General features: G+C 31.6%; 6 protein-coding genes across 6 annotated transcripts; 4 read left to right on the forward strand and 2 right to left on the reverse strand.

Moving 5' to 3' along the window:
* Positions 1-2,185: 2,185 nt before the first annotated feature.
* LOC129899711 (inositol transporter 1) lies at positions 2,186-7,419 on the forward strand. Its single transcript, XM_055974741.1, has 6 exons — positions 2,186-2,540; positions 3,555-3,625; positions 4,288-4,623; positions 5,608-5,715; positions 5,786-5,971; positions 6,411-7,419. The coding sequence occupies exons 1-6, from the start codon at positions 2,399-2,401 to the stop codon at positions 7,056-7,058; spliced, it is 1,491 nt and encodes a 496-aa protein (XP_055830716.1). The 5' UTR covers positions 2,186-2,398; the 3' UTR covers positions 7,059-7,419.
* A 558-nt stretch (positions 7,420-7,977) lies between these two features.
* LOC129901460 (40S ribosomal protein S29) lies at positions 7,978-9,749 on the forward strand. The gene is made up of 3 exons (XM_055976645.1): positions 7,978-8,136; positions 9,210-9,309; positions 9,539-9,749. The coding sequence occupies exons 1-3, from the start codon at positions 8,075-8,077 to the stop codon at positions 9,545-9,547; spliced, it is 171 nt and encodes a 56-aa protein (XP_055832620.1). The 5' UTR covers positions 7,978-8,074; the 3' UTR covers positions 9,548-9,749.
* Positions 9,750-39,069: 29,320 nt separating this feature from the next.
* Positions 39,070-40,789, forward strand: LOC129900863 (uncharacterized). The gene is made up of 2 exons (XM_055975940.1): positions 39,070-39,616; positions 40,251-40,789. The coding sequence occupies exons 1-2, from the start codon at positions 39,121-39,123 to the stop codon at positions 40,328-40,330; spliced, it is 576 nt and encodes a 191-aa protein (XP_055831915.1). The 5' UTR covers positions 39,070-39,120; the 3' UTR covers positions 40,331-40,789.
* A 1,194-nt stretch (positions 40,790-41,983) lies between these two features.
* On the reverse strand, positions 41,984-46,398 carry LOC129900404 (probable glutathione peroxidase 2). Its single transcript, XM_055975364.1, has 6 exons — positions 46,239-46,398; positions 45,093-45,169; positions 43,764-43,825; positions 43,555-43,673; positions 42,649-42,816; positions 41,984-42,339 (listed from the first exon to the last, which is right to left on the reverse strand). Exons 1-6 carry the CDS (start codon positions 46,371-46,373, stop codon positions 42,307-42,309), a joined length of 594 nt encoding a protein of 197 aa, XP_055831339.1. The 5' UTR covers positions 46,374-46,398; the 3' UTR covers positions 41,984-42,306.
* A 2,251-nt stretch (positions 46,399-48,649) lies between these two features.
* LOC129900740 (biotin synthase, mitochondrial) lies at positions 48,650-53,896 on the reverse strand. Its single transcript, XM_055975762.1, has 6 exons — positions 53,475-53,896; positions 52,345-52,524; positions 51,850-51,956; positions 50,492-50,697; positions 49,734-49,873; positions 48,650-49,070 (listed from the first exon to the last, which is right to left on the reverse strand). The coding sequence occupies exons 1-6, from the start codon at positions 53,676-53,678 to the stop codon at positions 48,777-48,779; spliced, it is 1,131 nt and encodes a 376-aa protein (XP_055831737.1). The 5' UTR covers positions 53,679-53,896; the 3' UTR covers positions 48,650-48,776.
* A 2,014-nt stretch (positions 53,897-55,910) lies between these two features.
* LOC129900159 (BTB/POZ domain-containing protein At5g17580-like) lies at positions 55,911-59,341 on the forward strand. The gene is made up of 4 exons (XM_055975100.1): positions 55,911-55,973; positions 56,241-57,842; positions 57,949-58,009; positions 59,178-59,341. The coding sequence occupies exons 1-4, from the start codon at positions 55,911-55,913 to the stop codon at positions 59,339-59,341; spliced, it is 1,890 nt and encodes a 629-aa protein (XP_055831075.1).
* Positions 59,342-65,991: the final 6,650 nt, after the last annotated feature.

Below are 65,991 nucleotides of genomic sequence, written 5' to 3' on the forward strand. Positions count from 1 at the left end.
GTAAGTAGATTTTTTCAACCTAGTAAGAACTAAGCATTTTAGCCACATAAAAATAATCATCAGAAGACAGATGAACACTGGATTACTAGCTACGTGATACAACGCGCTATAAAGACATTGTCTGGACCAATAATACAGCGAGTACAGTTAATTGTCCTAACAGCAGCGAGTGAGGGAGCCGTACTAACTTGACATTAATGTGGAAGTGTTTGTCTTAAAGACACGTGGGAGATTGTTTTATAAAATTCACATCATATTATATTTTTGTTATTTTATTTTTTATACTAAAATTTAAACTCTTTCCATTATCTCGATTTCTCTTTAATAGTGGTACCATTTGATTAATTTTCAGTATATGAAAGTTAGAACACGCTATCATATATATATAGATAGATATAGATATGACTTTGACAAAAAACTTCTAGACATTTTTATTGTTTAAAAGATAATAACTTATAAGCTTGTTATCTAGATCATTAAAATATTTTGTAGTTTACTAGTTATTACTAGATAATTGAGATGTTGGAACTAATTTAGTTCAATCGAAGTAGTATGAGAAGTTTCAGTATTAGGACTTTGAGTGTTAATTATGCTGTCGCTTGTAGTCACTTTCATTATTTCGGGCCTAAATCAAAAAAATAATTTTTATTATTTTTAAATTTGATATTTAAATATATTTTGCACATATATTATTCGGTACGAAGTTTTTTGATTATTTTTTACAAAATAAAAAAACTATCAAATTATGTAGTATAGCTACAAATTTATATTAAAATCATCAATTTTACTAAAAGAAACCTAAAAATTAGTTTGATTCGATCGGTTAAGTTGGTTTTACGAAAATCATTGACACCCCTACATATGATTGCAATTTACAAATTGTACTACTCCCTTTGATTCACAAATTTGATCAGTTGAAATAGGTAATTTAAAGTAAATAATAATATTACATTATTCAGTATAATTTTAAATAAATTTATGAGAGAAAAATTATATATACATAAATTATATTTATTTTTTTCTTAAATTTCGTATCAAGTCAAAATAATATCATATCAATTAAAACAGTGGGGTAACACATATAATAATGGAAGATGTGTGGGGTACGTTTATAATTGGGAAACTTACATAAATATATTATATTAAGAAAATATTTACTATTTATAGAAATAATATTTTTATTTTCGCTAAACACTTATGATACAATTTTAATACATATTATAAAACACCTATAATACAAATTTTATTGATAGGTAATATATTTATCATACACTTTAATACAATTATAATATATTATTTCAATTTTTTACTAAGCAAGTATAATATATTTTTAAAACAATTATAATACATTTATATTACATGCATAATTTACTTTTAATACATAGTGCAAATTTATTATAGTATTGCTATAAATGATAATAAATAAAAACCATCACTAAAATTAGTAATTATTTATTAAAAAGTATATTGTTAAGTAATTTTTATTTTATAAATATGGGGGCCAAACAGTGGCGGACCCACATGGTGTCCAGGGGTTCATCCGAACCTCTTTCGGCGAAAAATTATACTATTTATACATGGTTAAAATATTTTTTTATGTATAAATAGTAAATGTCGAACCCCCTTCGGCTAGTTCATGTGTCTACTTTTTCAAATTTTAAACCCTTTTATTAAAAATCCTGATTCCGCTACTGGGCCCAAATGTCCAATCAGTTCATATACTATATATACACTTTTTGCAAGTAATTATGAAGCCTTATCCAAATTGATTAAACTTAATGCCTATTAAGTTTAGGTTCGCTACTTTTTAATTTGGCAAAAAGACAGAAAAGTCTGAGCAAACAAAATATATACGTAGTGTAGCAAAACACTGTTACGTATTGATGTTGGATTTTATTACTCTAAAATATAAATTTTGCGAAGTTGAGAACAAAGGTACTAAATTTTCTAAGCAATGTTTTTGAATTATATTAGTAATACTAATTATTACTTTATTCATCTCAAAATAAATATTTTTAGATAATATGAAAAATAATAAATTATAAATTTTTTCTTATATAAGTAAAATAAAAAATATATATTTTAAAATATTAATCTCTTTTGACAAGAGCAATGAGGTGACTGACAGCTTGGTAGCTTTATCTGGAGTCTTCTTACCTAAACTCTTTTTAAACCCATCCACAATTCTCCGTTCGTAGTGTATTACTTTCCCCTGAAAATGGGGGAATTTTTTTTTGGTATTATGTCATTTAATTAATCAAAGCTACTTTGGTTCAGCTGAGAATTTTCATCAACAATTGTTTCCTAAATCGAAGCTTCCCCAAATTTACATCTGTAGAGCAAAGAAGATCTTTTTGTTGATTGAAATAATTATTGGGAGGTGATTGGAGAAGAAGAGATGACGATCATTTCGTTACCAGGAAGTTCAGGGTACTTGGATGCTAGTAATAATAGAAAAATTTCTTACTTCAGCAATCCGTATGTATTGGGTTTAACCTTCGTTGCGGGTATCGGAGGTCTCCTTTTCGGATATGATACAGGTAAAAGAAGAAATACACAATAAACAACTCGATTATAAGTTAAAATAAGATTATTTTTTTTCCTCCGTTTTGATTGAGTATTTGTGATAATTTTGTGATTTTCTGGAGGATCATCTTTTTTAAGAGGGTATTTTTGACCTTTTTGAAAAATATAATTTGATTGATGAGTGTTTTTGCTTAATCTACTGATGGATTATGATAGATGTGGATTTGGTTTGTACATATAGATTTGCAATTTGTTGACTAAAAACTAGTCATTAGCTTAAAAACCTTTGGCTTTAATTTGGGACTCTGTTTTTTAATCAAAAATTTACCTAAATACCCATATTATTTTACTATAATCTCTTAGAAATCCATTCTCGGACATCACACAATACATCCAGGATACATCCTTTTCTCGAATAAATACCTCCCCCATGTATCAGGATATTTGATGATGTATGCGGAAGTCCAATTGATGATGTATTCGGAAGTCCAATAATGTATTCAAAATCCATAAATTTCAAGGGATTTTTGTAATTTGGAAAATAATAGGGAAATAATATAATTAACTTTAAACACTAAGATTTATGTAAATTATACCATTCTTATTCTAATCATTCAGATGTTTTTTTATTTAATAAACATGGAGTTGGTTACTGGACAACTATCAAGATATGTTTAGTTATCTGGAGCAATTTCTTGTCATATTCGAATATAAGAAATTACAATTAACAACTTGTAGATTCGATATTTTTTGGAACAACTCAAGAACTCAACCACCTATAGATTTAATGGATTACTAAATTACAGAAAAATATTATTGTAGTGTATGCTGATCAATTGACAATGATTCCTTACTTTTTCTGGGAGATAATGGAAGTGTGTTGTTATGTTATGACATGGGGATAAGACATTAGTGGCAAGAATCTTCATGAAACCAAATTAAATTATAGTATATTTTTTTTGTAATTGTTTTCTCATGGAAATATGTTCATGATTAAATTATCTCACAAATCTTCGACTTGGCTGTAGGAGTAATATCTGGTGCACTTCTGTACATTAAGGATGATTTTCCTGAAGTCAATCAAAGCAGTTTCCTACAGGTACATGAATAACCAATTTCATTCTGAGCTCTATTGTAGAATCCATGCCTAACCATTAAATGAGAAGTGATCGTAAAAAAAACAATTTGTGAGCACAAAAACTGGTCCAACATTATCATATGACTTGTTGGAATCATAAAAAATTAATGGATGGTATGGGGAATGGGTGAGGTTGGAGCTCAAGTATTACTCTACAGATAATATGATAGTAACATATTGTTATCTTAGTTTCCGAGAAAAGGATGTTGATTTGAGTCGTCTTGTCAGCTGCAGTGAAGGGATTGTTCCAACTTTATCCGAAGAATTTCTGATAATTAAATGGGTTAATCTAATATGGTTGAACAACTGTGAAACTTTTTTGTTTTAATGGTGATTTATTTTGAAGAGACTACTGTGATGCAAAATAACATGATGCTACTTGTATTTATTGTGATGATGCAAACATGGGGTGTGACTTATCAGCTATCAACTGTGCTTTACTTCGTTGTAGTAGTAAATTCTCCAAATTTATTACCAATGTTGTATTTGCTAATTATACAGTAAATAGGACTTCAATTGCCCACCTCCTCATTTCTGCAGCGAGCCAGTAACATTTAATAGGTGGTCGTATTTCTGGTCAATTTGTTTTTCCTCCTTAAAAGTTTTGTTTCATGATTTTGCAGGAAACTATTGTCAGTATGGCATTGGTTGGTGCGATGATTGGAGCTGCTGCTGGGGGCTGGATTAATGATTATTTTGGACGGAAGAGAGCTACTCTGTCTGCTGATGTTGTTTTCATACTGGGATCTGTGGTAATGGCTGCAGCTCCGGATCCATACATTCTTATACTTGGACGACTCTTTGTAGGTCTGGGAGTTGGTGTTGCTTCTGTCACTGCTCCTGTTTACATCGCTGAAGCATCACCATCAGAAATTCGTGGTGGCCTTGTGAGCACAAATGTACTAATGATTACAGGTGGACAGTTTCTTTCCTACCTTGTGAATCTTGTTTTCACAGAGGTTAGATTTCTTCTTATCTCCTGCATTTTCTAACTTTACATTACTTTGATAACTTAAAAGAGCAAAACCTTGTGTTGCATGCGGACAAGGGGGATAACATGAAAAAAAATCAAAAGCTTAAAATGTTCAAAGAATAAACTGAGCTTTGGAATTAGTCGAGCCTGAGGTCTAAATATTACTCCCTCCGTTTCATTTTATGTGCAATGGGAACATAGTTTAAGTATGGAATACTTTTGAATCTTGTGGTTTTAAACAATAGATGTTTATAAAGTACCACAATTCCCTTTTAATCTTGTGGCCTTGAACATGCCACTCGATGTTGGAGTTAAATAGCTATCAAATATAGAAGTATTCTTTCTAGACTAAAAAGGAAAGTAAGATACATAAGTTGAAACAGAGGAAGTGCTATTATTTAGTTTGCTTCTATCAATTTGGCACTCTCCGTCCTTGAAATTGATATAGTGACTATGAGGGTACATGACTTGTATTTGGTCTTTTGCGTACAATTCCATATGCATTATTACTGCATAAAAGCAGATAAGGTTAGGGAAAGAACTGCTTACGTTTTGAGATCTGCAGATTAAGTTCTAACTTGAAGAACACTACCGAGAAAAAACTTTTGCTTTTGTAACCTCGCTCACAGAAAATTATCTAGTGTGATCCCAATCTTTACTTGATTAAGGTTTCAAGCCTGGTTTGACCAGCTTATTGGTAGTCCCAATTTAAAAATTGTGTACTTTACACTATTCATATAATTGCTCTATACTGTTTTTTATTGTACATAGCCGTAAAGGGCTTGTTCTACTGTCTGCCGAATCACAAGTTTCTTTTACATTGATGCTGATTGCCTTTAATAATCACAATTTTGCGGGAGTACTGTATTAACATCTCCGACTGATAGTGCATGAATGCTGTTGTGTTTATCTTAAAGAAAATCTTTTAGAATTCATGTTGATTTCCTTTGCCCCTTGAATGCTTGAGCAGATACCGGGGACTTGGAGATGGATGCTTGGAGTGGCAGGAGTGCCTGCTGCTATTCAATTTGTCCTCATGCTATTTTTACCTGAGTCTCCACGATGGCTTTACATGAAGGTTCAAATTCTTAACTTTGTTGAAAATTACTGCTGATAAATAACACTTTTGACTTAGAAAACTATTGCAGAAGGATAAATCTGAAGCTGCCGCTGTTCTAGCTAAGATTTATGATCCTTATCGATTGGAGGAGGAGATTGATCAGCTTGCTACTGCATTAGAGGAAGAACGCTTGAGAAAGCAGGGTGTCAGTTACCTGGATGTTTTTAGGAAGAAAGAGATTAGGCTTGCTTTCTTTGCTGGGGCTGGACTACAGGTACTCTTTAGACTTCTGTGATGCTACAGTAATATGTACCTACCTTCTAGTTGAAGTTGCTTCCTCAGCACTATCATCTTATTTTTGGTAACGCTACATTCGGGGATATATTTAGTTTTCCCACTTGGGGATCTCCCTTGAGCTTTCGCTAGCTCAAGCGTACTGCACATAAAATATTATCTTTTCACTTGGATTCAGAAGGATATGGGAACATGATGATGACACTTATAGGAGCCTTTAGTGGCAGTAAATTGATTTTAAACTGGAGAACTTGATGCGATTTGTATACTATTTTCTTTATTCACTTAAAAGATAAAAGCGCTAACTGCAAACATTTTTTATTATTTCCCTATTCCACAGTTACATGGGAGGTCATTGTTGATCATCGGAAACGAGTGGTAATTGCTTGTTTATAATCATCACTTGTTTGAATATGCAGGCATTTCAGCAGTTCACAGGCATCAACACGGTTATGTATTACAGTCCAACAATTGTGCAAATGGCTGGGTTTAAATCAAATCAGCTAGCATTGCTTCTGTCTCTCATTGTCGCTTTAATGAATGCCATGGGTACTATAGTGGGAATTTACCTCATTGATCACTTTGGACGCAAAAAGTTGGCATTGACAAGCTTATCCGGTGTAATTGTGTCCTTGATTCTCCTCGCTGGAGCATTTATCTTAGAATCATCTACTTCAGGCAATGTCGGGGCCTATGGGTGGATTGCTGTAATAGGTTTGGCCCTCTATATTGCTTTCTTTGCACCTGGTATGGGTCCTGTGCCATGGACAGTGAACTCCGAAATATACCCAGAGTCCTACAGAGGAATGTGTGGTGGCATGTCTGCTACTGTCAACTGGATATCAAATCTTATAGTGGCCCAGAGTTTCCTATCCTTAGCTGAGGCTGTAGGCACGGGTGTTACTTTCTTGATACTAGCTGGTATAGCGGTGATGGCGTTTGTGTTTGTCGTCGTGTTCGTGCCAGAGACCAAGGGCCTATCATTTGAGGAAATGGAGAGGCTCTGGAAGGAGAAAGCTTGGGGTAATGAATCTGGCAGAGAAGCACTTCTTGAAGCAAGAAGCTAGTTAAAAAGAAGTCTTTTGGCATCTTCATAGTCGGTGCATAGTACAACAACAACAATACCTAGTGAAATCCTACAAGTAGGGTCTGGGGAGGGTGGCTTGTACGCAACCTTACCCCGACCTTGGTGCGTAGTACCAATTTGTATATTATATACATATGGTGAGATCAATGTAATGTGGATGAAGGTTGGTTTGCAACCGCGTTTATTAAAGCTTTGGTTGCAAGCTCCAATCCATATGATAGGGAGGAGAGTCCTCCAGTACTTTTCATCTTTTTGTTGTATCAAGGCAGATTAAGGACTAGCAAAACATTAAACAGCTCTAGACTTTTTGAGCTTAATTGAATTATTATCTTTTGTGAAAATTTGGTTGGTCGCAATTATACCCACGGTATTTTGATTTATCGAGATTTTTTTTTCTTTGATCAAATTCTGAATTGTCTTGATAATTTTATCTATTAATTATTAAATTAATCATATAAAATATGTCATTTAATTTAATCATGCTCATTAATCTGAAATAGAAAATGTATTGGGTTTTAGGACTTATTGAGCGAGTGTATATAATTTAAAATCACATATTTTGTGTAGTTAACTTAAATATCTAATAGACGAATAAAAATATGCCTAATTTTTTTCCTTCAAAATTTGAATAGAAAATGTCTAATTAAAATAAGAAAAACAATTTATTAGGAATTGAGGTGTCCTATTTACGTTTTAATTCGAGTGTTTAAATACCATGTCAAATTTTAAGGGTTAAACCAAAATTATAGTAGGTCAAACCGGGGTGAATGTGCAAAATTGTGTTTTTACGGGTTAAGTTGCAACATTTCATCATCTTATTGGGTGAAGATGTACAAAATGTTTACCAAAATCCTTGGTCAAATTAGGGTTTTGAGAATGGCTATATAAGGTCGCTTTCGTCCCAAAATTATCCCTCATTGTGAACGAAGTGAGTTCTGCAAAAGTAGGGTTTTCTTACAAGCACATCGCGCAGCCTCGCTTTTCTGGTTTGTGAAGATGGGTCACTCCAACATCTGGAACGCTCACCCAAAGAACTACGGCCCTGGCTCTCGCACCTGGTATCCTCCTTTTAGTCTTGTTTTTATTTTTATTTTGATGAATACATATTCGAGAACTAAATAATATGTTTGTTTACTGTTTTAATTCTGTCCCTTTTGGGTTTTTGATAGATTAGATCTGAAAAATTATGTTTTTTCGATGGTTTCAATACGAACTAGAATTAAGAGAAACCTAGCTGCGGCCACTCATAAAGTTTTAGCTAACTGTATTAGTTATTAATTGTTCGTAGAACAAAGTTAATAGATTCATGTTTATAGTTGTGATTCTATTTATGCTAATATGAATTGTTCGTAGAACAAAGTTATAGATTCATGTTTATAGTTGTGATTCTATTTATGCTAATATTAATTGTTCGTAGAACAAAGTTATAGATTCGTGTTTATAGTTGTGATTCTATTTATGTTAAGTATCGTTTCGAAAACCTAATTTTTCACTGTCTGATACGTTTCCATGGAGAATATCTTGTGGTCATGCGCTTTGGCTGCGACTAGGCTTTGTTAATGGAGAATTGTTGAATTTGAATCCTTTTCAGTGTCTATAAGAGCTTTCTATAGTGAATCTGATCATATTGGTGTTCCAAACTAGTCTAGGATTAGCTTTTAGTTGATTGACTTGTTGTTTTTGCCCGAGCTGGTGAATAAATTGGTGCAGGATTCTGATGTGTTCTGTTGTCAATCTTACAAGTTGTGCTTGTTCTAGATGAGTGGTGAGAATTTAGGATAACTGTTGTCTGCTGTTAAATTTCAAATTCATATCTATTCTTTGCTCTAACTTCATAATCTTATTGGCGAAGGATTAGATTTGGGCTTTTTTGCTAGTTGTGCACTCCTGCTATTCACGATTATTATTATTTTAGTCTTTTGTATTCTACAACCTTTTCTTTTCAACTAATGAGTTCTATTATTCTATGTGAAAGATGCACATTTGTCATTTTGTTTTATTCCTTTAATTGTCCCTGTCTTATTCTATTTTATTTTTTGTACATTGTGTTAACAAAAATGGTTGAAGTGAATAGCTTTACTTTCGTTTGCTATGCCTAGGTGTTGATCTCAAATTTGTTGTATGTTTGCAGCCGTGTCTGCGGTAATCCTCATGCAATTATTAGAAAGTATGGACTCATGTGCTGCAGACAGTGCTTCCGCAGCAATGCCAAGGAAATTGGCTTCATCAAGGTAAAAGCTCAATTCTCTATTGCAAAATCTGTCGGATTTGCTGTCATCTTCATGTAGCTATTTGATTAGGCAACCATAATTAAGCTGCCTCAGGTAGGCTATATTGATATTCTTTTAATTGTCAAAGACATGTTAGCTTTGATCTGGATTATCGCAAGTCTTAATACCGTGTCTGTTGATTTCTCTCTGTTTTCGAGGCTAATGAATTTTTTATTCAACTGTATTGCAGTACCGCTAAATCTTCAATATGCATTTCTACGAGGACCTCTCTTGCGTGTGGTGCTGGTAGATATCTGCAATTTGAGCATTTTTATTCTCATCTTCCTTCAAGTTAAATGATGTAATGGGATAATTTTGATTTTTGTTAGCTCTTGAAAGTGAACTATGTGGTCCTAAAGACTAGCTTTTTTATCTGAATATCTATTTCTATACTCTTCCAATTTTTACTATTTCAACTACTCTTTTCCTCTCTAGTTAGTTTCCTTGCGAGCTTTCAGTGGTATCTATGTGGTAGGAGTTGGATGTTAAACCTCATTTGGTTGCCAATTTATAGAATTGGATTTGGGGTTATGTATCAATTGCATATATGATATATCTGCATTTGGCGCCCAGCAAAAATTGTAAAACGTATTCTTATCATGAAAATGGTTAGCCATATGGTTGTCTGTAGGGCATAGAAGATGCAAGTAACTCAACAATATACTTGTAGTGGCAAAGAAGATGCAAGTAACTCAACAATACACTTGTAGTAGACTAGGTGCTTCTAGTATTTGCTGTTAGCAGTTTTGCAAGTGTTATTAAGTACTCTGGCGTAATCAATAGTGTATGGCATCTCGATTAAACAAATTAGGATCATGTTCTGATGATTTTAGCAGCAAGGCCTCTTATGTGCTTCTGTGAACTTGCACAGTGAAGTAAACATAAAGTGCACCAGGAAGCTGAAAGAGAAACCACATGTAGATTATATACAGGAAGGATGAAGTTAGGTATACTGGTATATTCACTAGCGTATGTGTTGATAAAAGTAACCATTATAGAAGATCGACCCAATTGGTTTGTGTTGATTGTTGAGAACACTCAATTGTTCTCCTTTGTCTTCAATTTTGAAATAATCGGAAAATGACAACATAGCATTAGCAAACGGCAAGAAGACCTGGTTATGGTCCCTGTAACATCATCTCCTTTTGCAATATACAGATAGTGTAGAAATAGCGTGGTGTACGAAAGAAACAAAATAAAATCCTAGAGAGAGCATTATACAAAAGTTCCAAAGAAAACCAACCATAACGCTATAAAAAAAATAATGAAATATTTATACTATCCAACAAAATAACTACAAAAATAAGCCCTCTTTCTCTGATTTACAAAATTTTGCCTCCCCAATCTCTCCCTTCCATTAGCCCTCATGGGATTGAGGTTTTTGCCGTCTTTCTTGGCTACAGGCTGTAAATTTTTCCAATCTGCCGTCCAAAAATGTATCACCTGCTGTGCAGACAGATGATGTTAATAAATTGTGTTGCGTGATTTCTTTGTGTTGTTAAACTTAAGGAATAATGACACAAGCCAGCTGAGCCAGCAATATGGATAATTAGAATTGAGAAATGCGGGGAGGTTCTAATAACTGGCCTACCCTAACCAGTTTATTCATCTGCGAGCTAAGTCCAGGAGTCGTCAAGCTCTCCTCTTTCAATTCAATCGCAACAACTAGTTTAAGTTCAATATCAGTCAAATTTTTTTAAGTACTAGTCTTTCCTTCTCACCTTCTAACTCGTGGAAAGAAGCTTTCATTCTACAAACAGTAACTTCCTGCAGTTCCTTTCCCTTTTCTAAAATATATTTTAATAACTTCCTGCAGTTCCTTTCCCTTTTCTAAAATATATTTTAATATTATGTTCTTTGACTTAACACAAATTAGTAGTATAGATTTGAGTTGGATATTTCTACAGTCTTGTATGATAGATGTTTTTTCAACTTTCTTGTCAATTGAAAAATCATCTTAGTTTTTCATCACACTTTAGAGTCAAAATATATTAATCAATTGGCAGACACGGAGTTTAGAGGATTCCAATTTCCTCTTTGTCAAATAATTAATCGAAGGTTCTCGAAAGTAGAATTATCAACCATACATTTTTCATTTTAATAAAACATGTCCCGTAGAATAGTTCAATTTTGCATGTTTTAATCATTTGGTACTAGATTAGGTGAGTGATCTTACAGCTGTCTTTAGAAAATATATACTAGTTTTGGAACAAAACAACATATCATAACAGGGGCATCCATGTCTATTAGCTTTGTTCAAATTTTGTATATCTAGTAAAACGAGATACAAGTAACAAATTTTTTTGAACTCAGTGAATTAAATAAATTAGTATAGCAAAATTTTTAATTCAAATCATAAATCCCCGTCAATTATTAAGAATATCGCAGAAATTAGGCCAAAGTCTCTTGCTAGAGATAGGTTGACATCACATAGTTGTATGAGATATTTTTGATGAAGCACCTTACCTATATCACCCACAAGTACAAAAAATAAAGAATTATTTTAGGAATATTCTCAATTCTAGAAAAAGAAAAGAAAAGTATACACATTGCAAAAGGGATGGTTTGGTTGACTATACTAGTTTAATTGATTTCATGAGTGAGTATAATATAATAGAAATATGAGGGCTAAACCATCTAAAGACAAACCAAAAAAAAGGAAGAAGCTCTTATAGTTAATAGTTCTTGCATGTCAATTTTTTAAATTATTAATCACATCATAATATATAGTTGCTTCATGATTAATCATTGCATAACATACAACAACATACTAATGAAATTTCACCGATAGAGTATGAAAATAGTAGATTGTAACCTCATTAATGTAAAGAGATTATTTCAAAAATCATTATTATTAATCATCACTCAAACAACTTCTAAACCATATGTAATAGTCCAATTCATGGAGTTTCATTGACTTCCTTGTGTGTCCATGTCTCCAATCTCATAAGCATTGTGTTCACCTCACTAAAATGTCTGTATTATATAGAATTAAGGATATGTTGACCTTGGATAGTCCGAACAACTGAGAGAGATATTTCCAGTTATATCATTTGAATGATACTGGAATATTTATATACGGAAAATATATATAAAAAAAAGACAGTCTGGTGCACTAAAGCTTTCGCTATGCGCAGGGTCCGGGGAAGGTATTACTTCTTCTACGGAAAGTATAACCAAGGATAAAATTACTTCTTTTATTTTTTTGCATAGGAAAAAGTAAATTTGGTTATTTTTGCAAGTAAATACAATTGATCTTACAGCAGTACTGTGTAGAAATATCCCAACCAAAGAAAAGATGTGGAATGAAAAAAGAATAGAGAGAGACTTAAGAATTGGTCCAAATTAGGCAAAGTCTCTCACTAGTGATAGGCTGCCACCAAACAAATTGTATGAGATATTGATCAACCACCTGACCTATCACCTACTACTACTAATACACGAAAAAAAGAATAATTCAATATATATATATATAAAAAAATATTCTAGTGTTAAATATAACACATTGATCTAGCCTCTTAAACTTGGGAGTAGACATTATATGACTTGTTTTAATTGAGCATCTAAAAATATTATAAAGTGTTTCTATTAAAAATTTTGTGTTCAAATTTTGGAAAAACCTTTGCGAGTGTTCTCAAGTGTTCATTATATAGATACGTTAACAAGTCACAATATGTCACCACCTTTAATTATACGTATTAGCCTCAATAAGTTGTAAAATCTCAAGGCATGTTCCAATTATGGTTGACGTGTATCACTAAAGTAGAAATTAATATGTGGTTAACTTTATTGCTTAATAGATGCTTATAAATACGCACAAAATTATTTTTTAAATTTATATTGAAAGTATGTAATAGAAACATTTCATCATTTCCTCAAATGCTTAGCTGGAGCAAATTATAGTTCAAATAGCTAGATAAAATTTACCGATAAATTTAAAAGCCTATCGATGTATTAAACCTGAATAATAACTTGCACTAAATTATGCAAGATTTTATGTACTCATGCGTCACCAATGTGAAACAAAAATACATGTATGAAAAAATATGATTATTGAACTATTTAAAGAAAATATAAGGATGACCTTATGGTATTTCTAAATTCATAGTGTTAAGAGTTAATTATATTATATCTCTACTCTTTTTTAAATTACAAAAAATTCTTAAATTTGGTGGAATTCGAATACATCCCAAAACGTCCAAATACATCACGTCTCACTTTTGGATACATTGTTCAACGTCTTGATACATCGCGTGTCGATTTTTGATACATCATCCAATGTCTCGATACATTGTGTAGTGATGTATCCGATCGATTCATTGCGTAAACCGATGTATCTGATTGATACATCGCATAAAGTGATGTATCGGAGAATAGGAGAATATGAATTTTTATAATTTTTTCAAATAAAAAAGAATTTTAGAGAATGAATTTTTATAATTTTTTCAAATAAAAAAGAATTTTAGAGAATATGATAAATCAGTTGAGTATTTAGAAAAAATTTCCTTTGTTTTATTCTTAAACTTTATCTTCATCCAGACAGTTTTAAATAAATCAAACCACCTCTTACCCTATGTATTACTCTAATTCACGTAGTTTCATTAATTATTTATGTGTTTAATTATGTCTTCAATTTGGTAATTATTACTCATAATAGTTTTTCGTGTCTTCTTTTCTTTTCTTTAACATTTCTTTCTTGAATTTGTTTTTATGTATATATACATTGAATTTGGATTAGAATTTGGGGATATTTGTTTTCTTTATAGAATGGTCAATTTTGGATAAAACCAATTCATGATGTATTCTGTTTGTATTCTTAGTTGACATGAAAAAACAAAAACAAATTTGAGATCATTTTCTCAACTTGTACATATTTCTTGTTACAAATAGAATATTGCTGACTATTACAATTCCATACTCATCCACTGATTAATAGTCTGCGATATATGTATAATTCAAATATAATTTATGTATACTGATTAGGAAAAGTAATTGTATATTCGATCGGTTATGTGTAAATATATGAATAATGTGTGTGAGAGAAAGGAAAAGAGGAAAAAAACTAAAGGAATAAATATATGTAAGTACGTTTCAAGAAATACATATAGAGCCCGTTTGGATGGGCTTTAAAGCCTTTTTTTAGTTTTTGGACGTGTTTGTCTAATGCTAAGCCTTAAAGTTCTTAAAGTCAGTTAAAAATGAAAAGTTAAGATTTCTAACTTTTTTTTCCTAAATGCTTAAAGCCATTTTGTTTGACCATGGATATTACTTTTATATCCCTTATATTTTAACTAAATTTCCAAACTATCCTTTTTATTCTTTTAACCCGAAAATTCAAACACTTATTTTCAACATAAGCACTTTTATCCAAACACTCAACTGCTTATTTATAAAAATAACTTTCAGCACTTCAAAGTTCTAAAAATATTTCATACATAAAAGTTACTTTTTTTAAGCCCATCCAAACGGGCTCATAAACTGTTTTTGATTTCCAGTAACCTCTAAGCAAAAATAAAATTATTTCTGGATTGAAATAATTTTAGCCACTATAATTAAACGATGAAAAACAAGTTGGTGCCAAAATTCAAATTAAGATGAAAATCGAATTTTATAACTCGTGGTCCTAGATGTTTTGAAGGTGACTTATATGTGAAATAATACATCTTGTCATTGCAATAATCAATGTGTCAACTGATTTAATCATAATTTGCAAATAAATATTAGTTTGAAATACTGTATTCACATATAAATACATAATACAACATCTTGTCATTGCACTAAATCAATGTGTCAACTGATTTAATCACAATTTACAAAGAAATAACTTAGTTTGAAATACTGTATTCACATATAAATACGTAGTGTTTTGATCTAAGATTTCAATTCTACCTTCTGTCACAATCTATTAAATTTTTGAACTTTTACCAAGAAGATGAAAATAGTCAATCAACTATACTATTAAGATTTTCCTGTATAGCTTGCCTTAGATTACAAATTTAAATATACATTTTTTATAATATTATATTTAATCAAATATCTTCATATAAATTGAGATGGAGTAGATAATGATTTTTTTTTTGGCGGAACCCATCGGCAACCTCCTAAAGTTGATACGATTTTTCACTTAGGCACCTCAAGTAAACCCTTTACATTTTGAACACCTAAGGTAAGGTTGCTGACTTGGCAACTTGTGTGATTTTCACTCCAAATAGGCGCGTGAAGAACCTAAAAAGTCTTTTTTTTTCCTTTTTATTTTTTATTATTTCCTCCTTCTTCTTCTTCATCTTCTTTCTTCTTCTTCATTCTTTTTTTCTAACTTCTTTATTTAATATTCTACCATTAACAAATCTTTCACAATTATTATCTTGTTCATCAAAAAAAATGAAGACCACCACCTTTCTCTAAGAATATGTGGCATTTTCTTTTTGTATAAAATCAAAAATAAATTTTAAATTCTTAAAAAATCAGCCCAAAAAATATATTCATGAAAATTCATTTTCTTTTCAAGATTTTATCCCAACATATTACTATATCAATGTAATTATAGATCTGACATATTAATCAAAGTTGACAGAAACAAAAGAGAGAAGAAAAAGTTCATCAAGAGAAGAAATAAAATCTGGGTTTCAAATTTTTTTTTACTAATACTTCATTTTTTTGGTCAACGATTATACAAATTTGTTAATCTAATGCTCGGTGCATTTCATTTGCAAAAGTAAAAAGCTACCGTTTTAGTCCATTAATTTCAAATTTTATCCATTCATTTTGTATTTTTTTTCATTGCAATTCTTTTGGTTAACAACTATTAGCATTTTGGTCTATAATTAGAGTGTAGCTTCTTATTCTTGAATTATATCCATGAACCTTAAATGAATTAAAAAAATAATATAAAAAAAGATAAAAAAGGTGGAGTGAATGATGGTCACTGTTGATGGAGCTCTAATGGCTATGGCGGAGAAATTCTTGGGGAAGGAGAGGTTGGGTAGGTTGGTGGGGTGGGGGTTTAGAAAATAGTTTTTTTCTTTTTTTAATGAAAAATAGTTTTTCTTTACTTTTTTTAATAATTTATTTTTAATTATTATTTTATATCCAAATGTCACATGTCATCTTTTAATTAGTCATCATGCCACATCAGCAAATGTAATTCACACACTTTATAATTTTAGTTGATTGTCAAAAAGTATCTAAATGACACAGCGGGACCTAATATAAGGTTTATAAATTAAACAAAGTCTAATTGAAATTGTTTAAGTGAAAGTTGATGCCAACTTTATGGGGTCACCTATGAATTCAGCCTTATTTATTTTTTTTTTTTTAAAAAAGGTTATGGCATGTAGTAATTGATAGAGAAATGTGTCTTGTGGACCGTAATTTAGAACCACATGATGAAAATTGATGATTGTGTTCACAATTTGTTGCCAATACCAATCACATGTCCCATGTGTGACTTGACATGTTTCATACGGCGTAGTTTCATTATTTTCTTTTGTATTCAAACCCAAAATATACAATACTCTCGTATATCTCTACGACAATCATTATCGCAAATAACGTTTTTATTATAATAATTATATTTACTGTAAAAATGATCTTTCATACATTATGTGTTGTTTGTGGTAATATTTTGTTACAATAATTAAAAAAATATTGAGATAATCAATATTGTTATATAGATGTTTGATTATATTTAATTATATTGTTCCTTAACTTTAATTAAGGTGTTACTCTAATATTATTTTTTATGTTTGTTACTCTAATATTATTTTTTATAATAACTTATTTCCTTAATATTCCATTTAACTCTTTCATTTTTTAGTCATTAATTGAAGGATCTTTGATCTATTTTGCTATTGTTTGGTTGTATTAATTTGCTATGTCTTAATCTATTCCAATATATTGAAATGTTTAATATTGCTTTCTCTCATCACTTCTACTCTTCTTTTGAGTAAATATACGTTCAAAGTAAGATGTATTTAAATTCATATGTTGGAAAATTAGTACTTTCAAGCTCTCAAATATTGACAAATCCTGATTTTGGTTCTCGTAAGTTTTGATTAGTACATTTAAGGAAAAATTACTTAAATACACAAGTTATTTTATTATATATATATATTAAAATTTTCTATCATTTGAAAAAATTACAAAAATTTCTACTCTCTCCTATTCTTAAATACATCACTTTACGCGATATATCGATCGAATACATCACTTCACACGATGTATTGATTGTATGCATCACTTTATTTGATGTATCGGGACGTACGTGATGTATCGAGACGTTGAGTGATATATCCGGAATCGAAACACGATATATCAGGAAGTTGAGGGATCACTACAACAAAAACAACTTTTAGCGGCAATAAATATGCACATTAATAAAAAGTGCTAAAAATTTTACCGGCATTAGTTAATTGTCATTAGATCCAATGTCGCTATAGGCTTTAGTGACATTTACAAAGAGTGTTAATTGTCGTTAATTAATTGTTGCTAAAGATCATTTTGGGTGTAGTGGATGTATCTGAAACAGAGATGCGATGTATTGGGATATTCTGGGGTGTATCTGAATTCCATCAAATTTAAGAAATTTTTATAATTTGAAAAAAAATAAAAAATTAGCTTTTAACACTATGAAATTTATGTAATCCATACTATATTTAACCTTCAATGAATTATATATATGTACTTTTGATTTCTCAATCTTCACATATTCAACAAATTATTAACTAATAAAACATACAATTATCATTATGTTATGTTGAGTTTGTATTGTTATTTGATATTTGATGGTAATATCCTTTTAACAATAGTCTAAGGGTGAGCTTGGTATGGAGAAAAAAAAGTAGGTTATTGTTTTCAATTTTCACTTATTTGGTTGGGCGAATTTTTTGAAAAATATTACCTCTAAGAAAATAAGTTTCTTAAAAATAAAAAAAATAATTTTCGTAGTGAAAATATGGAAAACAATTATTCTATAGGTGACATTCTAAATTGATTGTATCTTCCTAAACTTTCCAACATGTTTTTTCTTCACTCACTTCTGTATCTCCCAACCCATATCCCTCTCCTACCTCTCGTAATATTTATCTACCTTATACATAAATGCTAATTGGATAATACATTTTTATTTATGTGTTGGACACAATAAAATAAATTTAAAAAACTACTTATTTTCTTTAAAAATTTCAAGGGAAATTAAGCATTTTCATCTGACCGAACAGACCTTTATACCACATAATTTCACTACAAAGGATAAAAAACACATAATTTAATTAATTGAACGTTAAATATATGTAATCCAAAATTACAAGGATCAAAATAAAAATTTAAAAATAATTGAGGGATCAAAAGTATAAGAAAATAATTTTCATATCATTTTTAAAAATATTTCTTTTTAGTTTAATATACTATTTCCACTTTTTCAATTTACATATTATTATTTAATTGGACACGAAGTTTATAAAATAAAAGAAGATAATTTGTTATGTTTATCAAATTGTCCTTAATAAAATAACTTTATTGCTAACTTTTAATTGACTTCTTCCCACAATAAAATCTAAATATGACTTAATAAGGGTAAACAAGGATGTGCCACTATATAGTTGACAAATAATAAAAGATACTATAATATTTTATTTTTGAATGGATTAAAAAAGAATATCACGTAAATTAGAATAGATTGAGTAAATAAATTAAGGAAAAATTAGCTAATTAGGTAAATTTTATAATTTATTTATTGAAAATAACTACAATTTAAAAATATTAGTAAAAAGAATAATATATTAATCAAGTAGCAAACTAATGGTATCCTAAATTCCTTCCTAAATTATTTGATTTTTATCTCATATTTTATGCACAATTTTATTTTTTTTTCTCTTTCTTTCAATTATCTGATACTTTCTCTCTCTAAATTCAAATTAACTAAAAGGTGAAATATTTTTTACTCTCCATTTCCCCCATTCCTTGTAGAGATAAGATTCTACGTTTTCTTCCCACGTGAATTCATCTTTTTTTCTCTATATTTCCAAAAAATTATAGCCTTTTCTCTTTATTTTGTATTTATTTATTTTATTTTCTCTTTAATTTGTATCCACTCCAAAGTAATGCTAATTAGAATTGTATTTTATATTAAAAATTATATTTTTAGGCAATTTTATATCCAATTTAATCTTTCATTCGAATAGCTATAGAATTTAATATCTCTATTTTGTATTCATACAAATACTCATGTTTTTTCAAAGTAAATGGATACAATTTTTTTTTTACCAAACCAATTAGAATTGTATTTTTTTCTTTAAATGGTTGTATTACGTATCAAATTTGTTGTTTTTTCATAAAATTGTAGCATTTTTTCTCCTTAGTCTGTATTTATTCCTTTTATTTCCTCCTTAATTTGTATCCACTCCAAAGTAATGCCAATTAGAAATTTATTTTTTCTTTATATGGTTTAATTACGTATTCAAATTGTTACTTTTCCAGAAAATTGTATCATTTCTCTACAATTGTATTCACTCTGATACATATGGCTTTTGTATATCTATCCATTTTAAATTGAAAATCATGCATATTTCATGAATCTTGTTCTTTTTTATTTGTATTCACTCCAAGATTATGCCAAAAGAGATTTCATATTTTCATAAAAAATGTATGAAATATATATAACATTTGTTTTCTGTCAGAATATTGTATCTGTTTGAAATTCTATTCATTTAATTTGTATATTTTTTATATTTATATCACTTCAGATTTCACATATCTATCACAAACCCCTTCTTCCTGATGATTTCTTTCAAAGAATTTAGCATCCTTCACAAAAACAGTTACACATATAGGATACTTTGACAAATCTTTGCTATCTTTCTTCAATAACACATACCTATGTATACCTATCTCATTGTGTATTTTCAAAGGTGCACTGCTATCTTTGATCTAATACTTCGGCTTCATACAATTATATCTTGAATCAACACCAATTTATTTAGCAATCTCCCCACTAAATTTTAAAACGTTGCATACTCCTTAATCATAATAGCCTCTATCGTGAAATCAGCATATCAATTATCTTTGTTCCATCTTTCCGAATGCATGATCAGAAAGCTAATACTCTCATATCTAACTGTATTCCAAAAAAATATATATTACAAGCAGACAAAAATTGTATTTCCATAGCAAAGAAACACATTGTATTCCTAAACCATTATTATACAAATATTCAAAACCATTCAACATCTTATTCGCATTCAAAATCAGATCAACAAATAAAATAATTAATATACAATTATTTCAAACGTATCACAAAACAAAATGTATCACAATCACTTTAAATAAGATTTAAAAAAATGTATCTAAAGCACATCGTATTCCAAAACAAAATATTTTACAATCACTTTGGATTCCAAAATGATTAATATACGAATATTCAAAACGATTCAACATTTGATCTGTATCCATAATCCACACTGCACAACTGATTAGTATGCATATGTTAAATTATTTTTACTATGATCAAAATTGATGGGATAGTAAATTTAGGATATAAATTTGATGTCAGAAAAAATACAATTATAAGATACATATCAAAATGTATCTATATTTTATTTGTATTCCAATCAAAGTGTAATAGACTCAACGGGCGATTTGTATCCAAATTATTTTTTCACAATTCCGATTTTTAATAAAAAAAAATACATGACAAAGCAAATTCTGTATCAAATAAGATTTGCACTGTAACGACCCATTAGGTCATTTTGAGTACTGGGACCTTTTATTTCATAAAAGACGCATCCCGTAAATTTTTAATTGGATATTTTGGACTTTTCCATAATTATTGTTATTTAATTGAGGGACAAATTTAAATAACTAATTAAATTAATGGGTTAAAATGGTAATTTAATTAATACCCTATACTATTTATCCATATTTATTAAATTAAAAGTTAGTAGGGTTATCCATTTTTAGTATATGATTATTTTAGAAAAGAAAAGAAAAAATAAAGGGAGAAGGCACGAGACTAGCAGCGGACGAGAGGAGAACGGCGGCTCTAGGTAAATTCAATCAAAAAAATATAGAAGAAGAAAATTCAACCTTTTGCATTTATCTTTATTTGGTAGGTTGTGAAAATTCATTTTTTTGTTTTATATGATTTGCTGGAAGGTGAAAGAAAATTGTAAGATAAGAGTTTGAAATCATTGGAGAATATGACATGTGTAGGGTGGGTTTAGGGTTATAGGAATGTCATGCGTACACATAATTTTGAGGCATTATTTCTAGAGTTTTGTGGGTTAGATGTTGATGTACGTAATTTGGCTTTGATTTGAATTTTTTTTATAATTATTAAATTATGATTTAAGTTTTTATTTATTGAGATAAGTAATTAAATATTAGGTGTATTATATTATATGAATACCATTAGAGTTATGATATTGGAGGTATTGAGGCTTAATCCTGGGCTTGAGCTTTAGAAAATTGATTAAAGAGTTCGTTGAGTTGTTGGATCTAGGTTAAACCTATAAATAATATTGGTGTCTACGGACTAGTTACTTATAAATATTATATATTTGATAGATTGGAAACGGTGTGAGGCATTGAAGAAAGGAAGGACGTTGGTGGATTAGCTTGCTTTACTTCGGTTCTTCGGTTGAGGTAGGTTATGATTTTATTCTATATCATTGGTAGACTTTTAATAGTGATTGATATTCATTGAGTAGTGTGTGAAGTTTACTACGCATTCAATTTTTGTGGTTTGGATGGTTGATATGCTGTTATGATTGATCTGAAATCCCGAGGCCATGAAATCCATAATCTTGAACTTGCCCTATCAAAAATGGTGTCTTGAATAAAGAAAGCTTGATGAAATATTGTTAATAAAGTGGAATGTAATAATGAAGAATGATAAATTAATTATATTTGGATCGGGTGTCACATTCCGACATGGTATATTTGGATCGGGTGTCACGTTTTGACACGGTATAGTTGAATCGGATGTCATGTTCCGACACGGTATATTTGGATCGGGTGTCACATTCCGGCACGGTAATATTAAAGGAAAATAAATTAAAATGACTTAATACTATCCAATCTCCAAAAACTCATTTTTTTCAAAGGAGTGTGATGTGGAGGCTTGAGTCCTCATGTGTGATCTTGATATTGTTGACTGGTTGTGTAATTGTTTATTGGGTGCCACCTGTTAAGTGTTATGGTTGATTTTTCACTATTATTTTATATATATTGATTTCTATTTTGAGTCGGCCGATGACACCTACTCAGTACGTGTTGTTCGGTATTGACCCCTACTTGTATCTTTCTTTATTTTATTTTGTGGAGTGCAGCGAGTCTTCCATCGGCTTCGACTCGACCTCAGCTCTAGTCCGTCTCAAGTTCATCGAATTTAAGGGTGAGCTATCCTTCTAGCTCGTGATGGATTCTCTTAGTTATGACATGATGTCCTTAGTATTCGGACACGAACTATGTCACTTATTTTATTTTGGTGTTTGACATTCTAGACTTAGTATTTTAGAATTATATGTCCTTGATGTGATGACTTTCAGATTTTGGGGAACGCTATGTAGTAAACTCTTGTGGATTGTTATTTCTTACTTTATAAGTTTGAGCTTCCGCGTTATCTTTATACTTTATAAGTTGGGGTTTGTATCGTTGGTTCTCTCACCTAGGAGGTTAAGTGTGGGTGCCTCCATTTTGGATCGTGACATGCACAATACATACAATATTTGTTTTGCGTTCACCATCAACTGAGAGAATTTAAAATAAAATTGAATTCAGAATAACACATTCAAATAATTTTTATTTTTATTTTCAAAAGAGTGAAGCTTTGATTCATTTGCAGTAATCTTACTAAGGTCAATTACAAATCAAACATCAAAAACTATCATCTTTTACATTGACCAAACACCCAAAAAGGTATCAAATTCAAACACTAGTTGCTAGTAAACTTAGTCACAACCTTAGTTTATTCAGAAACAACATGCTTAGCCAATTCATCTGGCAAAACAAGTCTTGTAGCAGTCTGAATAGTAGGCTTTTTATTGATTCAAATGAAATTTGGAGGTTCAAAGAAAATAGAATTTCAAACAAAAATTGAATTCGAAATACCTAATTGAATTTAGCACAATTTTAATTTGTCAGTATAGATCTCCTTTTTTTAGCCACAAACTTGATCCATCGAATTGCATTAGACAAGAGTTGAATCTCGTTAATAGAGGTTGAGAAAGATGGTTTAAGTTCGTTAATGGAGGAAGAGAGAAAAGATAGAATTGAGTCGCCAATTTTGCCCTCATAAAAGAAAATGTAACTAAATGAATATTTTTTAAAAAATATTACCATAGTTAAAAAATTCTCTCCCATATTTTTTTCCAAATTGTTATTTATTAATTGTATTCTTTTAACTTTTTTTTTAAATATAAATTAAGCGAAATATCAATTTAAAATATTGTCATTTTTAATAAATATTAAAATATAGGTAAAGAGTACTAAAATATTGCTATTTCCGTCTTATTTCGGAAACAAAGAAGGTCCTTTAATGGGCCGGGGCCCATTGGACTTGTGGATTTGAAGCAGTTTGCTGAGTGGACATTATTGAACTGATTAAGACTAGCCACGTGGGTTGTTGGAATACTCCTTGTCTTCTTGTGAGTCCCCATATGCAAAATTACTGTTGTCAACGTGGCTATCAATGTGGGACCCACACATTTATGCTACCATCACCTCCCCCCCCCGCCCACATGTAGAAATAGCGACATGCATCATCATCATCATCATATATATACATGATGATGTTGGATGTGATATGTGGGTATTTTTACGGTGTGACACATAAACGTGTTTTTAATTTCGTCTTAGCTAGTGTTTATGTCTTCGAATTTTGAGCGTGCACGACCATATATTTAAAGTTATATAAAATTGAATATATATACATTACATGTGACATAATAAAAATTAGTTTAAGTATATATCATGTGAATTGCTACATAGGATACGAATAATTACTTATTTAATTTTATATAAGATTAATGATCGATCTATTTATATATATTTAAAATTAGAGAACATAAATATTAACTAAAATTAAATTAAAAGATAGAGTATATCTATTTATTTAATTTTGTATGGGTTGAGAAGACTTTGAGATTGACCCACATTATCTCATTACTTTATTTTGTGGTTCAATCAAACTTACTTGCTATATTGGTTGCCCCTTTTTGTATTTTTGTTCTTTTGTTCCATAGGAGTTGGATCTAAATAATACAAATCAATTTTTAATATAAATTATGCAATTATTTAAGGCTCAAATAAAATACTACCACTAAACTTTCTCTTTTCTAAAAAGTCATTTTACCAAAAAGCTCTATATAATATAAAAAAAATTAACCAAAAAAAGCAATTAGTGACCATGAAAATTTAAACCTGTCACTTTTCTTCTAGAATCATAGAATTTCTTCCCAACTTCATTAGATAAAGTATGTTTAATTTGGATTAGGAAATGGTCATCATCTCTTTGTAATTTATTCTATAATATTATGGTTTAATTGTTAAGAGCCATAACTTAAATGACACGTATTATTTATTATTTTAGGCTTAGATTTTAATAATATTATGTTTCTTTCTCTTTCATAAAAGTCGTTTTACAGAAAAAGCTTTATATAATATTTTTCTTTTTACCAAAAAGAACAGTTAATAATTAAGAAAATGACGACTAAAGATTTGTTGTTCTCCTTTTGGAACGATAAAAGTTCTTTTTAATTTTATTTGAATCATAAAACGTCACCTCTTAATTATTTTATTCTATAATATTTTTAGGATATAGTTCAATTTGTTAAAATCCATAACTTGAATAACACGTATCATCAATTATTTCAGGCTCAAATTATAATAATATTGCGTTTCTTTCTCTTTCGTGAAAGTCATTTTTACCTAAAAAGAGCAGTTAGTAGCCAAGGAAAAAAAATTGGAAGTTTGTTTCCTTCCCGCCAAAAAGATAAAACTGTTAGGGGTAGTTTGATTTGACTACAAGTTATAATTGAGATTAGTTATGACGGATTAGTTATGATGAGATAAATTGTGATGAGATTATTTTTTATCGAGTGTTAGTGAGTTTATTTATGTATCTGAAATGTAGTTGTTTAAGCACTTGTAAACTTTTTGGTACCTTCTTGATAGTGTTTTTTCCAATGAAGTACTTTACCTTATTTTAAAAAATGTATCTAAAAATGTCTCGTAGAGTAAGCATAATTTGCTGTTAAGACGTATCTTTTTGGATTCAGTTGCAGTGCTTTCCTTTCCTGTAATACTTTAATCTTTGAGGAATGGACCTTGCAGTTTTAACTGTTAGAAATATTGTGGAGAACAATAGATCAAAAACAGATGAATTTTAAGGGCCATTCAAGTTAAAGAGAATAAATGACCGATGCTGCAGTATTTGGTATGTTATAGTAACTTTGAGGATTGACGAGGAGTCTTGGTGTAACCGGTAAAGTTATTGTCTTGTGATTAGGTCACGGTTTTGAGCTGTAGAAACAACCTCTTGCAGAAATGCAGGATAAGACTGCATATAATAGACTCTTGTGATCCGACTATTCTTCGTACCCCTGCATAGCAGGAGCATAGTACATGGGTTGCCCTTTTTAAATATAGTATTTGAGTATTGTTCCAAAGGGGTTGTGTTATTAATTTTAAAAAACGATAAAACTGTTATAAATACATCATATCGTGGATATCTATTAGATAAACCTATAATTAAATAATTAGTTCAAACAAATAATTTCTGGAAAATTAATTTTGCAGAAGCAAGTAGATTGAATCAGCAACTTTTGGAAAACATTGCAGCTATTTATTCAAATTTACAATCAAGCAGGTAGCTTGCATGTATTTCAAAAAGATAGTTTGCCAATAACTTTTAAAAATCTCACAACATTTTTTTTCTTGTATGAATAGGATGCTAAATCACGCGCCCTTATTATACATATATATGTGTGTCTTATTATGGATCAAAAATCGTCACTCTTTTTTTATAATATTTTCAAGAATATGGTTCAGTAGTAATGAGCCATGACATGAATCACGTAGTTAGCCACAAAAAAAATGTCATGACTTAAAATGGGTCATGAGTGGCATCCACATTTAACATTCTAGGTAGGAGAACTAAATATACAAACCTCAACTTATAAAATATGATAATAATGCGGAAACTCAATTTATTAGAGTAAGAAATAATAAAACCACTAAAGTCTATTAGATACGTTTTTTCAAAATCTGAAAGTCATCACATCAAAGACATCTAATTCTAAAATACTAAGTTTGGAAATATCAAACGCTAGAATAAAATAAATAACATAGTTCGTGTACGAAAACTAAGGACATCGTGTCATTATTGAGAGAATCCAACACGAGCCAGAATGAATAGCTCACCTTGGAACCCGATGTGCTGGACATTGGCTATAACTGAGGTCGAGTCGAAGTCGATGGTACACTCGCTGCACTCAGAAAATAAAATAAAGAAAAATACAAGTAGGGGTCAGTACATGACAACATGTACTGAGTAGGAATCATCGGCCGACTCAAAATAGAAATCAATATGCATAAAGTAATAGCAGGAAATCTACTACAACACTTAACACGTGGCAAACAACAAGATCAAGATCAAGTGACAACACAATGAAATAATTACGTAATCAGTCAACAATATCCAAAGTATACATGGGGACTCAGACCTCCACACCACGCTCTTTTGGAAAATGAGTTATTTGGGATTGAGTAGACTAAGACATTTTAATATGTTTTTCTTTAATATTACCGTTCCGGAATGTGACACCCGATCTAATAATATCGTGTCGAAATGTGACACCCAATCCAAATATACCGTGTTGGAATGTGACACCCGATCCAAATATACCGGATTGGAACGTGACACCCGATCCAAATATATCGTTCGGAACGTGACAACCGATCCAAATATACCCTGTCGGAACGTGACACCCGATCCAAATATACCGTGGCGGAATGTGACACCCGATCCAAATATACCGTGTCGGAACTTGACACCCGATTCAAATATATCGTGTCGGAATGTGACACTGGAAATGTACCGTGTTGGCTCGTGACATCCGATCCAAATATAATTAATTTATCATTCTTTATCATCACATTCCACTTCATTAGCAATATTCATCAAGCCTCTTTATTCAAGGCGTCATTTTTTATAGAATAAGTTCAAGATTATGAATTTTACGGTCTTGGGATTGTAGACCAATCACAACAATATATCAATCATCCAAACCACAATAATTAAATGCATAGCAAACTTCGCAATATTACTCAACGACTATCAATCACTATTAAGAGTCTCTCTATGATATCGAATAAACCATAACCTACATCAACCGAAAAATTGAAGTCAAGCAAGCTAATTCACCAATGCTTTTCCTTTCTTCAATGCCTCATGTTTCCAATCTATCAAATATACAATATTCGTAAGCCAACGAATTCGTAGACATCGATATTATATGTATATTTAACCTAGGCCCACAACTCACCCAACTCTATAATCAATTTCCTAAAATTCAAGTCTAGGGTTAAGCCTTAATTTCTCCAATATCATAACTCCAATGGTATTCATATAATATAATATACCTAACATTTAATTACATATTTCAATATATCAAAACTTGGATCATAATTTAAAAATTAAAAGAATAAAATTTCAAAACAGAAACTAACTGATTATAACTAATGGTGCGCCTAGAAAATAATTTGCAGGACCTAAATACATATCATACACCATAATCATTAGCTATTGATTACCTCATCACTATCTTTACCACTTAATCCTCCAAATATATAGACATTACTAACTTTGTCCCCACATGGCCAATTTACATAGAATTAAAGTAATAAAACTAAAGCCAAGTACATCTTGATTTTACCTGAAGGTCAAATTTATTGTTTTTTACCCTTTCATGTTGGACGGCAGGTAAATTCTAGTGTATTCTTCCTTTCTCTTTTGCAATTTAGTTGTAGCAGTTCACAAAAGAAATTCTACTTTATTCCAATAAATATGGAACAAGTAGTATAGAGATATTATAATTTTAGCTCACCAATTAAATTAATTATTTAAAATTATTTTTTTATTAATTAATTATAGTTATCGAATAATACAAAATACTCATTAAAAATTTATGAAATGAGCTTTTTATGAAATAAAAAGATCTAGTAATCAAAACGATCTAATGGGGTCGTTATAAAAAAAACACGAACCATGTATCATCAAGTTAATTTTCGTTGAATTTTGAGCATTTATTAATATGATATTTCTTATTTTATATTTAACAAAAGGTAAAATGATAAAAAAAAAAGTTGTAAAATAGAATTGAACCAATCAACGTGCAACACGTATCATAAATTTATAGAACTTTTTTGGGTTCTCTTTTTTGTAATGTTCCATACTAAAAATTCCATATGAATAACATGCAAGACAATGTGGCACCAAAAGCTGAAAAGAAACATATATTTTATTTTATTTTTATGATAAAGAAAAATTCGTCGTCGCTATTTTTTAGGTGCGTACAGGATAAAACTCTATTTTTATGCAAGAACTTGCAAATTACACATGAGAGATAACTCACACTAAATAAGTCCAGTGCAACGGACTCGACAAACCTTAATCCCATTGAAACAAAATGGGAATTTTTTGTAAAAAAAAAAAAAAAAAAAAGACACTTTAAAAAGACGGTATTATTATTTTTTGTGAAGAAAAATAGTTGTAAATGGTTGTTGAAATAACACGCAGCAAAACTGAGTTGGGAGATCAATTGCTTACAAATAAATTAAGACAGGGTGGAAAAAGGAATATTTACCTAAAAAGAATGATTGAAGTGGTGGTTTACAATTTACATATTCTAGAAAGAATCTGATTATGTTCGAATGTATAATATAATAGGTGTTATATTTTATTTAATAATACTGTATAATATTTGTATTATATACTCAATCATTGACAAGTTGAAAGTATTTTCTTCTTCTCCACATAATAACAACCAACATATCATGAGGACTGATGAAGATACCCATAATATGCGGATCAAAGACCCATATAATAATTGAAATAAGACACACCCACCCAAAAAAAAATATACTACTAATTTGAAGAAAAAACAAATATCAACAACGATCCTCAGTTATAATTGTAATTATTTAAAATTTATTAAATATAAATTTATAAAATGATTTAAGTTATATTAAATTTAAGATATATTAATCTAAATAAATATTGTGGATTAATATAATTGGTCAATTATTTAAGTCCAACAAATGTGGATTTAATTAAAAATTCAAATCCATTGATTTGGGCTACAAAGATGAGTCCACTTTGTTAAACCCAATATTATCTCATCCTAGAGGTCCATTTTAATGCCACGTATCAAGTGACGTGTCATGTCAAGTCAAACAAATAAGCAACAGGATAATGTCATGTGTCAAAATGACAAGCGCATTTGCTAAAGTTCATTATGCCATGACACTTAAATCTGATTGGACGAGCGGAAATCTGTTTTCATCATAACTCTTCCATCCTACAACTCTAAATAGGAATCCTCGTAATTCAGAAATAAGATCGGAATTCTAACAAGAAGCCATAGAGAGCTCGTGGATCAAACGCCGCAGATTTCTCTACAAGCTACAAGTTCAAGAATTCAAGATCAAGTTCAAGAACAACTCAAGATCAAGACCACCAGATTCAAGATCAAGCCCAAAAGCCCTTGAATTCAAGTACAATTTAAGATCAAATTCAACCAAATTGAAGATCAAGCTCAAGAGCCTTTGAATTTATATTTGAAAAGATAAATCAGAGGATCATTGAGATTGTAACACTCATATTCAAAAATCAAATACTACGATTATTGCGATATTTTCCGTTCTTGATTATTATTTTTTCGACGCGAATTTTATTGTCTACAATAAATACATTGTTATTACGATATACAATTATCACTATCAACCACCATTATTATCACCATAACTATGATCACCAAAATTAATTAACATTAACATAATTCTATGCATTTATTGTTGGAAAATTTTAAGTAATCCATTCACGATCACAAGTGAATCACTAGACATAAAAATCAATATGTAAGAGTTATAGGAACACTAACCTTGTTCAATTGCAATAACTTATTTGAAGAATTTGATCTTCTAAATCTTGAAGATTGGTTTGCGATTTTTTTTTTGAGATAAAAAGAAAGAGAAAAACGTGTCTTCTGATTTAGGGATCAAGTCCTTTTAAAGATGCTAAAATGCCTTTTACCAAAAGTATTTTTTCTTACAAGTTTCTATCATAATTAAAGAAAAGGCTCATAGGTTTTAACTTATATAAAAAAAATTCATACTAATAGATATTTATATTTTAGACCCAAATATATAATACTTTATTAGATCAAAAAATGAGTTCTTTAATGATAGCATATCTATGTACAAATATATTAATATGTGAGTCCATAAAATATATAAATTACCAACATCTATCACCATAAATAATCATAGCTAGTCACCATTCTCGACCACCATCACCATTAACTACTATCTACAATACCATTATCAAATCAGCAAACACCATTCTCAATTGACATCCATAACCGTCACTCATCATCACAATCATCAATTGTCATATATATATATTTTTTAAATAATGTATTAATATAATATTAGATTAATTTAGTATTTTATTTAAATTTTATATTTATTGATATTATTAAATGAAAATAATTTTTATATATTTAGATATTGAAAAAAATAAGCAATTTTAATATTCTAATATGTATTTAGATTCAGACATATAATGTAAATACACATTTTAATATTTAAATTGCATTCACACTAATTGAAAGTCTTAATCTTAACAAATAAAAATAGGCCATAAACACCTAATAATCTTGTAGTCTAAGTATTAATTGACTAATATACAAAGCTTATTTCTGTTCATTGCTGGTCATCTACACCACAAAGAGTAAAAGTAACCCAAAAATAAGTAACCCCCTACCCCACTCCCACCCCCGCCCCACTACCTATTTACCTGTTTAAATTATTTATTTATTATTTATTAAGACCAATTTGCCACACAGACCATTGATTTATATTTGCGTGACTGTTGTGCCAATTTTTTTTTCTTCAAAAAATAAAATATATAAGTAATTAGTATGAGTTTATGGGTTTTATTTTTTTATATTCTTGGTAGAGTACGTATGAGTTTATGGTTCTTACTATATATAAATAATGATATTTCCCATGGATTCTGCATGATACTCGGCAAATAGCTGATTAAACTATGAATTTTTTTTCTATTTATATATATGGAGTAACATTTATGGTATATTATAATTATTATTAAATTAAAGACTTTAAATATCTGTCTCCTGTGTTTACATTGGTACGCACTCCACGGAAGTTAATTAACTTTGATCGAAAAATTATATTATGTATTATTTTAAATATATATTGAATTTTCTTTTAAAAAAAAGTTAACGTTTTATTTTTTTATAAGTGGAACTAGGGGGACTAGTTCAAAGACTTGCAAAATATTGTCCTAGAGAAAGAGGGTATATTCTCATGAAATCTATATGATGTGAGTTATGTGAATTAAAATATGCAGTGTCTTAATTATAAATACTCCAATAAATATTTGTTTTGGTTTTTTGAAATCTAAGTCTTATCTTAAAATAGACCGGATATGGTCACCATTAATTAAGTTGGTTAGAGGGGGGCATCAGAAAAGGGCAGAATTGTGTATATAACAAGTACACATTTTGATTCTCTCTCTCTATATAGATGGACCTATCGATATATTAGCCATGTTTGACATATATTTTTATCTGATTTGAAAATAATATCAGAATAAAATGCGATAAGATTTTATCTAATTGGAACTTTTGAATTTGATATATATATATATATATATATAAAAGTAATTTAAGATAAGTTATATAATAATTTTCTATCACATTACAACGATACCACAATTAATGTAACATAACTAATAATTTCAGAATTAGCTAGTCCTTATATGAAGCAACCATGTCATTTATCAAGGCTCATCTCTATGCCCTTTAAGAAGGCATACTGTTAAAATTATATTCAAATTTTTCGTCTATCTGATTAATTCAAATTTAGTTGAATCTAATAAGCAAAGAGCTAAGAATTCTCATCTATTTAAATCACACTTGTCAATTGGTTGTGGTCACTAGTCTATTGATCATGAAATGCTATTAATTGTTTTACCAAATAACTCCAACCAAACCCTTTATTACATTCTAAACCACTACAAATCCAATATATATTAAGTTATTACTAACCTTTTATGTTCTTTTCATTCCTTTTTTATTGTGCCCTTAATTATAACAAATGTAATCTTGCCAAAGTGAAGAAGACCCACATGCATCTCTATTGAGGCACAAAGACAACAAGTCAACAACCTTACATTTGGATATGTTTCACGTGAAAAAAACCATATACAATAAAGTTTATGTAATATGCCTTTTTATCCTCTCTTTTAACTTTTTGAAAGCGATTTACAGCTTATATGTTCTTTTATTCTCTTAATTATGACCCCCCCCCCCATATATATATATATATATATATATATATATATCCACTCCGTTTTACTTTAATTTATCCATTGCTCTTAAAAAAATTAATATGTATATTTTACTATAATATTCATATAATTTGATGCATAGTCTTAAATTTTAAAAATTGATTTGGAGAATAAGTAATTAATGTTGAGCATAAATAATGAGAAAAATATTTTTTTATATGTTAAAAATGACAAGTAAAAATAAAAAATAATTTTAAAATACTGGACAAATAAAAGTGAACAAAAGGAGTATATACAATCAAGTTTAGATTAAAAAAAATACTCCCAAGTTTCAACTCATTAATTATCTTATTAGAATCGTAATTTTCCTTTGTTTTTTTCATCTCTATCCAAAAGAAAATTTATGATTCTAATATATATATATATAAAATTAATTAATTAACATACAATTAGCATCAACCTTAGATAAGTTATGACGATCCATTATAAAAATCTTCATTTATGTCGCTTATTTTAAGACCGTTTCAATCTAATATTAATTTTTACGGTTTTTATTTCAGATATTAATCATCGTTTATAATACTTATCATAATTGCCAATTTTATTTTCCAAGCATGGATGATTTTGCCTTTAAATTTTAAATATATTTGAATGTTGATTTTCTTAAGTTTAAAAATATTAAAGCATCACACTAAATGTTTTTTAGTATTACTAGAATTTATAGTTTCTTTTTTCCGTTGAACTATGTAGCCTATAATTAACTTTGGTTTTTATTATCAAATACATAAATTCTTTTGAATAATTTACACCTTAAATAAGAACATGCAAGATGCACGAGGATTTATTAAAATTCAAACGGTTAGTTTTTTGGGGGGTATTTACTTCACAATTAATTGGAAGTCGATAATATCATTAATAGTATGGCTTTTCAATAATACTAATATTTATATATAACGTTTAAAAATAATAATGAACCAATCCGTTGAGAAGCCTAAAAATATAAATGCTTCGGAAAAACATTTAAATGCAAGGTAAATCTATTATGCTGACATAAATGCAAAAAATGCTTTAAAAACCGTTTTTAATAAAAATAAAGAATAAATAACCCACTTAATTGAAGGAAAGGATGTTGAAAATGAAATGGGCAAGGGGAAGAGTAAAAGTTGAATTCGTACCTATTATTTTGGACATTCCATCGGGCTAAATAATCAGAGATAAAGTATTGAACATAATCCTTATTAGTTTTGACTTTAAATTATTAATATGCGTAAAAACACCATTTTACTTGACTAAACAAACTTAAATACACTTTAAAGTTGAAAACTAATTCTAAAGTTGACAAAAATTTAGGGGTATATTTCACTGATGTTGTAAGATTGGGGTGTATTTAAGTTTAACTAGTCTGTAAAGAGTGTTTTTAAGACTGTTAGTTCGGAGATAAAATTAATAATTGATGTGTGAATAAATTTTTTACAGTTGGAGTAAGAGCCTGTTTAGATAAGTTTTTTTTTTAAATTAAAAATCCTAATTTTTCATTTTCAGCTTTTCTAAAGTTGTTTTTAGGGATGTGCAAAAAATGCACCGACCTATAAATTGAATTAAAAAAGTGTTATTGATTTATTGTTATTGAGTTATTGGGTTAACAATTATTTAATGGTTTTATAAAAAATAATTATTGGGTTATCGGTTCGATGTTGATTTTATATTATTGGGTAAATTGATAACCTGTTACGACTATAATAGTTTACTAATTTAATTTTTAGTTTTTTACTCGTACAAAAATATCAAACAAAAAAATTAATATAAATATATAATCAGTTAATCACTATATAATATTATTTAGTATTTCAGTATTTACCCTTTAGGTTTGGCCGCTTTAGGTTCAGCGGCAAGGATTTGTAAGTTGCAAGTTTGCAAGTTGCTACGACGGTGGCTTCATGATTTATATATTTGTTTTAAAAAAAATTTTATTGATTAAATCGAAAATCAAACCGTTAAAAATCAAAAATCGATTAAATAAAAATTGATAACAAATATCTTATTGATTTAGTTATCGATTTAGCGTATTTAAAAATCAAAAACTAATAAATCAAATCGATAATACTTAAAATCGAACCGAACATATCGATACAATGCCTTAAAATGAGTATTTAAAAATATTGTCTTCATTTATTCAAACACTATAAAAAAGACTTAAAAACTATTTAAACTTAAAAGAGTATTTAAAACAAGGCTATTGAAACTTGCTCTAACACGATAGACTATTTTCTTTTCAACTTAGTTGACAAAAGTGCAAAAATTCTTTGTTATTGTAGCTAGTTTCCAAACGAGTAGAATTAGGAGTAAGAGCCCGTTTGGATTGACTTTAAGTTGGTCAAAATCAACTTAAAACCCCTTTTTAGTTTTTGGACGTGTTTGCCTAATGCTGACTTTAAGCCATAAAGTTCTTAAAGTCAGTCAGAAATGAAAAGTTAGGATTCCTAACTTTTTTTTCCAAAGTGCTTAAAGTCATTTTCTTTGATCATAGAAATTACTTTTATATCCTTTATATTTTAACTAAATTCTCAAACTACTTTTTTTTATTCTTTTAACCCTAAAATTCACATCATAAGCACTTTTATCCAAACACTCAACTGCTTATTTATAAAAATAACTTTCAGCACTTCAAAATTCTAAAAGCACTTTATACATAAAAGTTATTTTTTTAAGCCCATCCAAACGGGCTCTAATATACTTTTCCAGAGTAATTCGGAAGTGTAGTTCACTCCCAATGCGAGTAGACTAAAAAGTGAGAGAAACAAATATTTACCACAAAATTAAAGAATCAAAACACGTACCATAATAATTGGTGTGGTCTCCAAATGGTGACAAATCTAATACCAACAACATAACGTGGGTGGGTCCTTTCCCCTCTTTTTCTCTTGGGCCCAACAATCCAACCATATTCTATCAAAAAGGCAAAACGAAGCATTAATAACAATAACGCAGTGAAGTCCCGTGAAATAGGATTCGGAGAGGATAAAGTGTACGCAGATTTTTTTTCTATCAAGATAGAATAACTGTTTCCGAATAAACGAAGCATTAATGAAAAATGAAAAAATAAATAACTTTTTTTCGTTTTTCATTAATGCTTCTTTTATTTCACATTAAAAATACTTATTATAAATTTTAAATCAATATAAAATATAGATAAATAAAAATATTATCGATATTAACATGATAATGAACTATATTTAAAAATATTATGTAAAATAAATTTAAAAACTATTCCATAAAGTAAATCGCGATATATAAAAATTTATCACAAAAATATGTAAAATCCTTCATACATCACGAGATTTCATCCCTAATTTTATCACACAATTCAGTAAAAGATCTGTCATTATAATTGGTTTACTTGCATTTTAAATATTTATATGGTAGAAACTTATAATCAATTTTTTCCTTAATCTAAGTAAACTCCCATACATGCAATAATATAACAATATATTATTCGTAAATAGTATGTATAAATGATAGGAATATTTTTTTATCTTAATATTTTTCTTTTGCTTTTGTATTTTTTTTCCGGGAAATAACCTATTTATCTCCATGAGATAATGGTAAGATTTACTTATATTATATCCTCCTCAGACTCTACATAGTAAGATTGTGAGATTTTATTGAGTTTGTTATTATTGTTGTTGCTTCTATTTTTTTTAAGAAGCAAAAAATTTAGATTCTTTTCAATTGCAGAAAAATTACTTCTTCTTTTAATTTTAAAAAATATTTTTACAGATTTACTAAACATCAGAAATTATTTTTTTAAAAATATTTTGACATCCCGATTGCTTGATCAAATAAATTTTTAATAATGAAGAAGTAATTACCGTTCCACCTCACTAATGCCAAAAGGGTGGCACCAGCATTTAGGTATTATGGCCCATCAAACACCAACGTGTCCTTTCAAAATTTTAATTTCTGTCACTTTCTTGTTATTGTACAGCTGGCCATTTCCTTATGGACCGCATATTAATCTTATATTTTTAATCTGAATATTAACTTAATGTCTGACTAAAAAGATTTTGGAATCTCATTAATAAATATGAGAGTTGAAACAAACGAAGGAAAAGGTAGTATTAGGTGGCGTCTCAGTCAAAATTTTTGATTAATTCAACCAAACATTAGGAAAGAACCTTCTTTTAATTTTCAACTAACTCAAATCATTTTCTTCAAGTACAAGAAAATATTTTCTTTCTATAGTTTTTTTTTTCGTTTTTATTTGTCCAAGTTTAAAATAATTTTTAATATGAAAAGAATTAATTTAGCAATTATATTGGAATTCAGTAAAAAGAAATTAGAGACTTAATTCTCGTATTTTAAATGCTACAACGTGAAAAAGGAACATACTATGTTTAAAACAAAAGTTGGTATTAAACAATTGTTTCTATAATAGTTGATTTAATGCAATAATTACGAATTAAAAGCAAGGGATTACAATTAATACGAGCAATTCAAGATTTAATTATCAATAACCTCTCAAATTTATCATTAAATTTTATTTATAAACTTAATTATGGTCTTTTTCTCCAATTGAATACCTAGATAGACATAGAAAGTTGATTAGAGTTATGCACATATTATAATACAAGTATTAATTATGAGAAAATTTATGTTTATTTTATTTCAAGATTAGTTATTCATGTATTATTTAATTATTGATGTATTAGATATTTCACCTTCTATTCTTAATAAAATGATATACATAGATCCTTCATAACTTATTCATATATTAATTGTATAATTGTATAATTTTCTAAACTGCAAATCAAACACTCTATTAATTTTATACATGAATATTTTACCTCCTAGCCCACAACCAAACATATTACTACCTCCGTCCCGTATTAGATGACACTTTCAACTGTACACGGTGATTAAGAAATTATTAATACATTGAAAGACTTTACCATTTTGCCCTTTGTTTATATCAATATCAATGCAATATACATAAAAGAAATAGTTAGTATTGAGAATTGTTTACATTCAAAAGGTCATATTAATTGTAGAAAAAAAATAAGAAAAATTTAATTAATTCTATCTTGATTTAATAATTGATCAAGTAATGTGGGACAAATATTTTTAATAAAATGTCATCTAATATGAGACGAAGGGAGTAATTCTTACACAAGATTTTACACCTGCATGACCTCCAAATCAGCTACCAAAAGACCTCAAAGTGTTCTTATTAGATATTTCGGCCAAATTTTCATATTTTTTTTTGTGTATGTTCTCAAATGTTTATTACGCAAATAAATTAATCACTTATCATATGTTATATCTTTTAATTATTGATATTAACTTCAATAAGTCCAAGGCCTCAACCACATATTTTCAAAAGCCGATCAAATAAATAAGTTAATCATATAAAATATTTCGTATGTCATTTTTTTAATTATACACATCAACTTTAATGAAGACATATAGAGCCCGTTTGGATGGGCTTAAAAAAAGTAACTTTTATGTATAAAGTGCTTTTAGAACTTTGAAGTGTTGAAAGTTATTTTTATAAATAAGCAGTTGAGTGTTTGGATAAAAGTGCTTATGATGTGAATTTTAGGGTTAAAAGAATAAAAAAAGGTAGTTTGAGAATTTAGTTAAAATATAAAGGATATAAAAGTAATTTCCATGGTCAAAGAAAATGACTTTAAGCACTTTGGGAAAAAAGTTAGGAATCCTAACTTTTCATTTCTGACTGAATTTAAGAACTTTATGGCTTAAAGTCAGCATTAGGCAAACACGTCCAAAAGCTAAAAAGAGGCTTTAAGTTGATTTTGACCAACTTAAAGCCAATCCAAATGGGCTCATAGTAATTCAAATATATCTAAACAAAATTTATTGATAAAATTAAGAATTATCAATATAGATAGGTTAGATAAGTTTTTCATATTTTAGTCATTTTCTTTAATTTATTATCCACATCAATCTCAATGGAGTCGTAATTCAAGTATATCCAACACAATAATGTTGAAGTGACATGCATGTGCATATGTACATAATCTCTTCATGACAGTCTATGTGCATCCATCCCATCAACAGCTGGCCATTATTGGAGAATTCCTTTATATATAAGCTGAGTCTTCCTTCTTTAATCATTACTCTTTACAGAGAGAAGAGAAGAGAAAACAGTGCAAGAAAAAATGGAAACTTTTTCTCATCTATCATCAACAAGATCCAGGTCGTATGAAAGCTTTTTCAATGATGGGGTTGAGCCAATACCAGAGGTAGTAGTAGAAGAAGAAGAAGATCGAATGGAGGAAATTTCTTGGAACACCAACACCCCACAAAGTGGCTGGTTCAAGAGTATTGAGGAGCCATGGCTTAGTACTAGATCCCAAAAGAAGAAAAATCAAGTCTTTCTTGAAGGGTATGTAGAAAATTCAGATGAAGATGAACTAGGGAGGACAAAGAGTTTGACTGATGATGATTTGGAGGAGCTTAAGGGGTGTTTGGATCTTGGTTTTGGGTTCAGTTATGATGAAATTCCTGAGCTTTGTAACACTTTACCTGCTCTTGAACTTTGCTATTCTATGAGCCAAAAGTATCTTGATGAACAGCAAAAGTGTTCAGATGCTATGTCTGATACAGGTTCTTCAGGATCTGGTCATGTTGCTAATTGGAAGATCTCAAGTCCTGGTGAGTTTTTTCTTCTTCCCTGGAAAAGTAAAACCCCCTGTAAATTTCAGTCTATTTGGGTTCTTCTTTAAGGGTTTTGGATCTGTTCATAAATCTTGACAAGGGTTTGTGAAAATCTTGAAATGAAATGACTTTGTATAGTTATTGTTGATTTGTCTGTTGAATCACATCTGTCAGTGGAAACATGTGAAAAGGTGCAGTCTTTGGAATTACGTGATGAAATTTTGTACAAAGGCTTTCATTTTGATAAGAAAAGGTGCAGCGGTCTTTGGAATTATATTCTGTTAACTCTTTGTTCTTTACTTTAGCTTTCTTGGTGGCCTGATCAATGATCATCATCTTTCTGGAACAAAAGCCTAAGCCCCAAAAGGAAACAAAGAAAAAAAAAGAATCTTTTTGTTGTGTGTTTCTTGTTTTTTGTTTGTTGGGGAGGTGAAGATCATCAAAATCTTCAAATTTCTAATGGAATGTTTGGTTTCTTTTGGCTTTTGAAGATCTTAAGGACCTCAAATTTCTTGGAGTACTATAAAGTCATTCAATTTGTTTGCTCAATTGTCATTGTTTCTTGAACATAGTGGTTAACCTCCATTACTTTTTCATGACACTATTCCTCATACGTTTTGTCTAACCTCAGGTGATGATCCTGAAGATGTCAAAGCAAGGCTGAAATACTGGGCTCAAGCTGTTGCCTGCACCGTTAAGTTGTGTAATTAGAAGTGAAGAATGGAAGCCAAGAAAAAGCTTAATGCAAAAAACAAAGAGATGAGAAGGAAATGAGAGACTTTTTAAGAGCACTTGTGCTCTGCCTGATCCTGAAAGGCTTATTGCCACAGGGCCAAGAAGTTCCCTCATGCTTTACCTGAAGATAGATTCACAAAAGAATCTTGTCCATGATGGGTAGGCAAATTTAATCCTCAAGTAGAAGAATATACATGAAGAGGAAGGAGATGTTTCAGGTCTAAGATTAACCTACACATGGAATAAATCTGACGTCCCATAACCTGGTATAACTTTGTGTATCATTGTTGCATCAGTTTAGTCCAAAATTGAAGTGAAATTGTTGCATATAATCAAATCTCATTTTTCTTCATGTTTTAATTTTGTTTTCTAATGTATTGCTGAGCAAAATACTGTTCTTGGTTAGATTACAAATCACATTTATTCCTTGTTATATGTTCTTTTGAGTACCTTGTCTTGTCTATGGGTTCAGCAGAACTTAATCGGGTTTATTCTTTTTTCCAGATGGATAGAACAATCAATCAATCTCCTTACATGACAGATTCACTTCTATTATGTAAAAATTGTCATAAAAATTGTTCTAACAGTATCTTTGAAACGTGTAACACAGTTCAGTAATATCTTTTCAATTTATATTCTGTATAAAATTGAATTTGAAAGTAAAAGTGACATCTTTGGGGATTCAGACCTTAAGTTAATAGAAAGAAACACGTAGATAGTCTTTTACCCAAAGGGGGATAAAAATATTTAAAAAAGGAAGAAGAGCATATTCTGATTCTAAGAAATCCTGCAAGATGTGTTTGTTGATGGGTAGCCACATGGTGTGACTTGTGAGTGCCTCATACTTCATAATTTTGTGAAGGAATCTAATCCCCTTTTAATAATCCTCCTTCCACTAAATAGTACTCTCTCCGTAAAATTGTTTACGTGTGATTAAGAGCTTCACGGATTTAATCGTAAAAACATATTTTTGCAGAATTTTAGGTAAAACGCGTATAATAGTCCCTTGTAGTTCGGTCTTTTCTTAGATCCTGCATATAGGAGTTAATGTTGATTTTAATTTGTTAAAGTTGTTTGACGTGTGATCAATATGTCTCCTTTTGACTAAAGTTGTTGACGTGTGATCAATGTCTCCTTTTGACTGTGAAAACATGTTCTTACAGAAATTTAGGTAAAACATAGTAGGAGTTTAGTGCACCAAATTATTTTTTTTAGTTAGTTTCAACATCGTTTAAATAAGGAATACTTTTTTTTATTTGATAACTCTTTAATTTTAATTTTTCACATGATATATTTAAAACTATAAAATTAAAAGACATTTTGATACGCCTGCCTTTAGCTTAAAACCACAAAAATCAAACATTTACTTTTTAAAAAATTTTAAACTTTGCGCCGACTCAAAATCTGAAAAACATATGAAGGGTCTTGTATACACAACTCAAAGGAGTTAGGAGTGCCAACTGAACAATACTTGCTTGTTCAAAATCTTGAAACACATTTTTTAAAAAAATGTTCTCATTAAGCAGCTATAAATCAACCTTAAAAAGTTATATTTTCACAGCCTGCAGAAAGATTATTCTCATATTTCTAGAGCATGAGAATCGCCTCAAATTATTCAGCTCTGACTCATAGAACAACAAACAACATTGTTCATAGCTTTTACACACCATTTATTTATTATTAAGAGGACAACACGCTTATATATATCGAGTTACTATGGTCACGAGTCCTTGAAACAACTACTTCTGCAACTTTTATTTTTACAAATTCATGGACTATAACGAGTTTAAAGAACCAAAGTACATCGACAAGGAAAAACTAAGGGGGTGAGGGGGGGGGGGGGTGTACAAGCTCGCTTGTTTCGTAGGCAGGGAAGACGGAGAAAGATAGAAACATGAAGGCACTTCCAACTAAAGGTCAATAGATATGCTGAACTCTCAGACCTGTCGTGCTCAAGCCGAACCCAACAGATTTTGTATGTCTTTCTGTAAAAGGATAAGAAAGCGGAAAATTAGTAACATATACAGAGAAGAAAAGGCTTCATAAATGTTTATCTCAATCTGCTTCTTGCATTTATTTAGTTTTCCCTATCTAATGAACCATAATACTCGTAGACTGGTATTCTTCGTTATGTGACTTCTGCAGTATATCATCATAAACATGATGGAAATTGAGAAAGTTGTAGATATATATTTTACTCCTTATCAGCAATCTTCCATTTGAGACCAGAAGGTTTTTCCTTTTATTTCAAGATAGAGTATGAATGAACATAAAGAAAAACAGTTACAGTTTACCTCAAATTGAAGAGGTGGTGTCTTGGGTGCATATCGTTCCACAACCTTTCCTTCTTTGTTCACAAGGAATTTGGTGAAGTTCCACTTGACAGCATTTCCAAGGAAACCGCTTTTTTCTGATTTTAAGAACTTGTAAAGTGGTGCAGCATTATCCCCGTTCACATCAATCTGTGGAATGAAATAACTTCCTTAAATGACGTGGCGTTTATGGCAATACATACACATAACGTAGTAACTGAGAATAGAATGAGAGATAGTTTTGAGTTTCATATTGTGTCCCACGTCGCTCATTCTCGAGCAAGTTTTTATAGAATAAAGAGGAGATAAGAAATAGAGAGACAAGGCACAACCTTAGTGCAGTTCTCCAATTATGAAATAAATACTTATTTACTTGCTCGAGTAAAAACAAATAAGAAGGGACAAGGCATATCCTGAGTTCATAAAGATACATGCTCAGAAAATGCGTATTTAATATGCTAACAGGGCCAAACAGAATGATATATAACCAACTTTTGCACAAAGCCTCTAAAGTTGGGACTGTTCACAGAGCTACTTAAAAGTAGTGTGCATCTTATCATGACGTTCCTCATAACAACTTGATAAATCTTATTATAGATGTTCAGAGATTCCAAGACAACCTTTAAAAAGAAAAATAGAGACTCTGCGAAAGCACATATATCCACGCTAGAATACCCAAAGCTTTATGTAGTTTTCATAGTATGCTTCAACCATGTATCACCAGAAATTGAGAGGTTAATATTGTTGGGGAAAAAGTTCTTATGTGCAGTATCGCAACATATGCTGCGATCAAGTTGACAAAAAGAAAGTCTTTAAAGATGAAAGCTACCAGGATCTGGAAAATGATTCCAATTATACGCTTTGGGGCTATCATACAGCAGCTGTTACCTTTTCAAATACAGGGAATTCAGCTTTGAACCTGGTGCATACAGTTTGCTGAATCTCCTCATTTGTTCCGGGCTCTTGCCACAAAAACTGGTTACAAGGAAATGCTAAAATTTCAAAACCTGAAATAGAAGTTATGTTTATGACCACACAATATGATTTAATAGAAATTCATCACAGGTTGAAATTGAAGAAATAAACAGTTTGCCAACCTTGATCTTTGTACTTCTCATACAAAACATTCAGCTCCTTGTAGTTTGAATCTGTTAAACCACTGCAAGGGAAAAAAGATACCACAAAATAGGTGAAGTCTGGAAAGATTGCCTTTAATAAATATTCATGATTCATTCCCTATTTAAGCATAAATAATAGCAACAAGCTAGCACAAAACAATTGATAATTGTATTTCTTATTATTCTAAAATTTCAAAACACAAGCATCAAAGAAAGTATATCATTGACCTAAGAATAGAGGCACTTATCACTTATAAAAAATAAACAAATACAGACACTTACAAATTTCAGCTCAGGGAAATTTACAAATACTATAATTCTCTTATTCAACAGTATAAGGAATCTAGCTCCTGTTAATTACGCTATTCTTGAGCATGTCGTTATAGACATTGTAGTATATCATCATCAATCAACATCAACAACTAAGACAGTCCAAAACTAATCTCAAATTTTCGTTATTGCATTCTTGCAAAAGAACTTTAAGTTAAATAACTACAAGAAGTTTAAAGAATCTGCTAGCAACTTTTTTTAGTGAGGGAATACTAGAAAAGAATGCAAGAGGATCAACGTAAATTAAAATAGAAAGACACCTTTAAGGAATTTTCCAACTAGCAAAAACATACTAATCAGAATAACAAAAATAAACCCCAAAAAGAGTACATCTAGTTTGTGGCAATTAACATTATCACTGCACAATAAAACTTAAATGCACCCAGTAGTACAATACTTGACATATTGAGCCCGTTTGGATGGGCTTTAAGTTGGTCAAAACCAACTTAAAGCCACTTTTTAGCTTTTGGACGTGTTTGCCTAATGCTAACTTTAAGCCATAAAGTTCTTAAAGTCAGTCAAAAATGAAAAGTTAGGATTCCTAACTTTTTTTTAAGTGCTTAAAGTCATTTTCTTTGACCATAGAAATTACTTTTATATCCCTTATATTTTAACTAAATTCCCAAACTACCCTTTTTATTCTTTTAACCCTAAAATTCACATCATTTTCCTCATTTAAGCACTTTTATCCAAACACTCAACTGCTTATTTATAAAAATAACTTTCAGCACTTCAAAGTTTCTAAAAACACTTCATACATAAAAGTTACTTTTTTAAGCCCATCCAAACGGGCTCATTATTCACTCTCCAGAAGTAACAATCTTAGTCACACTTATTCCCACGTTGTTATAACTCCTAAGTCTAATTAGTGAAGCAGTTGACTCACTTCTAAATGGAAACTAAGTTAACAACTGATCGCAGCGATCAAGCATGACAAAAAGAAAAAAACCAAGACATAAACTAGATAACTTCACTTACCATTTTGATGCAACATTGACAATAAGAAGAACCTTTCCCCTATAATTGCTCAAAGGTACCCCATTTCCCTGTATATCCTGCATTTGGAATCTCGTTAGAAAGATTAAAAATCACGTTCCAAGATTAAAAAGAAAAAAAAAACTTTCATGCAGAAGTTGCTTAGTTCTCCCATAATTTATTAATCCTCAGCAATTCAAACCTTTTGAATTCCAATAGTTAGTTAAATTTCTGAAAGTTCATAATCTAAGTAATACAATCAATTATGCCTAATAGTTAGAATTGTACTCTGAACTAGTTTAACATTCCATCTCAAATTCCTAAAAAGTGACAAAGGATCCAAGTTATATATAGATGCAAATAACAGGAAATTGAATTACCTGTCCAAAAAACACTGAAACTTCACTAAATCCAAATTAGACTCTACATAAACAACGACGACAACACACACAGTGTACTCCGACAAGTGGGGTTTGAGGATGGTAGAGCGCACGCATACCTTACCCCTATCTCCATCTCATGGAGATAGAGAGGGTGTTTTCGAAAGAAACTTTGCTAACACATTAAATTAGACTCTAGATAAGTGGATCATAAAATTGAGAAATGCAAACAGTATTTCAAAGTGAACACAACCAGAATCATGGTTCTGTAGGCAGGGAGAAACTGTCTTAGGGTCTCTCCTCCCCACTATCAACACCCCCTTCCCCTAAACTCACACACAAAGGAAGAGGTACTATCTACATAATTTCAAGAAAGAGATAGAATATAACAAGTGGGTATTACAGATATGAAACCAAATAACACCAAAATCCAAAGTTCAAAAGCAATATGCAATAAAAAATGAATCTTTCTTTAACTTTCAGAAAAAAGAAATCAAAACAACAAGTGCGTATTACAGATATGAAACCAAATAACACCAAAATCCAAAGTTCAAAAGCGATATACAATAAAAACTGTATCTTTCTTCAACTTTCAGGAAAAGAAATCAAAACAACAAGTGGGTATTACAGATATGAAACCACCTAACACCAAAATCTAAAGTTCAACAGCTATATGCAATAAAAATTGAATCTTTCTTCAACTTTCTAGAAAAGAAATAAAAACCAGAACTTGAAAACTCAAGAACAAGGAAAACCCAAAAGTGTATACCTTAACAGTGTAATCATAAATGGATTTTGGGGATCCTTCAGCCATAGAAGAAAAAGATGGGTATCTATAGAACAAGAAGAAAGCAAGAACAAGAAAGAAGAGAGCTGCCAAATTGGTGTAACTCAGCAAAGGCATCTTCTTGTTCTGCCTAACCTATGCATATATAAAGCCTTGCCTTAGTTGCTTATAAACTTTTTTTTTTTTTTAAAGTGTTTTATTGATGAATTTAAAATTATTTTGTGCTTAAAATAAATTTCAATAAATAGTTAGATTTATTTGAATGAACTTATTTTAACCAGTTTATAAGTTGAAAACTGCTTATAAATCAAAAAAAAATTGTACTACACCTATTTTTTTAAAACTTATAATCAATTTTTAATTTATAAGCTGCGTAGAAATAAATTCATCCAAACAAAAATCTAATAAGATATCGGGCAAAGAAAGCGAAATTTATTACTTTAATTACTAGTTGATATGATGTGGAAAATGAGCTCTTAATTTTGGTAGTTGTTGCTTCTGCCATGTGAATTATCAACTGTTAGCTGACAAATGAGGCAGATGTGAATATTGACTATTAAAAGAACTTTTCATTTTTGGAGTTTTTGTTGAAATTGTATATTTACTGGGGTACATTTAAGTTAAAAAAAATTAAAATTTTAAATCAAAAGTATTTAGTGCAAACATTTTTATCATATATTTAGATATTCAACGTATAAAATTATGAGTATTTAAATAAGATATATCGACATTTAAAGAGTCGTGATGTAGTGAGTCTTAATATTTTGGTGGATTACTTTTTTGTCCAAATGTTCAAATCCCCCCTCTCTCTGTATGTCTCTTTCTATACATATATTGTTGATAATTGTATTTGGCTCAGTTTTCACATATTTTTATTAATTCAACTGGATAGATTCTTAATCAATTTATTGACTACTAGGTCACATACTTAAATACAATTCACTCTATATATTTAAATTCGTTATAAAGTAGTTCCTTTTTCTTTTATAATATATTCTTTCTCTTCATAGACATGGTTGATTTGTTATTTTTTCATCCCATAACCAATTTATTAAAACTGATATATGGACCATACATGATCTCTCCCTTAAAATGGACACGTGAATGTTTCATTTGGAGGAGCAATTAACTACTGTGAAGTAGATGGATGGTGCACACTTCCCAAGGTGGGTCGGGTCATTTAACGGTTTGGATAGGGTCAAGTTGTGGGTAGGAGTTTTTAGAAGTTTTTAAATGATTTTATAACAAGGATAGGAACTTTTTAGGTAATTACTAGAAATGGCCGAAATTACTTTATATAATTAGACATAATACATTCTTAATTATAGGTTTTGAATTGAGTTCTAAGTATAAAATTGTTTTTGTTTAAGTACACTTTATCTAATATAATTTTTTTTAATGCAAACTCATAGTTAATCAAGCTTTCTACAAATAATATGGAATGAGAAATCAAGAAAATGAACCCAATATAAAGGAGGTAATTAAGTAAAAAGTGTAAGTGATGACAATGTAATTTGGTTTCTAGAAAGATACTCCCTTCATCGCTAATTTAGGTGACATTATTTAATTTGATACAATTTTTTTTAAAAGTAAATTTTTGAAATTAATGATTTTAAAACAAATTTTAGATATTCATGTGATGATAAATTATTTTACAATAAAAATAATAATTTAAAATTAAGTTATTTTTAGACTAGAAAGAAAAGTCTAGAGTATTCCCTTTCTAGGATCTTGGTTTTCTTTTCAATAGTAGGTGGCTATTAAATTCTCAATCATGTGCCTCTAATTAAGCAACAATTTTGTTCACCTCTCTAGATTATATATATATATATAAATGTGTATTACTTTAAAGGTGGAGATCAAAATCTAAGTGAATATTTGCATGAGGAGCATCCAAATGGGGCACATGAATTTAGATTTTTCAAACAAACAAAAAGAAAAGCTATTCTTTGAAGTGTCATTTGTTTATTCTTTTAATCATAAAGTTAAGTTTGAAACTATATTTGAATATGAAAGTAGTTAATTAGATGTATGAAAAGCAATTGCTATTATATGTCACAAGTTACATTTCTCGCAATGGATATTTTTATAGATCATATATATATTTGTTTGATTCCAAGGGTCCACGGAAACAATTTCTCCATTCCATGAGGTAGTGATAAAGTCTGCGTATACGTTATTTTCTCCATTTTCCACTTGTGAAATTGTACTGGGTATGTTGTTGGAGTATATATTTGTTTGATTCTTGCTGAACGGTTATCAGCGTATGGAAAATTTCATGGGTAACTAGTAAATCAACTTAAATTCTAAAATTTTTAGTGCATCTTGCATTGTAAAATTAACTAAAATAAAAATTAAAAGAACAACAATAGGAATAGACTAATAAATGGACATCAGCAAATAACATTAACATGGTATATTAAAAACTTAGATTCATGGTAAAATTTCATGAGGAGTCATACGTTTAGGTAAAAGATCCCTGAAGGATTACCTAGACATCTCAGAATGAACAAAACTAAACTAAACAGATGCTTCCATCTTTTCATCCTCAGAATCTTTTTCATCCTCAGAGAAATTTGGAGCTTTAGGAACAAGTCCAAGTAATTTGAACATATTCTGATCAGCATCATAGTCATTATTCGGTGTAGTCAACAACTTCTCACCTGTAAATATGGAATTGGCACCAGCAAGGAAACAAAGAGCCTGCTCGGGGACAGAAAACCGAACTCTTCCTGCAGAAAGCCTAACCATTGCGCTTGGCATTGTTATTCTTGCTGTCGAAATCATCCGAATCATATCCCATATGTCCACTGGCTGGAAGATGAAAAATAAGTTTGAGATTAGCAATGATATGAGATATAGTTTAGGTAATCAACTTTTACCTAGAACTAAACTCAAAACGTGATGACATTCACTTTTCCCCAGAATTCATTTCACAGAGCTGTATCCATTGGATCAAGGAAATTTAGATCTTATCCTTTCAATTAATTTATTTTACAGAAAGGCATTGAATTTCGTCAGGGGGTGGACTGAGTGTCAATTATTTTGTGGTCTATGATTATCATGGTTTTGAGGAGTTGTAAGCTTTAAGTTGTGATGAACTAGAGATTGTGTTTCCAGTCATGTTCTGAGGTGGGTGATATCTGCCCGCAACCATGCGTGCAACTTAGCAGAGAAAAACAATGTTTTATGAAATTACCAACGCTGAAAGGTAAAGAATCAAAGCTCAAACAAAGCTAAAACTAAATAAGATAACGTTCCTTCATGTGGTGACGCTTTACCAAGGGCTCTTCTATGATGGCTCAATGTATTATGTTGGTAGTATAGTATGGTTAGGTTAAGATGATGGGTATGTTTTTATTCCTGTTTTGGCTGCTGAAAGGAGGTTTATGAAGCACAAATCATTTAAGAATCAGAAGTTAATTGAAAGCACTGCAACAATATTTAAAGTTCCATTCCTTAAAAAATGAGGATTACCTTCTGGTCTTCCAGTGGTGTGCCTTTTACTGCAATAAGTGCATTAATCGGCACACTCTCAGGGTGAGTTGGAAGAGTTGACAGGGTATGCAACAAACCAATTCTATCCTCTTCAGCCTCACCAAGCCCTATTATTCCACCTGATCGAAGAAAATAAGGAGTTAGCATGATTTTGACAAGGTATGCATGGCACACCATGAAGAAATTTACCACACAACCTCTGAAAGATTGTGTCAAGGTAAACACATCTGACAAATTTTTCAATCATTACCTTGACTTTCAATAATGAAATAACAATTAAGAATACCCTAATAGCAATTATTAATGATTCTTCTATCTGTGAACAGGAAGTCATAAAGGAGAAAAGCAGTAGGAAGTTCGAATTGAAAGGTCAGAAAGACCTTTCACTAACAATTTAGAGCTCATGTCAAAATATTTGTAGAGTTCACTTTTTATGTCCTAAAAAAAAATCAGTTTCATGTTCTCCATCAAAAGGCTTTTATGGCTGTTCAAAAGAACTTAGCTGCTGTTGAACATGCATATACATGGCTGTTCAAAAGAACTTAGCTGCCGTTGAACATGCACCCAATAATGTGATACAACAGTATTTGCATATACATGAACATGCATGCATCAAATATAAAGTCTAGATAGATGGTTCTACATATTGTTATTCCAACGAGTCACAAATGTCAATCTATAAGCACAACATAGTAAAAATCATGACGAATAAGAAGTTTTATACTTCAAATGAATACCTGAACACACATTAATTCCTGCTTCACGTACATGCTTCAGTGTTTCCAGCCGCTCATCATAAGTTCTAGTGGTTATAATATTAGGGTAGTATTCTCTTGAGGTGTCAAGATTGTGATTGTATGCTGTAAGACCTGCTTTCTTGAGCTCGACAGCTTGTTGCTTCTCAAGCATTCCCAAGGTGCAGCAAACCTCCATTCCCATGTCCCTTCATATTGAAAATATTTTGCACAACGGTAAACAATTGGGGAGAAAAAAGTCAATGGATACCTCAGTTATCATGCCATAGAGAAACAATTTTAACTTGTGTGTGCATAACATGCATACATGATTGTAATTGACAGTCTATGGCTTTTCTGTTATTTTTGGTTAACTTTAATAAGCAATATTTGGGTATGCATTACCGCCACAGCCCTCAAACAAGGAGCTAAGAAAAATTCTGTGCGCTTTTGGTTTAAAAGTTGAACAATCACAAAACTACCCATCAAAGCTTCTTGCGAGGAATGGGTAACAGATGATTTAATGTTTAATCAATTAATTAGTAAAGATAATCCTGCTTTTGTAGTCATTCTAAGATGCTGGAGAAGTGCTTCTCAATTCCGGATATCATCCTAACTCCAGTTTCCTCACTCTTTAAACTTCACAACTTCAAGAAAATAACAAATAGAGAACAAGGTGCTGCAATACTGTCCTCAACATCTAAATTCTAACCAGCCTACAGTTGTCTCATACTTGAACAATTTGAATTAGCTTAAACTAACAAAAAATCAAGAGGTTTATTGTTTCTAGATTCTCATCTCTTTTATGAGTTGACTCATATGTTTCTCAAATTAGTGGTCATCTCATAATTGAAGGTAAACAGAGAGAGTTGCTTCTTTTCCTATATAACTTTTGACTCCTAATTCTTAGTCATGAAGTATTTTGACCATTACCAGGTAAATGGAACTGTGGCAAGGTATGCTATCTGTGAATGGTTGGTGTCAGCAGATATTGAAGTTCATGAAACAAAAGTCTTTCATGAGAAAACTTAGCACCATACCCGTTGTCCTAAAAGTAAATCTGTAGGGATTGCCCCACAGCTTAGACATTTTAAGATAAACCATAGTAATCTTTATCCAAGCCCCACAATGAAAGGCAGGAACATGCATTTTACTTTGACCACCACATTCTAGTGATGCATAACACCATATACAGCAATCAATTGGCTTTAACTGTATATGATCAGACAGATTCTCTACTGCTTATAGACGTGAGGTTCCCATTATATATAAAAATATCTACCTTATAGAAAAAGAAAAAAAAAAGATCAGAAGAGATCATCCAAGGCTTTGGAATGAAAAATATAACTATAGTTCATTACCTTATTTCCTTCACATACTCGACGATCTGGTTCATATTGGTTTTCCTTCCTATTGTATCCCTCCATGCGGCACCCATACAAAAACGAGTGCTACCTCCCTCTTTTGCCTGTCAACGCATAGAGTAGCTAAAAGTGCATTACAAACGAGATTGAACCTCATTGTATGTTATTATAACACAGCCAAATGAAATATAATTAATTGAGATAATTAACATTCACTGCATTTATCTGTCATATTTATACATCTAGAGGTTGGCCATGAACACATTACTCCGTCGGCCACAGTGGTAAAAGGGGCAGAATCTAGGTAACTCTAAGGTTTTAAGAACAAATAACTCCCTTTGGATGTGTAGTATTTGATTAAACGGAACCTATTTTGGGAAGAACTCCTGTCACCCTCCAAATGTCAGTCCAATGGTTAAAGAATATCTACGTGTGCTTAAGAATGAAATATCCATCCACAAAATCAGACTAAGAGAAACAGAAAGAGAGCACCTTTCTTGCAGCTTCCAGAACGGCATCCTTATTCATAAGTTTCTGTGCTTTCAGTCCTGTGTTGTATCTAGATGATTGAGGACAATATGAACAGTCTTCACTGCAGCCTCCTGTCTTAATAGACAGCAAAGTACACTGTTGTACTTCTCTAAAGTTATGAGAATGTCTATGTACTTGAGCCTGTAAAATAATAATTTTTCCATGAAGACGAGAAAATATCATAAACCAGAAATTAGAGACTCTATAGAACTAACAGAAAACAATTAAGGAGCAAGCTCCAAAGTAATTAGAAACAAGAATAGAAAAAAACACATTCTGAATCACTTTCCCGTGTTTGATTGGACAAAAGGTAAATTGACATAGGGTATTTGTGCCAGAAGTAGTATTAGCATAATGATAGCGTTTAGCATTTTGAGTTAAAGGTTGACAATGTCTAAGTGTTGATTGAAGTACACATATGTTGTACGAATTGAGATATTTGTAAGTAACGTTTCCTCGAAAATGTTTTTTACAAGGAAGATGTCTTCCACCACAATTGAGAAAATAACTCCCCACACCGCCGCACGTATGGGTGAAAACCACTTCTCTTTACAAATTTCTCAACTGATTTAATCTCATTTGTCCCAATCAACATCTAGGCATTGTTAAAAACGTTTAATACCTAACAATATCATCAAACCTATCCTAATTATCATGTGTCACCTACTTTTATATCCAACCAAACACTGAAAAATGATCCACAAAAAAGATTTCCTAAGGGAATACATTTCCATCTATACCCAATGCATTGGAATGTTAGTAAAGAAAAATGATGAAAGACATTCCCTCTTTCTGGTGGATCATGTTCTACAACAATTCAAGGTAATCCAAAATGTTTTCCATCAATATTTTCGTCATACCAAACACCCCCTTACAAACTAAAAATCAACTGTAAATTAGCACAAAGTTAAGCACATTAACACAAAATTAAAACAAAACCACCCTCACTAAACCTCAGAACAAAAACAAGATAAATTTCAAAAAAATATATAATTAAAACTGTACAAACTCAAATTGGTGCACACAAAATGTCATGAAACAATAAAGATAAATAAATATGAGGGAGATTAAAAATAGAAGAGAATACGGACTCCATGAAAGAGGAGATCGAGAAGCGGTGAATCGTAAATAGACTTGATTTCATCTCTAGTCCAGTTATTTCTCGGGCCTTCCTTAATACATCGTTCTGCTTCTACTGCAGCTGCTGAAACTGACAATGAGGAATAATTCGGGGCGCGCGACTGAAGTAGAATCAACGATGATAATGGCCGCCGAATCGATCGAACCCACATCATCCTTTACACCTTCTCTCTCTATATATATATTATATGTATGTATATATATAGATACACAGAAATGGCCGGATTTGCATAAGCACAGAGGTGAAGCAGCGCAGCTTTCAATTGCTATTTGCTGCTGCTTTGGAAGTTCCGCTGTTCCTCAACTGATTTTAATACAATGGATTAGTGGAGTTTAGTTACAAGGTGGTGTACCTTGTGCATCTTTTGTTGTGCTGTTATCTCTTTTTTAAAAAAAAAAAATTGTTTTCCGAAATTTCACAAAGGAACAAAGATGATATCTTAATTATTGGTATTTCACCTAAAAAGTGATTTTCTAAAATTGAGTGACCAGCTGAGATATTAATTTAAAGGAATTGGGGTGGAGTTAGCTTTTTGATTAATAAATTTTGATGTGTATTGTGTATTATGTATTTGTACTAAAAAAAAATTGATTTATTGATTTCAAAGTATGCTTCTAGATTGTAATGGGACGATGATGTCTCTATCTCTTCACATAAATTTATACTATAATGTACGGTTACCCAATTTTGAATAGTTCAAAGATAAAAAGTATATATTTCCCCCATTTAGAGCAATCGTTAGTATGAAAGATGTTTTTGAGCTACTCGACTAGTTTGAATAAAATTTTGAACTAATTAACCAAAGAAGACATTTTATAGCGGAAAAAAAAAGTAAACTTTTATTTCAAATAACTCTCGGATATTTTTGACTCTTTTATCCCCTAAATAAAAACATAGAGAGGGTAAAAACAATAGCTTTAAACATACATTGTGAGTACAACTTAAGTTGAAAACCTTAAAGAATCAATAAAACAAAGGCCACTTTTCTTTGGACACACATTGTGTACAAGTTATTTCTAACAAAATCGAACCAGAGATGTTGATTGTTAACAAACATGACATACTGTCATCATCTCTTCCCCATCCCCAAAACACACAATATACACCCCACCCTCACCCAAAAGAAAAGGGGTCTTACCTATTTCAATTGAAGAGAAATACGTCTACATAACAAGTTAAAATTAAATTCATAAAGGTGCACATGTACCATGTAATTCTACCAATCAAAGCTTGGGAAGATGAGATTTTTTTTGTCTCTAGGTATTTGCACTATGAGCCCGTTTGGATAGGCTTAAAAAAAGTAACTTTTATGTATAAAGTGCTTTTAGAACTTTGAAGTGCTGAAGGTTATTTTTATAAATAATCAGTTGAGTGTTTGGATAAAAGTGCTTATGATGTGAATTTTAGGGTTAAAAGAATAAAAAAAGGTAGTTTGAGAATTTAGTTAAAATATAAAGGATATAAAAGTAATTTTCATGGTCAAAGAAAATGACTTTAAGCACTTTGGAAAAAAAAGTTAGAAATCCTAACTTTTCATTTCTGACTGACTTTAAGAACTTTATGGCTTAAAGTCAGCATTAGGCAAACACGTCCAAAAGCTAAAAAGGGGCTTTAAGTTAGTTTTGACCAACTTAAAGCCAATCCAAACGGGCTCTATAACTTCATATGGTTATTATCTCATTTCTTGATCACTGGACCACACCCTAGGACGCTTATTACACAAACTGTTACCATTAAAATAGAATTTAGGAAAGATTTCACAAGTCCAGTCACAAAACATTATGATGAATAGACCAAATGTGATCGGGGTCATTGTTTCTAGTTTACTTTAAACTAGCAAAATGAAGTTCATTTTAGCAGAGAAAGTCTTAAATATGTATCCACTTAGAAATATTTTTTAGAAAAATTGTTTATAAAAGAAATATATATATATATATATATATATATATATAACTTTCTGAAAAAAAGGAAAAAAAAGTTTTAATATGTGAGAGCCGTTCCTAAAATTGAGGAGATTTTAGTTGGATTTTTGGAGTGTTTATCTCATATGAAACTCTAATTGAAAATAACAGAATCTCCAAATATTACGTTTTGAATGTTTGAATATTAAACTGCTAATCAAAAAGTCACAACTCAATTACTTGCATGCTAATTATTTTTAATTTCTCCTTTATATTTTTTTTGGATGACAAAGGAAACCGCAACCGCTAGAAAAATATTCTTTTCAGGTATATTTCCTTCTTCACTCCTTTTGTTCATGATTTGACAAACATGAAAGGTTAAACAAAGTTTAAATACATAAGATTTCGTGCATTCAGATTTTACTTTTTATTTTTTCTCTTGTTGAACTTTATTATCTTGTTTTCTTCTTCTTTTTAGGAAACTAATGCATGCTTCATCATCAGATGTCCACCTCCACATTTGTGGAGTGCCATTCTCTTTGAATAGGGTAAGAATTACTATCATGCTCCAACACTAAATTCTTCTACTGTAAGCGCCTATGATTCTTGTGTCATGTAACTTGTAAGACACCAAGAGATATACGGGATGGTTGGAGCCTTCCGCCCTTAACCAGAGGTCTTGAGTTTTACTCCTTTCAGATATATATGCCTACATAAAAAAGAAATCCATATAACACACATCTTGATAGACTTTTAATATGTCACTCCCTTAATTTTCAACTTTCCTAAGGTGCTGGTGTGTGTTGAACTTACAGGAACTTTTGGCTGCAAGATCTTCAAAGATAGCTGCATTGTTGAAAGAGAATCCTGAAGATGATCTTTCTCATTTGCTAGGAGATATTCCCACTGATTCTGAAACTTTTGAGCTTGTAGCAAGATTCTGCCATGGCTTTGACATAAACTTGTCACCTGAGAATGTCATTAAAGTACTTTGCCTTGCTCGTTATCTTGGAATGTCCGAGATTCACAGCACCAATAACCTCGGAAAGAAAGCCTGTATCTACTTTCAAAACAATGTCCTTCCTAGTTGGAATAATAGTATTAAAGCTCTCAAATCTGCAGAAATCATTCATCAACAAGCCAAGAATCTTTCCCTGGTTGATGCCTGTGCTGAGTCCATCATTGCCAAGGTACTGCTCGATCCAAGTCTTCTTGGAGAGCCGATGAGGAATGTAACAACAACAGATGATGACAGTGAAAACGATGAAAATGCCTACAAGCCAAATGTCAGGAGGAGGCTTTTTATTCTTGACTGGAAATCAGAGGACTTGACACTTCTTTCCATTTCCCTATACGAGCCCATAATTCGTGCAATGGTTCATCGAGAAGTCCCTCTGGAATACGTGGCATCATCTCTGTTTCACTATCTCAAAAAATGGGTTTTTCCAGGCACTAAAGGAGAAGATGATGATCCATCAACTTACGACAGGAATTCTCAGAGAGAGATCATTGAGGCAGTAGAGAGACTGTTGCCTCAAGAAAGGGGGCTGATCCCCAGTTCTTTTCTCTCTCAGATGCTGCAATCCGCGATAATCTTGGATGCTCATACTGAATGCAAAAACGGATTGGAGATTAGAATAGGAAAGCAACTAGACCAGGCGACAGTCAAGGACCTCTTAATACCTGCCCAAGGATATGCAAAAGAAGAGCAGTATGACACTGAAAGTGTGAAAAGGATATTGAAGAATTTCTACAGCAATTACGCAAGCAGATATACATCTGGCCTAGTCGTGGTAGCAGAACTTGTCGATGACTTCTTGGCTGAGGTTTCTAGTGACATAAATTTGAAGTTGAACACATTCTTATCACTAGCAGAGTTATCACAAGCAGCAACAGGAGGAACTAATAGAAACTCTGATGGAATGTATAGAGCAATTGATATATACTTGGACAAGCACAAATATCTCACAGATTGGGAAAGGGAGGAGATTTGCAGGGTGTTGGATTGCAGCAAAATGTCTCCTGAAGCCTGTGTGCATGCTGCACAGAACGAAAAGCTACCAGTTCGAGTGATGGTGCAGATTCTGTTTTCTGTGCAACTGAAGTTGAAGGATACTGTGTCCAAGAGGATACAAGGGGGTCCTGATAACGGATTGTTGAAGCTGGAAGAAGACAAGGAAGATGCAAAAGGGATTAGCAGCAGTAAAGAGGAAATGATTGAAGCAGAGATGGAAAAGATGGGAAGCAAGGTGCTTGAGCTGGAGAAAGAATGTGATATGATGAGAAGGGAAATTCAGAGAGGTAGTTACCAGCACAAGATTCAAAAGGGGAAAACAAGCATGTGGAAAGAAATGAAGAGGAAGCTTGGTTGTATGACAAGCTTGCATGAGACAAATTGCCATGTGAAGAAGAAAAAAGTACATCCAAGATAGAAGTTTGTGCTTTCATGTTTACATTTTATGCCAAGTGATAGGGAACTACTGGATAATTGAGTTCACATTTGCATTCTCTTTGGAAATTAAGAGTACTTTTGATGCTCTTAACGTCCTCAGTCCAACCGACTTCACTCAAAATAACAGAAGAGGTTGGTAGGACTGTTATTTCGTAGCTACTCCAAAAAAAAAAAAATCAGACCTATATGGGCCTTAATGTTCTGAATTTAAAGCATATGGTTATTTATTTTTCCATGAAGAAACATGAACTAAAAATCAACACACATTATAGAACGTAAAGATGAATTTTCCTCCCAGAAGAAAAGCAAAAAAACTTTCACCAATTTGCAATTCTAGGTGTCTAACTCGGTGCATAGGCTTCGGTATGGTGCAAGAATAGAACAGAACATGGAAGGCCTAAAACCATATTTTATAGCACAAGTGCAAGTAACTTGTTCATTGCAACAAAGCCAAAATGACAGTACACAAACAATTATCTTCACATGTGATGCATATTGATAATATAACCAACTTGTTCATTGCAACAAAGCCAAAATGGTAAACATAAGTGTGTTCACAGAGACCTGTTTTTCAGCACACACTTCCAAAACAAACATTTTTCCCAAGAGCAGAGTCAATACATCTTAATTAAGTTCAGAACTGTACATAATTTCGCCAACAAAGATGCAGCTCAACAGCATAGGTTTCATGTTGATAGCTAAACACCTTGAACACAAAGTTTCTGCACCCATAAGGATTCGAGAGCAACAAATTGAGTCACTTCACCATCTTCCTCAAAAGAAGAAAGAGCTTCTGATCAAGCTTAAACTTCTGCATCTTGAGGGGATCACTTTTCAGCATCAACTGAAGTCCTCCAAAGGAGACATAAACCACTATGACATGAGGAAAAAGGAAAATGAACAAATCAATTGAATGCAAATTTACTCCTATGAAAGACATGATATATTTCAAATCATTCTACAAACTACAACTTTACTGAAGGGAGCTTTTAGTTGTGTTAATTGACCACAGGCCCGAAGGTATGGAGTTGTCTGTTCAGAGAACTGGAGAATAAATACAAGACTGAAATAAAGAAGAAAAAATTCTTCTTTTTTGGAAATTTATAACGTTGTATTCCTCAGCATTAAGGATATGCTGGAGACGTTCAAAAAGAAGCAAAAAGAGTAGGAGGAAGCTACTTACAGAGCTCCTAACAAATCTACTAGTTCTAATTCATCTATTTCTATCTTTTTACACCAATAATAAAAAGATACAATACAATTCCATTTAACTTTATGAATGAAATTCCTATCTTCAAAGCTTCTGCTATTTCTCTCTTTCCATACATTCCACCATATTCAGTGTGGGATGAATTTCCACCATCTGTTCTGGCTCTTGCTCCCTCCTCTTCTAATCCAGCACCTCAGCAGATCTGCAGTATGCTTAGGCATGGTCCATATTGTGTCTGTGAAGGTAAGAAATAAGGCCCATAATTGTGCACTGAATTTACAATGCAAAAAGAGGTATTTGTTTGTCTCTTCTGTTTCACCACAAAGTTGGCATCTGGAACTTTAATACGTTCCTTTCTCTTCAAAACCTCCTGTGTTAAGCAAGCCTTTCTTACTACCAACCAGGTAAAGCATTTTTTTAGTTGGAGCTATGTTTTTCCAAACATTGTTCCACAAATTGTTGTCTTCTGTTTTGATGTGCATTATTTATTTCATAGCGCCCTCTTAACAGAGAATTTTCCATCATTTTTGTGCTTCCATCTCATAGAATCTGAATTTGAGGTAGTGCCTGAGAAGTCCTCTAGTAGAAGAACCATGTTGGCCACCCTGTCCACCTCCCAATCATTCAATAATCTTCTAAAAGAAAGATCCCATCCATGATCAGTCCAACATTCTTTGACAGTTGCTTCAGGGCTGTTTCATATGATAAATAAGTCAGCAAAGGTATCCTTCAGAGGGTTCTGATTGTTCCAAGCATCTCTCCAAAACTTTTTCTCACATCTGCCATTTTATAGTCATTCTCTTCTATCTTTGGCCAAAGGTCTCTGATTATTCTCCATGCCCCACCTCCATAGGGAATAGCACTAGTATTGCTACACCATGGGTTGATTCTCACCATATTTAACTTTGATGATCTCCTTCCATAGATCCTGGTCTTCTTCACTGTATCTCCAAAGCCATTTCATCAGGAGGCTATCATTCTGTCTCCTTAGATTTTTGATGTATAATCCTCCCAAGTACCTATTTGTAAATGCAAGTATAAAGAGAGGGGTTAGTGTGTTAGAAGAGAGGAAGGAAATTGGTGAATCTGGCATTCCCCTTTTTCCATTCTTAACTAATCCTCTTACCAATCCAAACAAAATATCTGGCACCATTGCTGCATGATGAAATGGTGAGAGATCGGGCAATGTTGACCAATGAGATTGGATTTGTTGGGCAAATAACTACTATAGTGGAATTAGTGGGTGCTATGTAATCCGAGGTGAAATTTAGCTGGTGGATTGCTGCAAAGCTACCTGCGCTGATTATTTTTTTTCCGATTCAACTTATAGATAGATCTAGAAATTAAATCAATACATTAAAGACATGGAACGAGCGAGTATATACACTTATTTGTCAGGTCCTGATCCCTCCATTGAGACCTTATATACTAGCCCATACACGATGTATTCAAACTTGTCAAGATTTATGGACTTACCAAGCAGCCTACTAAAATCCTAAAAAAGATTATATATCCATATCACGTTGAGAAGATTACCATATTTATATATCATCAAATGGTCGTTACAAAACAATTAATGAGGAGGATGCACTAATATTCAAATAATTAAACGGAACAAATACCTCAGGAGGATAGCTAGTGACAGCCGACCCATCCATTAACAGTGTCATTGCTATAACCATCCTATACAACTCTTTTCGCTTCACAAGGTATAGTTCTGAATTGATATCTAGCTGGATTGATGTCTCACCATCACTACTTTCTGCTTCTATGCGAGAAACTAATGAAATCGACAGACTTTAGTCCAAAAATCAATGATACAGAAATGGAAATGCAACAGTAGAACATCAGTTAAGTTGATAATGATAATAATTTTGCGTCCCCACACATCTATTATCACTCACAAGAACAAAATCAGAACATACTGTACCCAGCAAAATACACAGGTAGGTCTCATTTATGGTGTAAATATACAAACCACAGCAAATCCAGATATAAAATAATTAACAGCCAATGTTGATTCTGAGAATGATCTCTACATGATACAGAATTCTTTTTTTGAGATGGAAGACTGAATGACATTCTGACATATTTTTTTATGGCGTCAATTAATTATCGGCTTCTTCTCTACAGAAGCGCACAGCTTAAAAAACTTTTGTTCCAACACGGGATCTCAAGGAATTCCTCTTACCAAGCGCAGCTTGGAATGCATCAATAAGAGATATCAAATTATCAATTATTTCCTATTTATTTTCTGATACCTACATATTCCCTTTCCAGGGAAAAAATGCGAGCTCGGAGAAGAATAAAGGAAGACAGCACAGAGGGAGCCCGTGGAGACAACAATCGTCATGGTAATAACGTTTCTTAAAAGCATTGCATGTAATATCAATATCATGGGAGTAAATGAAAGAGGTATTACCCTTGTCATACTTTTTGCCATCAGCATCCACCTTCAGAACATTAATAATTTCGTCAAAGTGAAACGCATCCATTTTCAGAGGTAAGCTTCCTGAAGAGACAACGTCATCTAATCACAGAAGGAAAAGAATCCAAAGGAGGGTCGTGATCAGTGGCAATTATACATGTCTAATCTTTTACCAAAGTGTGAAATAAATTGACTTCTGTAGTAAATAATTTATTATCTGATTCCCCAGTAAAATTGACTAAGCATTTTACGTGAGAGATAAATTGACTACTATGAATATTTTACGAGAAAAAAAAAGAAAAAGACAAGAAATCAGCAACATCCGAAAATTAATACAGGATTTAAAATATGCCTAAATTGGGATGTCTTTCCAAAGGCACAGGACAGACCAGTTTTTATTTCACTACAACGGAGTATCTAAAGAGATAATATAATAGATATCAGAAAAGAAAAAGAAAACGAAAAGAGGGAACACTCAAGGATAATTTCAGAAGAGGGAACACTACAAGCGGCCCTTTCACCTTGCTCCCCTGGCGAACCGAACCCCCAAACTTATGGTTGGAGCAAAAGGGTCCTTACCACTATGCTATCCCTCCCTTGTCATTCCAAAACTTATTCCTGTAACATCTTTAAAAAGCAACTGACCTAATAGAATACCAGTTCAGACCAGCAATTGGCTGAGAACTTATTCACTTCTTGTTTAACCTAACTAACGAAGAAACAAAAGGAAATCCATAAACTTCCGGTGATCATCCAATATCAAAACCCCAGCAGCATTTAGTGATGAAAAACTTCCAAAGTTCAAAGTACTACGACTCAGAAAGTTTACTCTTCTAATATCAGTTAAAAAAAAAAGGATGTAACAGAAAGCTTATACACTTTTTCTTATAATTGTGGTGTCCGGGCCAGCTTAGGCGCACCTCGATTAAAACCACAGTGCACTTGCTACCTCCCACCTATGCGAGGCATATACACTTTCTCTGAAAGAGTAGGTAGCCACACAAGCAAATTGAGGATTGTGATATGTTATTTCATAAGATCGTCAAATTAATGATCACAATTATAAGCTTCTTTACTAATTGTAGTAACATTACTTGTTCCCAAGTCCCACCCACCCAAGCTTGGGGAATATGTGATTCCCATAATCCTTCTTTAGTAATTGTAACAACTTAAGCATTACAAATACATGTTACAGGTCGTCGGTTGGGTTGATGTAAGACGAGAAGGTATCTGAAGTGCACAAGACCGCAATTATACTGATGCAGAATAAAGGAAAGAACTGTAAACATCATGTGGCATCAATTCCAATGCAAACAGACAATACATTGATGAATTTTATTAACACTCTAAACTGCATACCTCCATTATAATATGCAGAAGGCCACTTTATCGTAGTAGGATTTAGGAAAGATTTCAAAGTCCAGTCACAGCCATCAAAATGCTCCTATTCATTAGTAAATCAGCCAGAATAGAAACTTTAATGCAAATTACTTTAAAATTTTGTGATGCCTAAAACAGTAGTACTTGTTTGCTGCTGCACCTGCAAAATTTCAAGGCATCCCATTACAAACAAGCAGCAATCACTCCTAGTATGAACAATTAAATCACTAGAACAGACCAGCGTAACTTTTCAAAATATTATGGCGTTCATAAGGACCCAAGGATGTGGTTTACCTGTTGATAAAACTGAAATGAAGACCATAAGAGAACAGGATTTGAATCTCAGCTGAAGGAAAAAAGCTATGTGATTTTCTTTTTTTTGGTGAAGTCAATTGCATTATAAAGGCATCAAGCAGATGCAAGATAACATAGAGAAAGAAACTAATAGCTTCACAGCATTGCTACATGAAGCTATAGCAATAAGCAAAAACCTGTTGAAACTGTCAAAAGGATGCTACCTTGGAACTCTTCTAAATAAGAGTCAAGGAGCTATATGATTTCTTCCCATCTATCTAATTTTTGGTGAGCGCAATTATCCGATACTTATATACCGGTGGAGTCGAGATCCTCTCAAGTTGGCCCAAAAGAAGAAGAAAACGTTATGATGTTCATACGTTAAATATGTAGTTCCTCAACATTCTCCAAAGCTGCTATGCTTAATTACCAAATATCTCGCCGTGAACCAATCACAGTAACAGGTAATAGATGATATTGTCTGCAGAAATAGACAACCTTCCTGAACAGGCCAGGCCTTCTTATATTTCAAGTTAAAGCCCGAACACCCACTATTACTTGAACTGCATTAGACAGTCAATGCCTCTCCTATGAGTTGGCAAACCAAACGAAAGAAAATATAGAGGTGATCAAACTTCTTGAACAACAAGAATACCAATTAAAACAATGATGATGGTCAAATGACAACAGTATTAACAATATTTTTTTTGGAAAGTTAAGTATCAAGATACTTACCATGAGCTAAAATCATATTGGCCTTCAACCTATGCAACAAAGATATAAACCTCTGATGATAACTAAAACAGCACATGATTTTCCTTGATCAAGAACGGGAACCACCTTACCAGCTTTTAGAATGAGTTTTTCCAGCCATGAGGAAGCAGCTTGATGTTGTTCCAGGATTTCGAGACTATCTTAGCTAGATTTCTCCAGAGAAGATAATACTGGAGGAGAAAAAAAAAATTAACCTGATCTTCAATAAAGAGCTACATTATGCACAAGATAGATAGAATATTCCAAAGGCTATACAAACCCTGGAATGGACTTCAGCAGTGAATGATGTCAGGATATTGCTTTAGGTCATTTAATTTGGTGGGTCAGAAAAAAAGTACTGCAAAGTAATCCAAGGCACACCAAGCTGTAAAATTGTTTTAAATGATCCCACAAAATGATAGTAGTCCAACGACGACTGTTGGTGCATTTCTACTACTACTGTGGATCATGTGTTTCTCATGTTTCCGTCCACCTAAATATATATATTTGTGATCCATGATCTGAGACTGAGTGAGTGAGCCTAAGAAAGAAGACACAAAAGGAAGAAGGCTGTGAAGGTTCATGCGATGGATGTCATATGCACTGATTAACCTTACTGAGAAGCTGGCAACTCGGTTTTCTTTATGAGTTACTGAAAAGCTGGTATTTTTCTCCAACTTCAAAGCTTATGGCTTCATAATTAACGTTGAAAACCTATAAGTTTCCAAAAGATTTTCTTTCCCGGAAACAGAAAACGTTAGACAAGTTTGACACGCCATCCAATTAATTGTGGGAAAAACTGAAGGGACAAATTTCTCTTAGCTGGTAGGATTAATGCAATCAGAGCCAGGTGTGGGATGTCCTCCATACATTTATGTCCTAATATTTAAGAACGCTTTTTCTATCAGAAATTTAGACTTTTTTGGTTTTTATAAATCCATTGATCTTCAATCAATTGTTTTTTTCTGCATTAGTAATGAAAAAAGGGGTGGAGGGGATCCGTATATGTTGTTCAGGTCTCCTTTGTCTCATTGTTTATCTCGTAATCATTCGACCGGTCCCGCTTCAATGTTGACGGGCTTATTGTCTCTTTTCTTATCTTAAAAAAGGGGAAAATAAGAGAGGGATCAGGGACGCCTCATTAAGCAAGAACCCGAGCAATTCTTTTTTAGCTTATGAATAGATTCAAAAATGATGAGAGGGGCCGAAGACTTGATAGGTGTAGTGACTTAGATTCCATCCACCACCAGTGCCTTTGGCATGATAGGCAGGCAGCATATCTTGATCCATCGGTAGCAGAGCCCAGCTGTCGACGGACAAAGCCGGAACGTCGACCGCAAACGAAGGATGGCCAGGTCCCACTTTAATCAATGTTAAGTCTGACTACGCCCGCAGCTGACTACTTATTGAAAGACCGAACAGGAAATGAAAAGTCGTACTACAACAACTGTAAATAAACCTATACGCTGACTCTGAATCAAAGATTTACTCACTGCCAACAAGAAGGGATAAACGAGTACACTGATTAGATTCTTTCGCCTTTCAGGTCTTTATCGCCTCTTGCCGGGCGTCTAGGAATAAATAGATTCACCCAGTCAATTCTGTTCCACTTAATCCCATGGTCACTCAAAAGAAGAATCTACTTCAACCGATATGCCCTTAGGCACGGCCATACATAACATAGAAATCACACACATACGTAAAGCTTTTGCTAATACCCGGAAGTGGGAGAATTAGAATTTCGATATGATAGTGGGTTGCCCGGGATTCCGTTCGTTGGGGAATTCTCACTCCTATTTTGTTTATAAGGTGATCATTCCTATCAGAAAGAGGATCCTCATGGTAATAATTATGCCAATTCTGCCTAAAAAACTCTTCAGGTGATCAAGGGGGCTCCCTTTTTCAGTAGATGAGGTCAATCAGCGGGACATTCAAAGAAGCTATGCACCTTCACTGAATATTAATGAAAAAAAGCCCTTTCATCCTAATCTCATCTACTGAAAAGGGGGCCGGGCGGGGCATTACTGGTAATTGCTAAGGTGCTTTCTG

This window comes from Solanum dulcamara, chromosome 8, assembly GCF_947179165.1.
Source record: "Solanum dulcamara chromosome 8, daSolDulc1.2, whole genome shotgun sequence".
NCBI classification, from domain to species: domain Eukaryota; kingdom Viridiplantae; phylum Streptophyta; class Magnoliopsida; order Solanales; family Solanaceae; genus Solanum; species Solanum dulcamara.

What these genes read in the sequence shown, in the direction of transcription:
- LOC129900159 (XM_055975100.1), top strand. Translation starts at nt 55,911, where the DNA reads ATGCATGCTTCATCATCAGATGTCCACCTCCACATTTGTGGAGTGCCA. An exon ending in TGCCATTCTCTTTGAATAGG is followed by an intron (nt 55,974 to 56,240) that starts GTAAGAATTACT and finishes TTGAACTTACAG; the next exon opens with GAACTTTTGGCTGCAAGATC. An exon ending in CACTCAAAATAACAGAAGAG is followed by an intron (nt 58,010 to 59,177) that starts GTTGGTAGGACT and finishes CTATCTTCAAAG; the next exon opens with CTTCTGCTATTTCTCTCTTT.
- LOC129901460 (XM_055976645.1), top strand. Translation starts at nt 8,075, where the DNA reads ATGGGTCACTCCAACATCTGGAACGCTCACCCAAAGAACTACGGCCCT. An exon ending in GGCCCTGGCTCTCGCACCTG is followed by an intron (nt 8,137 to 9,209) that starts GTATCCTCCTTT and finishes GTATGTTTGCAG; the next exon opens with CCGTGTCTGCGGTAATCCTC.
- LOC129899711 (XM_055974741.1), top strand. Translation starts at nt 2,399, where the DNA reads ATGACGATCATTTCGTTACCAGGAAGTTCAGGGTACTTGGATGCTAGT. An exon ending in ATCAAAGCAGTTTCCTACAG is followed by an intron (nt 3,626 to 4,287) that starts GTACATGAATAA and finishes ATGATTTTGCAG; the next exon opens with GAAACTATTGTCAGTATGGC. An exon ending in CACGATGGCTTTACATGAAG is followed by an intron (nt 5,716 to 5,785) that starts GTTCAAATTCTT and finishes AAACTATTGCAG; the next exon opens with AAGGATAAATCTGAAGCTGC.
- LOC129900404 (XM_055975364.1), bottom strand. Translation starts at nt 46,373, where the DNA reads ATGCCTTTGCTGAGTTACACCAATTTGGCAGCTCTCTTCTTTCTTGTT. An exon ending in TTTATGATTACACTGTTAAG is followed by an intron (nt 45,170 to 46,238) that starts GTATACACTTTT and finishes TTCCAAATGCAG; the next exon opens with GATATACAGGGAAATGGGGT. An exon ending in GTCAATGTTGCATCAAAATG is followed by an intron (nt 43,826 to 45,092) that starts GTAAGTGAAGTT and finishes TTTCCCTTGCAG; the next exon opens with TGGTTTAACAGATTCAAACT.
- LOC129900863 (XM_055975940.1), top strand. Translation starts at nt 39,121, where the DNA reads ATGGAAACTTTTTCTCATCTATCATCAACAAGATCCAGGTCGTATGAA. An exon ending in TTGGAAGATCTCAAGTCCTG is followed by an intron (nt 39,617 to 40,250) that starts GTGAGTTTTTTC and finishes GTCTAACCTCAG; the next exon opens with GTGATGATCCTGAAGATGTC.
- LOC129900740 (XM_055975762.1), bottom strand. Translation starts at nt 53,678, where the DNA reads ATGATGTGGGTTCGATCGATTCGGCGGCCATTATCATCGTTGATTCTA. An exon ending in GAGTATGTGAAGGAAATAAG is followed by an intron (nt 50,698 to 51,849) that starts GTAATGAACTAT and finishes TTCAATATGAAG; the next exon opens with GGACATGGGAATGGAGGTTT. An exon ending in CACCACTGGAAGACCAGAAG is followed by an intron (nt 49,071 to 49,733) that starts GTAATCCTCATT and finishes TTCATCTTCCAG; the next exon opens with CCAGTGGACATATGGGATAT.